Here is a 72,089-nt window from a genome sequence, read left to right as displayed (position 1 = left end):
GAGCATTTTGTAGGTACCGAATTATATTACATGTCTGCATTCCGTTCATTTAGCTGATGCTGTGGTGGTTTGAAGAACTTTGGTTTTCCTGCGTGCTGTGTAGAGGTGTGGGGCTTTGTTTCCGGTGCTTCCTTTTTTGGCAGAGGCTGGGCGTGGTCCTCCAGGTGGCTGGGAGCTGACTCCAACACAGCTGGGACTCATCACAATCAAGCATAGTATAAAGACTGTGGACTGCAGAGGACTTGTTGCCAGATTGTTTCCACTGCTTGGTGGTGTTGTTGGCCAGTTACAAATGTTTGTTATCATCATGCATATGTTCTTCGGCGTCTACTCCCAGAGTCTCATCACCTGTGGTTTTTTTTTTTTTTTTTGACCAGTGAGTTCACCAGCACTGACCTCCAGCTCAAACCCTCAACCACCACCACCGTACTTCACCTGTGCCTTCGTCACCCCGTGCCCTCCATGCAAGTACTCACACCACCTGAGTGAATCTAGAAACTACTCACCTCCTCAGAACCTCGTGCGTCACCTGCTGTTCCCTGGACTTCCCAGCTACAAGTTTCCTCTGTGCACGTTCAATAAATTCCCATTTTGCCTTATTCCCTGTCTGCATGTCTGTTATTGAGTCCTATTCCTACCTGAAACATCGCAGATGCTTTTATCCAAAAATTTCACCAAATATTGCAGAATAATTTACATATTTTGTAGTCACTGATCATAGACTTATACTGTAGCTCATTTATGGTTGTTCATCTTTTTTATGGCATTCTTCTGTGTGGCTCACATGACAAGGCTCTGACTTGAGTCTCTCTTGCATTGACTGACTGATTTAACTGATATTCACCTTCACCCTAATCACCAGATGAAATGCATTCTTTTTATATTGTCTTTTATTGCAAATAATATATTGATTGATTGATTGATTGATTAGCCTTTGTTGGTAAAATAAATTTTTACTCTATATATAGAGCTATGGTGATTACCAATGCTTAAGACTCCACCCCTTTTACAGAGACAATGTAATAATTACTGATAAATCAGCACCAACCCTTCCAGTTCAATGATGCCATACTCCTACTTTGTGCCTATACGCTTTTACATGTCTGCTCTGATGGTACAATATTGTCACTTACCAAAGGAAAGAGGTTAGCTTCAGTCTTGGAACAGCAAGTGTATGTATTGTGTAACAAATATTATCATAGCACTCATGTTTTGATGCCGAGGGATCCAAATTCATAGGGCTAATTGTCAAAATACCTCTTCCAGCTCAAGCGCTGCAAGACTTGAGGGCACTTGTTTGCCTCTTCTGCTCTGATGATTCAATAACTCCAAACAAGTTTGCAGCCTCAGGAGTGATGCCTCGTACTTCCTTTCATCACTGTGAGAAACGAGGGAACGTATAAAGCTCTCAGCGATACTACTGTGATCTAATAGTGCATTTTCACCTTCGTGCCGCACTCACAGCTTGTAATATTTGTGCTGCTTTCAGTTCAAATGTGTCACATGAAAGGCCAGGTTGTACATGCGATGTTATGCTTCAGCCTCACGCCTATTTTACAGAGCATGTCCATCATGACAAAAGGCCATCCCTTGGTTATGTTGTAAGTGACCTTGTGCCCAAAAGCAACTACCCACAAAGCTCAGCAGAGCCACAGTTCACCTGTTTCACCTGGTTAATACCGGCTTTGAAACCTCAGCAGTAAATAAACGGTGGCAGGCAGTCAGGGGTGTGTTGATTCAAGTTGAGCATTAGCATTTCTCCTCCATGCTAATGGCTGACCCTGTATTCCCTCAGTGAGGACTAGTGAGCGTGCCAGCTCCCAGATAACAGCCGGTGTTAATGACAGGGAGTCCAACCAATCCCCCTGCTGTGTCTTGGGCTAATCTGCTTTGATCACCTTTGCTAACATCTCTATTATCAACAGATTTCAGCCATCAACAAGGAATTAGCTTAATGCCACTTCCTGTGACCCAGCTGCATTGAGCACAGACGTGTGTGTGCGCTAGTTTGTTAACGTGTATTCCACTGGGAGAAAGGCAGAATAGAAGAGGCTGTGAGGGTGAAGATTTATAAATGCAATAGCATTCACTAGCCAGACATTATGCATTGTCTTCATTTCAGAGACTCATGTGCAGAGCGGAGGCAAGTCACTCACTCAGAGATCACCAGGTCCCTGCATGGACACGACTATAAGACACTGCAGCAACTTCCTCAGATCATTCAGTATTATTTGTGCATTCGGGGAAAGATGCAGAGCAGGGAATCTGTGGATGTGTGGCAGGCAGGCACAACCACGTCTCTAGTGGCTGTGGGAGAGCGTACCATGAATAAATTTAGCACTGTCCCCAGGAGATTGCCTTCAATCATGAAGCATAAGGTGTCAATGCTGTGCCCTGTGTGCATGGAGCACCAAATTACCTTCCACCAGATTGCTGAGCTGGGTCTAATAAGAATGGGGGAAAGGACTGTTGAGGATGGACTGCTAATTAATCTGGCCAAAGTCAGAGCTCATGTCCTGGGCCCAGGGCCCAAGTTGAGACCAGGGATACATGTGAGCCTTAAAAAACACGCTAATGAAAGAGATTACTTTTGTATGTATAAAAATTGATTGGGAAAAGATCTTTATAGTTGTTTGATTTTCATTTGTGCTAATGCTGAGTGCAAAAAAAACAATAAAATGGTGCTGTCTCAAAAGAAATGGCTGTATTTTGTTGTATTTTTGGTGTATTGTATTGTATTAGGGTTGTTGTCCATTGTTGTCTTTTGTCAATTTTCGATTTACACCTGCACAAATGTTTGAGCAGCCACCAGTTGTTGCTGATGGTGGCTGGTTGGGATATTTTAACATACTGCCCAACCCTACAATGTATTTGACATAATCAAATATTTATAACCATTATTCTGTGCAAAAACTCTGAGGCTTCGGTAATGTGGATCCATAATCACCAAAGCATTTTATGTAGCGTAACAGCATCAAATGTTCCCAGTGAATCCTATGGTGTATGAACCATAACATTAAAGGCCATATCCAGTATTCAGCACAAGCTGAAATATTAACATCTCAATTTACATACAAATTTCCATGTATCTAAAAGCAAAAAACTCTTTACCAACCCATTTTCCTATTTTGAATAATAGGTGGTTTTCTGAGATCCAGTTGATTGACTAAACAAAGACATAACTAGTGCATTAAAGCAATTGTTTATTGCCACTGAATCATGGAATATGTATAATTTTGCTGTAAATGGTTATTAACTGATACAGAACCCATGGATTTGTGTAATAGCTGGTAATCATTCTACCTCAGGATGTGTTTTCACCCTCATACACAGGGTTAAAGAATTAGAGTGTAGTCAATTACATTTAGCAGGTCACAGAAATTGATTTACTGCCTAAGGAATTTTTTTTTCTGCTGGGCTTTCGGCTCTGTGGTGGCATTCTGCTCACATAATCAAGGATGAGCGTTGCCTGTCTACCCAATCTACTACTTGGTCCCACAGGGAAAGATGACTTGCAACAGAAAAACCTGCATGAATACTAATTTGCCTACTTGGCTTTAACAGCTTTTGCAAGCAAATCTCATAGGAATTTGTAGAATATGCCTTTCCATCTTTCCATATTAATTACCCTTACTGAAATGGGGACAGCAAGAGATGGGGACGGAGGAAGAGAGTGACAGAGGAAGAGCGCGTGAGTGAGAGAAAGAGAGAGAGAATCATGGGAATAGCTCTAAGCAGAGACTCTCTGCTCTCCATCCTAAATGCGGTTAATTATAATGTGATTTGAAGCATCTCGAGCAGGAATCTGGCAATCTAGATTTGGAGCTCTCTGACCACAGCTCTAGTTTGGGTCTCTTCATTATGGCTCAGCATAGCCGGCCCTCCTCGTCCCCTCACACCGAGGATCACAGAGGCAGGAGTGAAACTAGGGCACACTGGTTCTGTTCACTCCCGGCGTGTTCGGAGCAGACTATTCTGATTCCTTTGGTTCATTTCAGTCAGGCAGGTGAGAACCGGGCCTTTTAAACCTGAGTTTATGTGCCAATACCTGCAAATATTTCAGAATCCAATGCTCTTATTAGCAAAAAATGTATTTGTTCTTTCTGAATGTTTCCAGTAGTTGAATGTTTTATTACACTAGTGTTGCACTGACGGAAGATTTAACTGAAATTTATTTGACGAACAAAAAAATGGCACTCCACAGTCAAGACTACCTTAATGTGAAACACATGTACTATAGCACACAAAGGTCCTGGTGTCTTTGTTGCTGCTCTTTCAATTTTTCTTGGAAGAGGCAGAAGGACAACCACTGCAATTGGACAAACCACAGTGTAAGGACTAAATTCATGTATTGCCATGGCTTCGATACTAGCAGTAGCAAGATGGAGATAACTGGTTTACCTTGACCTGAGAACTTTGATTACTTTGATGTCCAAAGAGTTTCAAGCCGTGAAAGGCCTGTACGAAGAGGCATAAGCACTGTATAATCAACAACACCTTCATTGTCAGTGCTAAGTGGATATTGCATGATGAACATTGTGTATATTTCCATGCAGTTAGCTGAATTTTGACTTTTGTCCCACACCTTTGCAGAGTTATATGGGTGGTTAATGCACCATCATGTGTTTTACAATAAGCTGCTCACTGTTGACATGAGCTGAAATGGAAACAAAGCTGCTTGGTGAATGGACCATATTTGGTGTGGTTCTGCTTCCTTGTATCTCTACACCATTGTACCTTTAACTCCACTATATTTATTTTGACAGCTTTAGTTACTTAGCAGATTCTGATTATTAATACAAAATATGAGTAACTCATAAAGTCAAATGTATTATTATGGATTAAGTTACACCTGAGTATATAAAGTATATCTGCCCCACCATAACTAGCTGCAGTGTTAGTGATCCTTACATATTAATGCATCAAAAACTAAAATCCAGTAATGTAACATACATAGTTCTGAAATGGACCATTCTGCAGAATGTGTACTTTTGGTACTAAATATATTTTGATGATAATACTTATTTTACACAAGTCAGATTTTGAATGCATGACTTGTAGCAGAAGATTTCCACACTGTGGTACTGTTACTTAAGTAAAAGATAATGATGAGTCCAGCCATTTGAAACATTATAAGAATGTCAACAGACTTCATTTTGTCAAATTATAATTCAAAGGATGATTTAGCCTCCATTCAGTGTGCTGATACTCATTTCATCATCCTCTCATCACTTTCAATGAGAAATGCTCTCTATGCAAAGTTGAAATGTCAAGTTTATTTTAGAGGAACTGAGGACAAAATAAATGTATTTTTTCATCAGTGGGGAAAGGCTCAGGACGCAGCAAATTCACAACCCATTGTGACCAGCCTCAGTGCAGAGGGACTGCACATTTTATCTTGGTACATATTGACAGGTCTGGTCTGGTACATATTGTACAATATATATCAAAATATAGGCTTGTAATTCAAAAGATCAAAGCGCTGTGCACATGTAACAGCACTTCATAAAGACATGGTATCCAGCTGTAGGCAGGAGCAACTCGGTGCTTTTATATACATCCACTGAAATCCTCTATAAAGCATCACCATAATAAGGGTTTTAGGCGTCAATGCTGAACAGATTTTCACTTGGCCCTTTGTGTCGGAGAATCTCACCTGGTCTTTGGAGTGGGGGCAGAGGGGAGCAAACCTTCCTGCCCCGACTATGGAGAGACAGCCTTCCTCTGTAACCCACTCTCATTCACAGACATCATTCATGTGCAAATCATCCTTGGACCTATTGTTCACCCACTGCGCTTTCAGATACTTGCTGAATCAAGTGATAAATGTAATGGCAGGGCTGGAGATAATGTTCCATATGAGTGAAAAGAAATAATAAGACTTATCAGAGCGCTCATATTTGTCCAAAAGGGGAAAACCAACTTTATTCAACAAAAAGCCAAGTAAAATATTTGAGCAGTCCTAATATTTCTTTCCTTTTGTTTATTTGTATATGCATGCTCAGTTGTCAGTGAGCACAGTCCTTCAACTGTAACAACTTTGCTGACATGGTCAAAAATGACACAAGAATGACACATTAACATGGTTCCACGTTATCTGCTGGCACAGTGGCTGCTTTGAGTAATTATTACATTTATTTTGATTGAAGTCCTCTAAAGGTGCATTACCTATACAGCATTCAAAATAATTTAAGAGTCTCAAAGGCGATTTTATTTGGCCATTATAACAGGATAGATGTGATATCAAAACATACAACAACTATACTATTACTGCTACATTCAAAACCATAGGAAGCAACTTATAAGATAGAAGCTCTTTCTTTAATGACTTGAAGAAATATTTTAAAAAGTACCTCAACATGAGTAGATGTAAGTAGCTTCTTGTCACCTGTAGCTATCTGGGAGGAAAGATGTAACTGTTAACCTGAATATAATATTTCTGGACTCCTTGAACTTTCAGTTTACTGACAGAAGACAAAACATTGTTGATATTATTTTAAGATATAAAATGTTCAGTATATAATGAATCAGCCGTAAACATACATTGCACTTTACTCAATGGTGGGCAGTAAATTGAGGATACAGACACTTATGGTATGGATCTGTGTCATTTAGTGTGACACAGGCGTTCTGTCAAGTGACTAAGATTGCCATCCCTACAGCCATGATGCTAACATGGCCATAAGGCTCAATGCTATAATCATTCATGCTGCCTTAGGATGGGATGCTGTAGATTAATATCATTTAATACAGTTACAGGTTGAATACATATAGCCTACATTCTCGTCAGTAGGAAACCAAATGGGAGGTAGCTGCAGATTAATTCATGATGTAGCGGTACAACATGACACATGGAGCAGAAACCTTGGAGACCCAGCTCGATTAAGCTTTGAATTACAAACTGAATAACTGAATTGTTTTTGTTTCAACATTCAAGGACAAAATCACTAATCCTAGCCAAAGTAAACATTTTACCAACAACTCTGTTGATCAGTGGAAAAGATTGTTTAACTCTTTATAATGGCACCTGATCTATTTGAAAAAAGCCCAAGCTTGTGTAATCAAAAGCACAGCCTTTTGTCTCTTTAACACACATACCAAAGAAGATGCCGGGGAGGCCACATCAGAATGAATGAATATTTAATTGAGGCCTATTGAGACAGAAGATCAAAATGACCTTGCTCTAAATGATTATTCACTGATAAAAATAAAAGTAGGGTAGGGGAGACGGGAAGGCGCACACTCGAGAGCCTGGGTTTGTCCAGCAAGCAGGAAAATATTATGCAAACGTATGAGAACAGAAACCATAGCATTGTTGATGAATGTGTTTAACTTTGCCACTTGCTTTCATCTATGTGGCCCCCCACTTGCAGCTAACATTAAATTCTTGAACAAAGCTCCAAAATACATAACAGTCATTCTGAAAGCACACAGAGGGAAGAGAGGATAGACAGACATATTCATTATGATTATTTATGCATGGTACACATGAAATCTGCCATTATGGAGGGATAAATCCAAGACACAAGTGTCTTGGATGAACAATTTAGATGCATGCATGAGACTCAGATGCAAGGCACCAATGAAAGAATGGTGACCCTTTCTTATTGGAAGTTGTCTGGACAAAAAGCAGGTCAATCTAGCTTGTGAGGGAGCAAAACCCTCCTCTCAACTTTCCACACACTCATGACAGCCATTGGTGAGGGGGGAAAAAAGGGGGCTGAATTGATGTGGACTGAAAATGAATGGCTTTAAGCTCAGTACTTGATAGCATGCCAGACTGAAAGGAATAGGCTTACATACCCCAAAAAAAACAGTAGTTGTTGCAAGCTCACATTCTGAATTACATTTGTGTTATTTTGTGTATTGTGTAACCTAGTCTAAACTGCTTCTTCAAGGATTTATGTGATCACTGCACATTTCACGTACAATAAAAAAAAAAATGACATTCCGGGCCACGTTTCTGAGAGCATGTCTACAATATACTGAACGGTACATTCTGCACAGCTACAATACTTCTATTTGAATGCTAGAAAGGTTTGATAGTAAAGAAATGTTTCAGTGGTGTAAGATAACACTATAAATATCAGATTTTGCTGCAACAGACTATTATTTTCATTACTAATTAATATAGAAGAAAATAATATATAGTAATCTCTCAGAATCAGAAACAGAAAGGGTTTCTTTCAAGGTTCACTGTTTTGCAATACTGTATGGGCTTAGTGCTCTAAGAGCTATAGTTATACTTGTAGAGTTATAATACATAACTAACATTCTCTCTCATATAGGCTTCACCCTCAACAAGCTGTCCCTTTTGGGTCAAGGGTGAAACTGTATGTACTCCATGTCCACAGTGACACCAGGGTCCTACGTCAGATAACATACACCAGTTCACAACCCAAACCATATTCACCTATATTCCTGGTCAGAAACTTCCTCTCCTATGTGGCTGTGAGTAGATGCAGGTTAATCAGCCAGCATTGTGATGCCCCTCTGATCTGCCACCTTCCTGATAATGCCTGTAAAGTCCAGGAAAAGTCCTTTGATGGCTGGCACATGGGTGACAGACTGACGTAGAGAAGGAGAGAACTGCTGCAGTGGAGCTCCTGGCCACAGTGGGGACAGGGAAAGCCGCAGACACAGAGCCATGTCCTCGTAATCAGTCAGCAGGTCTCCCAAAGGGGAGACGGGAGAACCAGGATGAGCCTGGGATGGAGGGAGCTGAGCAGTCTGACTTGTGCCTGCCATCTGGGTCCCTTTTCAAGATGCCTGAGAAGTCACTGCTTATGATTAGCTTGTCTGCCTCATGTTCCAGAGGGATGCCACCGCAGTCAGCCCAAGCACAGCACAAACAGACGGATCGACGTCTTTATGTTCACCTCTGCCATCAAATTGACATTAGACAGGATATATTCTCAGAAACTGATGATAAATCTCAAATTAGGGTCACTTCGTTGTTTATCTCTGAAATCAAGAGAGAGTAGCAGCTCATCTTGGTTCTTCTCCATTGCAGACAGACTCCAGCTGCCAGCTAGTCTCATTGGAGCATCCCGAGTTAAATCAGTCTACCAGCAAAGGTAATACACCCTGATACACCCATCTCCTGTCTGTTCTATCTGGGCCTCAGTGGTTAAGTTCAAAAGAGACAGTGCATTCCACTCTATGGATCCCTGGGTGATGGCACTGACTAACTTCTTCCCACCATTGGGTGCTCTACAAACATTGTCTTCACCATTGCTGAGTGAAGGTTGTGTTGGAGAAAATCATAAGTTACATTCAATGTTGTTTCCAGAAATCACAAATCTCCATGCAGCAACTCTAGATCCAGAGCCAATTGTCCACCTGACAAGCTCCCTCGTGTCTGTACTTCATCACCAGCCAGGGGGCTGTACCACTGCACCCGCCAAGTGCAGCCAACGCTAATGTTAATCCAGGTAGCCTGTTTAGCGCCGTGCACCAGCTTCCACCGATACTAGCTGTCTGCAGTAGTTGACCTAACTGACCCCATTCCAGCTCTCATTGATCTGCTTTACAGTGTCAAACTTGTTCTAACAAGCATTGGAATGAATGACATCAAGGCAAGCATTCCAAGCATAAATGTTCTGGAGTTCTTATAGTAAGTAGTACGAGTATTGGGTTTTATTATTCACCCTCTGCACCAGCAGATGATTTAGATGATTTATTTGATTTGATTTCCAGCTATAATGGTTCAGAACGTCTTCCCCTGGGTGATAGAAACATCAACTGCTTAACTAACGCTATTGATAATTTAAAAACTTCAAATCAAAAATTGAAGTTGATTGGTTCGAGCCAGGGCTCTTGTCGTTAGCAGCTCTGTTTTTCATTGAATGCTCAATCAGACTGTGGAAACAGAAAGCGTCCCTGACTTGTCGAAGGACTGAATTGATGTTATCTCTCATTATGTTGTCCTTGCCCGTTTGTTGTCAAACTTGATATATCTTTCATGTACCTGTATTGTTTTATATGTACTGTAATTTTCAGATGTAATTTGTATCTGTTGTTATCAAGGCATCATTGCAAAAGAGAGCTTGCTCTCAATGACCTTCCCTGTTTAAATAAAAAAAGAAGAAAGACTGCCTGATAGACAGTTCAAGGTTTCTGCCTGTTAAAGAAAGGTTTTCCTCGCCGCCTCCGTCAAGTGCTTGCTCAGGAGGGAATCGTTGGATCTCTATAACTTAAGAGTTGAACTGAATTAAATAATGCACAACACTGCTACAATACTAATTCTGGAAAATCTAGGAAATGAATAGAAGTGTTCGAGCAGACTTAGAGGGCTCGCTTAAAAGAGTTAATCACAAATACTGGAATGCACTAACTAAAGTTTTTTTCTTTGTGCAATTCACTAGTTTATGTACCAAGCTGGTACTGGTAATTGGCTGTCTGGTATCTGGTCTGTGATATCTGGGTTTCCCATCGGTGCTGAAATGTTGTCTGCTGAATTGTCAAACAGCCGACAGGTTACTATTACAGATGTTGTATTCACACCTTAAACAAAACTGCATACTGTCAGACCTTGACCTTTGTTACTTAAGGTAGACGTGGCGCTCTAAAGAATGAGCCACAGCGTCAGATGTAGTCAAATGTTCGCCAACAGACGTGGTTGTTGTGCATGATAATGTTGTGCTTACTCTTTTTGCTAAAATGCATTTCTCAATTGCTACTGAATGCTAAGTGAGATACAGAATATTATGTTAAACACTCATTAAAAACTAGACATGTTGCCTCAGCAATTAGCGATCACTGAAACAAAACATCATTCTAAATTCTTATTTATTCAATTTTGGAACTGGTGAAGAAAGGGGTTTCTCTTTGAGCCCATGTCGCTGCTAATATGGCATAAATTTGACAGAAAAAAAAAAAAAAAAAGCTCCTCAAGGACAGAGAGTCTGAATTTCAGTTTGACATTGCTTCTCACAGTTGTTCTGTTTAGGTTGCTGTGCTTATTATCATCTGAAAGGAACATGTGCTTGCAAGGACAGTTGAATCCAAATTAAAACACACAAGAAACTGTTAAGTTTCCACCCACCCATGTATTTTAGAATCCATTCCGACGGCAATCATCTTAACTTTTACAAAAATGTCAATCTCTGCTACAATCACTACACTATAATAATAATATAATCATTAATACCGAGTATGTTTGTGTTGCAGGCTGAGCGTGCAATCCATTAACTCTGTTGAATTATCTCTGTACCAGAAAAATCAACCCCCCAAAAACCATTTCCCCGCTGATTTTCAGGACACATTTCCATCCCCAGTCACCAGAATCCGTGTAACAGTCGCGCTCAGGGGTTGTGGCACTCTTCTAGGTTCAGTATAGTCACTGAATCATCCAAAGCTGTAGGTATGGAATGTTTTAAAGGTGAGGCTTCACTCAAGACGACCTCTCAGATTCCAATGTTCTTTAAAACTAGAAATTATTTGCTTTTATTTAGAAAAGTACTTATGTTCAGGGCCAAAATTTAAAGAGAAAGTGCTTCTCTGCATTGGAATCACAAGTGGTCTTGTGGGACTATCATAAGAAAAATGCTTCCCATCCTCCCTCACTATTGAGACAATCTGCATGTGGAGACACTATCCATTCAGTCAAAACCACTGCTGTAAGAACTGAGCTCTGTCTAATGTCAACCTGATGGCAGAGCCGATACTGTAACCGAGTCAGTCACTTTTTGGATAACACCCCTTAACTGCAAGATAAAACCTTCCTCCTGTGACAGTCTGACTAAACACGCTCTAAAAAGAATGAGCTGAATATTATCATCATCATCGTCTCTCTGGCACAGAATCAGAGAAGTTATTTTAAAAAATGTTATTGTGTTAGTCCACATTAGTACAATGTAACTCCACTTCCACCATGAGCTATCTGTCGCACACAAGTATCTGTTGACATGCTCCTTAACATGGATATTATGTTAGGGAGCCTTTTAGCAAACTCCAAATTATTCTGCCACAGTCCCTTTTCTGTGGTGGGTCAGGGCTGTCTGAAGCCATTATTGGTAATGAATGTGGAGTCCTACTTTAAAAGGTTCAGGCATGTAAAGTCACCTAAAGCTGACTAATGGAATCCTGCTGACACTGAATGCCAGGGGCTTTTACCACATCCCAGAATGGCAGTTTTGGAAATTTACACTACAGACATAATGAACTATAAATGTAAACTTGGGAATGTAGCCTCCCACACAGCAGCTCTGAGTTATTAATAGCTGCAGAACATTCAACATGCTGCAAAGTCCTAAATTGCAGAAGACTAGCGTGTGGTTTCAGCAACAATTCTGCTACTTGTGCCTCATTTGCACAATAATACAGAACAATTTAAACATGCATCTTTGTATTTCTGTAGCATGAGGACGGTTATTAAAGAAGCAGCTGGGAAAATATATGTAGAGGGTTTGTTGAAGGTTCTAAATATTCTGAGTTTGTTAGCGCTACAACACTTTGTGCCCTGGGAGATGGGCCTCTTCAGCAGGTTCACAGGTCGCGCAGCAACGTGCAGAGTGGCCATTGTGCTTTGTCATTTCACAGGTGACTCACATCATTACACTCGAGCATGCTGGAGGTAGAGCACTCGGAGATGCTTGCAGCATTCAAAATGCATGATTTTCAGCCTAGTGCAAACAAATCGCTTTAAAAGATCAGTTTAATCTATTTCGAGCTGTTATTATGAGCTGGGAGAGTTGTTCAGATAAAGAGACTGAAGCAGGGTTAACATCAGAGTGTTGGACAACTCTTCACATACTTTACCCAGTGTGAGAGCTGTCAACTTTATTATTTGTTTTTACGATACAGTGTGCATATGATTTACAATGCAGACCACTAAAATAACGGTCAGGGGGTGAATTACTGCGAGCCAAACTGCCTGAAATTTTGCAGTGATATAATGTAGTGCATTTAAAAACTATCTGCAGGGAAATATCAGTCACAGAAGTCATCAATGTCGTCGTTGTTTGTGTTGAAAGGCTGAGGACGTAAGGCTGCTTCAATCTCTGAGTTGCTGTCATCTGATTCTCCCCAGAAAGCTATACAAGAAAAGGTATAGAGAAAAGAAATACAAGAGTACATTACCAGAGCAGAATGTTTTTCTTTCCATGGGTCACATGAAGTGTAACCTTTTACATTGTTGACATAATTTCTTTATCTAGTCAGTTCAACACTCTCTTTACACGCATTCCGGGATTTGAATGCACTGAAGCTACAGCTTACCTTGAATCTGATTTCAGCGTGAAAATCTTAACATCCAACCTTTATACAGTCCAACATGTTAAACTTGGAGTCTTGTTCACGCATGGTAGTAAAATACATCTTGGGTGATCTGATCACAGCTGTACAAACATAATTACAGATGTGAGGTCTGTAGATGAACTGCTAGCAGGCCCAGGGTGCAATTTGCCTCCACTAAAACTAGACACTAATAGAGTGTGTTTTGGTTTTTATAAAGATGATCAGAAATGTCATAAAGAAGGCACCTGCCTGGCTGTCCCCCATTAGAGTCAACGATGCCCATTCTGGGTATTATTTAGAGCAGCTAAAAAAACGTTTCCATGGGCTTTAGTTTAACTTTTGATCAGTGATGTAAGAGCACTGACATTTCCCTAAAACTAGGACTGTATTAGTTATTTATTCTGAGATTAGGTAGAGCTTGCTGACAACATAAATCTAAGCTTTCAGGAACGTCAATTTGGCTTCAAGGTCATTTTTTTTTTCATTTACACATCCTCAAAAGGTATTGCTGCATTTACAGAGAAATTTAATCAAACAGTTGGTGTTCTTGTGAGGCTCCAAAATTACAATAATTTCATACATGTTCACGCATGAACCTCTTTATGGTGATCTGTGTGGTGTAATTAACCTTTTTTGACACTGTCTTTACACGCAATTGAAATGGCTTTGTCTATACTCACCTTTTGACTGTAGAGCAGAATGAGCCTTTGAGTTGGTGTTCTCGTTCCTGGAAACACAAAGACAGTTATTAGCCTTGTAAAGTTATTACCTTAGGCTTTCTCTGAAAAAGAGACCAATTCTCACCAAAAATAGCTAAAAGCTAGGAAAAAGGCAGGCAGACAGTGCAGCAGAGGGAACTTCCTTGACTCCTGTTCTAATTGTGCCAAAAGACTTCCACAAGGCCCTCTTTATTCAAAAATAGTCCAAAGACAGGGTTGCCAGGTTCCCATAGCTCTGGTAATATCGCTATGTAAATGTGTGACCTCCGAAAAGGCTTTGATCTACCTCAATGCATATGCAATAAGGCCCCCCATTCCACTTTTAAAGGCCTCCTCTTTAATTTACATCATCACAGAGCCTATTCAAAACCCCACAATATAGCCTCATCATCTCCCAGGTTAGCATACATATCCATATGGCTTATTTGTTTGGACCTTCTATATCGGAGCTCTGTTGCCGCTTTTCTTGGAAACGGGAAGAAAAAAGATGGCGAGTTTTAAGCAGAAGAGCTGTAGCAAAAAACGGTTGTGTGGCCATGTTCCTCCATCTGCGTCAATTCAAACCCATGACCTCTTTGATTGTCATCCTCTCAATCACCCTCATCTCCTCATCTCTGCCTCAGCCAAGTCTTGGCACATGTGACTGTACATTGAGTATAAGGACCAAATTACTCTGGCTGCGTTCCAATTGCTATCTTCTAAACTATATATTGCTGCTTTGCACCACTCAAGGCAGAATGAGAGAACAAGGATGCACCATCCCATTCGTAACTGTGAACAGATTGCTTTGTGCTAAAAGCAATATACCATACAGCCAGTATAATCACTGGAATATAACCTCCGTAGTCGCACGCTGATAGGACTTCCGACAGGACATTTGGATGATTCTTGCATCTGTTCAGACAGCACATTGAACCTCAGGTGCTTAAAATGCCAGCAAATGTGCCAAAAACAAAAACAAAAAGAAAGTAAAGACACAATGACAGATAATCAGTCAATCTGCCTGCAAACTGAAGGTGCACTGCATGCGAGGGTGTCGTGTTTTGCTGAAACAGATGATTTTGTTTGCCAAAATATGTGTATGTTGGTGAATGCATCATCAAGTCGTGTGATTTTGGTGAAAGGAGAGTAGTACAGATGGTAATTTCATTCTATGTCGCCTATTTTGAGTCCAGGTACTGTTTTTGGTTTCCCCTAGACTATGTTATGTTTCGAAGCAGCACATGTGAGCGTTTTTACTTGCCAGAATCATTACCTGCTGACCATACCAGGCTGGCAGATGGCTGGACCCAAAATGACTCAGATGAAAGAAAACAATATCATCATCAGAATAATCATGTTCTAGTTTTTGAGATTGTACCGCTGGAGGTAAAACTGGACATGTGAACCCAAAGTGCTTCAATATGCACGTAAGGTGTGAGCGCCATTTGGAGTTTTTGGACGGTGTGTATAAAATTAGTTCAGAAGTGACAACAAGATTTTTTTCCTGGCAGCACAGAGGTCATTATAGGTGGACGGATTTTGGATGACACAAAGGATGGATGCTAAGGTGAGGAATACATACATATCTACATTTTTAAAAAATGACATCCGCCAGCTATTCACATTCAGCTTTTTTAAACTGCATAAGAGATAAAGTCCAGACACTGAAGCACAACTGCACTGCGAGGACTGGTGCATCCATTTCCAACTGTTGGGAAACAGATCTCGAGCGGACACTGCAGCAGCAAAAATACAGCAATAATCTATACGATTACTTCCTCTCCTTTGCCACAATAATAGCTGTTACAGAGAGTAAATTAGGCTTTTCTTTTCTTGAACTTCCCCCCTGGGATGGGAATGGTCTATCAGCTGTTCCACTTCAGTGAGGGACAGGACTGATTTCAAGACAGGGCTATTACCATAGAGAGCCCAGCCTGGATCTGACCTCACCAATCTAATATTCCGTTTCCATAAACATTTATGCCAGTTCATCTTCTGCTGAGTTTCCCTTAATTGAGGCAATGATCTGAATATGTAAGACTGGGCTGGCCAGTGTTTTATAAGCTCTGGTAGACAGAGGTGAATATAATGTGTGAAATGATGCAAATTACAGCCATCGTAATGTCCTCTTTTTTCCATTGCCTCGCTCATTCTCTTCCTCTGGCCTTTGCGATTGTTCCATATTGTTGTTTATCTCGTGTTTTAACAGTTACAGTTTGTGTCTGCTATGCATCGCCGAGTCCACAACGACCTTTCAAATTGCATGATGAGTTTTACACACATCACAAAATTGGAGCTTGGAGGGAAATGCTGATATTTTCAGTGCTGTCTGTGCGTCTCCTTAATCAAACCTCTGTCTTGTTTTGTCATTTTGCACCACGGTGGCTTTTCTGAGTTAAAGCTGCTGATTTTGACATCCTTTTCAAATCACATTGCAAAAATACAAGTTATGCTGGCTGGTAATGCAGTGGTACAATCTGCAGACACCACTTACATTCATAAAAAGCAGGACAATCATGTTACCACATATCTCAGGCACAGTGCGTGCACAAAAGGGTGAAATTGTGAAAAAACTGACATGTTTCTTTCTGAATAATACAATAATTACTCATCTTACAGGAATCCAAGGCACTCTGGTACAAGTTAAAAGTCTGTTTGAGACTACTGTCAACATTTTGAGATCCAGTTTGCTTTGTTTGCCCCTGAAAGAAGCATCCTGATTCTGCTTTACCACATCTTTGGCTGGACATATCTTCAGGCTCCTGAACAAATAAACAACAACCACCACTGACAAATTTCTGACCAACACAAGTGAGGTCAGCTGAGACTAACACATTAAACTGTGTTAAGAAAGACCTGCTTACTGTACAGAACACACACTCCAGTTAAAGCAGCACAGAAGTGTAGGAATATAAAAGGTTGCGATGACACATCTGGACTAAGTTGTCACAGCGTTGTCAATATACAATAGCACATGGACAAAAAAAAAAAAAAAATCGTATGGAACACAAGTTCCTTTCAAACTGCAGTTTAAAGTGATTCCCAAGACTAGAATATGTGTCTTGGAGCCACTGAACAATCACATTCGGGAATGTTGAGGGCTGTCGAAGGAAATAATGCTTACCAAGCATTTAATACTGCCTTGCAGACACAGATAGCTCGAAAACTGCTTTTATTTACCCTGGCTTTTTTTTTTTAAGCTCCTGCCACCCACACACAAATGCTAATAGCACAATAGCACTTTTGCACAGCGGTGCTTGTCTAAAGGTAAAGGGAGACCCATCACCTCATCATTCCCATCAACTCCTACTCCCATCCCAGCTATGACCCCGCAGAAACATTGTTTCGGCTCCGTTTAGATGTACTCTAACAGGCCTGAATGGTAGCAGGATATAGCCCTCAGTAGGGGGCAAACAGTGAGAGGCAACTGTGAGTGCACTGTGAGTGGGCACTCTCTAACGTGTGAGTGCTCTCTGCTGGCAATGAGTAAGTACTGCAGCTCAGAGGAAGAGGTATTGGGCCAATGATTTCAACACAGCGCGCTCTCTTCCTGACTGGTGGCAGTCCAGTCGAGACGGTCATTGAAAGGGATGGCTGAAGGACACACCATTGATCTCATGTCACCTCTTCTTGCACATCATGAGCTAAGGTTTTTAAATGTGGAGGAAATAAAGTTACAAATTAAGGCAATGCAACATAACACCATCAGAAATGACAGCTTAATAAATTAGCACAGACTTCAAACATTATATCCATTGTTTATCTTTTTGGCCTCTACGAGCCACAATCAGCTTAAAGCAGTCACGACTAACAAATTTGAGGAAAGTGATTTTTGCAAAAGGCACAGAAAGTGTCTGAAAGCCAACTTAATCCTTTATGGAGTAATCAGGCATTCCTGACTGGTCTGAGGCAGCCAATGTAGGACAGTGACCTCCTCTGGTTGGAGCCTCTAAATGCTGGCTTCCTCGACAGTCACTGTCTTGTTTGTCAAGTTATGGCCTGGATGTTATCTGATTCTTTAATCTAAACTAATGGAACAGACCAAGTTATATATTGTCATGTAAAAGAAATCAATGACAAATTTATTGTCTGTTTCTGGGAGGATATGTTGTCCCTCCGACATATTCCCAGATGTACAGATTCAACGCTGCCACGTGCCTGACCATGCATCTGCTTCCTTATGTCTTACAGTGCATATGATTATATAGACACTTAAAGTGTTTTCATGGATTTTAGAACAGGAAATCCTCCATCTTTCACTACTTCTTTGTCTGGTACTGTCTGTCTCTCTGTCTCCCTCTATCTCCCGCTCTTCTTTTTCTGCGCCCCCTCCCCTCCAGTCCCTTTTCTCACCCCTCCATCCCTCCTCCCAGTGAGCTGTCAGAGATCCACACACATCGCCTCCCCATGAGAGAGGGAGAGAGAGAGAGCTTCTGATTTTGACACTCTGAGTGATTTGAGGTCGAATGCTTGAGCACATCCTGTTGTCCAAGGCAAAGCTGTAAACCACTAATTGTTGAGTCAAGGTTTTTGTCAAGCAGGCACTAGGCACAACAATCATCACACCAGCTGATGGTTGGAGTATTTTGTGTGTGTGTGTGCGAGTGTGTGTGTGTGTCTGTGCACATGTGTTCAAGCATTTTTTAGGATCAAAAACAGGGGAGGGGGGATGAAAAGGTATTAACAAACCCAAAATAAAAATAAGAAAGGAGTGGCATCTGAAATGCCTACAGTAGAAAGGAGCACAATGATTCTTTGCACGAGAGGAAGCAGTGGCATGCACTCGCATACAAAGGGGAACAAGTGGTCTTTACATGGAGTGCAGCTGCTTATTAAGACTCACTCCTTCGTGCATTATTCCTTTCATCCCCACTCAACCACAAAGTGATTTTACTTTGCCACTCACAAAGACAGCAAAAGATTTCTAATAGACAAATCAGTCGCTTCCCCACGAGTTATAATACAATAAACAGCACATTCTATGAAAGTATCTGACTGAAAAACACTGTGTGGGAGAGAGCAAGGAAGAGAGAGAGAGAGAGAGAGAAAAAAGAATATGAAAGACCTCAATTCTCTCCAACGCCATAATAGTGAAATGAGCACATATAAATGTGTTAAGAGTATCTCTTTGCATCTTGTATAGACTGCATGTATTTAATCTGTAAAGCTTATTAAGGCCCTAGTCATTGCTATGCAAAGCAGCACCCAGTGCTTTTCTCTCGCTTTTCAGCCGAGTGCAGTGTTTGGCCAATAGGACTGGCCCCCCGCCTCTCATTCTGCATTCATAACATGCAACATTTGCACAATGTATCTCTCAAAGGCCCTGAATAGAAGGCCTTAATACTCATGTAAACAACTGCAAACCAATTACTTAATGAATCGGGCCCACACATAATGAGGAGCCTCACAAAGGGCTATAAATGCATTTTTTGCACCAAAGCCTCTGCTTTAAACTACAATCCCTCTGCTGTAGTCTAGGCTTAACTGGCAAATCATAATTATTGTCTAAGACAACAGAGAGGAAGCCATTTTTGTATTTTGAGTCCAGCTCCATCCTCCTTTTGATGTCACTCATCAGCTCGCTGACAAAATAAAGCAAATAATTAACAAGTAGGACAGAGAAAGGGGAGGGCGGGTGGGGGCGCAGGAAGACGGAGAGGAAGAGGGGCAAAGAGATGGAGAAAGGGCAAGAGAGCGAGAGAGAGTGAGACACAGAGAGAAAGGAGAGAAGCAGGGTAAGAGCATGCTGCAGTGTTATGCTTCTGCTTAAGTGCAGGGCTTCTAGACCACTTGTGGAAGCAATAAAGCGCAAGAAGTGACTGTGGTAAGTGGAATGCTTAAATCTAAGCGTCCAGGAGAAGCAAAGAAAAGATGGGAAATCACTGGATGACCAAAGAAAGCATGATGGTCACTAGTAGCTCTTGCCGCTGCTTCCCTCCAAACCCTAGTGGGATTAGACCGTAGATCAGACACACACAGCTCATTTGTACAGTTTTTCCTTGTGTACACAACTTGTGTCTCATCACTGCTCACTGCATTTTTTTGTTCTGTAAATTTTGTTTAATCACACATATTGCGGGCTTCCCATGCACATTAATGACAGGGAGACAGGCACCATCTGAGAGGGTCTGGGCCCGAAAATTGGCTCATGTTTATTAAAGAGGGTGGTCACTGGGGCTGGCAGTGGCAGACATCAGCAGCTATGAGGACCACAATAGAGCCAGCCCATTAGGCCCTTCCCCGGGCTAATAGGCAGACTGGGAGCGTCTGCTTGCCAGGCCAGGGAGACAGAGACTTCAGCCCTTGTGTCAGCGTGGTGCCCAGTAATCACATGAAATCAGAGAAGATTATTCCTCATAACGTTTACCCAGCCATTACTACAGCCCAAATGGGTTCGCAGTGAAGAGGTGCTCTGAGGACCCGACATGCAATTGCAGATTTGATGAAGTCGTGTTGATATTCAAATGCAACCGTGATGGTGTTAGCTTCTACCAAGCTATTTATCATTAGATCTTCTTTTCCAACCCACTTAGGACGCTGATTTGAGCAGCCTAAATGCATTTCAAGGGCGAAAAATGAAAGGACATTTGTCCTTGTCAACACTTGAATCCCCTTCTTGCAAAACAGTTGTCCCTGATTCTCTTCTTGACATGATCTGTTTGCATTCTGACAACAAGCCTTAAGACAGTGATATTATGACTCCAATTTATTTTTCGTGCTGGCTGTTTTGCTTTTGATTTCTAAAACCTGGTTGAACCCCGTGAACAGTGAGCGAAAGGGACTTCAGGGGCCTTTTGTCTTTGTAAGCGAGTTAATGGGTGGTGGCCCCTTGATCTTATGGAAATGAACAGGGAATTATGAGAGTGGCCATGCAAATGTACATCAACCACTTTGGTGTCTGGTGGCCCATTTCCTGTGGCCCGTTGAATAATAACAATGTTCTTACCGAGGGTAAGGGTCTTGATGTGAGGAGCGTTTGGCCCTCCCCAGGTCCTCTTCATGGCCATGATTTATTCCTTAAAAGAGCAAACAGGGCCCGATAAAACCATTTGATTTGGACATCTCAACACAAGCTAATCTACAATGCATATTAATATAGAAACTTAGGGTACAGCTTATGAGCAGCTAAGACGGAGTATCTCAACCTTGTTGTTAGCGTCTCTTAATATGCAGACATGGTCATATGAGAGGACTGGTATTTCTATTTGTTTATACATGTTTTCTTAGGATCCAGTTGCATCCTAAACGTGGCACACCCAAGCTCACACGACGAGTTGAAGCCTATGAGTGCTGAGGTTGTGAGGCAAAAACGGCTGCGAAAACTAACAGCTTTGGGCTTTCTGTATGACTTTCATTTAGCTAGCCTGTGTTGCGAGAACATATGGCCAGTGTTGACCAATGGTTAGGCTCCAGTTGCTCACTACTTGCCTGGTAGAGTGGAGTCGCATCTCTTACCTGAGAGGCCATAGTCGTCGTCCTCCTCCTCCTCCTCCTCCTCTTCAGAACTCTGCAGCCTTTCCTGCATGGCTGATTGTTTAAGTAACTGATATGCTTTGGTCTCTGTTCAGGGACACACACACGCGCACACACACACACACACACACACACACACACACACACACACAGTCATTGTTAAATATTTGCTTAAAACCCAGGTTTCCAACTTTCAGAGGTTTCTGTGTTTGATGAGACAACACGCTTCAGTAGCTAAGTCTTTTGGTCTCACTGCTCAACAGAGTGGCTGAAAACACTGTGCCCAACCAGCTAAACTGTTGATTCTAGCCTACAGTATGTAGCAACAGTTTCCATGAGACAGCAATCAGCATGTCACTCTATCTCAGCATCCCCTACCAGGAAGGCAATGATTGATCTCCCGTTTTAAAAACACTCATAATTACTTTCCGCCGCACTAAAGTAGGTATCATATTTGAAAGGAGTGCAGAGACTGCACCGGCAAAAACCAACAGAACACAAGTGCATAGTAAATGGGCTGTTGTCTCAATGATGCTGCTAAAATACACGTATCAAAACAAAGGACGGAGAGAAATTGTGATCTTGCATGAACAAGTCATAACATTTTTGACCCGGTTTCGTAATAAAAGTACCACTTTTAATCATTTTCTAAAACCCATGCAACATTTCCAGTGCAGGGCAATCTCCAGTGTTATTCCACCCACAGCACTTAATACAGCCATTGCTTTTACATGTAGTCTAAAAACACCCCCAACTAGACATACAGACGTGCATGTCTTGGCAATTACTACCAGTTCCAAGGTCATGGTATTTGATCGTGACATTGATGTCGCTCACCACAGCAAAACCCTTCCCCTGAAAAATCTTTAGTCATGTATTTTTTTTTTTGACTGGTTATGACTCTTTTGATTAAGTGTAGCGATTGGAAACTGGACTCATTTTGCTGGCTGTGCACCTTAGGGATGCAGACACATGAAACACACCGTAGGAAATCTGATAGCCAAGGGTAATATAGGATTGCTTTACATTTCAGAGGTGCAGCTTAGGGCTGAGCACACCAACTGCTTCCAGGATGCCTTCACATCTAGTATTTTTCAAGTCCAGCCTTGCCGGAGCATTGTTTAGAAGATAATGAGAACCGATGACAGATCTCTTGCGCCTCCCACCCTGGCGTCCTGACAATTAAAGCAGCCGCATTATGCCGGACCAGCGAATTATCAATTTTGTCAGAATGCCTCAGACCAGGCTGAAAACATAGCTCGTGTTTTCTCGGAGATAATTAGAGAGAACTAGCACAGCTCTTCAGGTGGGACTTTGACCCTGGATTCACCTTGATCATCCTGCCTCAGCCATTGCGTAAAAGAGCCCATTATTCACTGCAGTGGGAAGAAAACAAACCACAACATAAGGACAGTGTGAATGCTGAGGCACCGGCGATGCCTTTTTACCTCTAATAGGAACACTTTCCACAGGGCTTTCGTCCTGGCTGTCCTCTTCAGTACTTTGTAGTTCTGTAAGAAAGGGAAGCGCATAGTGAGAAGCAGTGGCAGGGAGGAAGGGAGTTTAGGGATAGAAATGGGAATGGGGGGTCTTTCTTCAGCTCTGAATAGAAGGCTGTATGAAAACTGGGCTGTGAGGGATTTATAAAAAAAAAGCTCTATGGTGAAATTGATTTCTTTTGTGAAAGGGTAGTTTTAGTTCTCTGCAGAGGTGGTTTGTAAAAAATAGCAGTAGTCTAACATTTGTTCCAATTAATGGTCTTGTTACATATTACTGGACTTATCTCAGTGTGGACTGTTTGGATGTTTGTGGGAATCTACAGCCAGCCGTGAAAAGACCAAAACAAGTGCTGAAGGCGTCGTTAGAAAATGCAGCCATTCGTCATCCAGATAGCCGATAGTCTAATTGGAATTTCCAATGCTTATTATAATTGTGGCGATAATCTTCAGGAACCTTGGATCTGATGCCTCTGTCCGGGCCGGGCGGGCTTCATGTCACCGTCAGCCAGGAGAGAAGGAGGACCAGGCGAAGAAGACAAGTCACTCTCGTCCTCTGCTGAGGGGCACTCCTCACTGGACCGGGACACAAGTGTCCTCAGCAGCACTTTGGCCTGCGAGCAGCACAAATTAAAACCACACTCTTAATTGTTCCCATTTTGTGAAGGAAGTGTCAAATTGAACTCTCGCCGATTAGGCAAGTCATTTACTTTGGCCATGGCTGCTTGCACAGAGGTACAGCTGCAGTGCGTGTTCAAACGCCAGGAGAAAATAACTTCAAATTCTCTCACTCGTTTAACTAAAAACAGATTATTTCGCACACTTTCGCTCCCGCTCTCCCTCTCAATCACACTTTTTTCTCCCCCTCCTCTCCCTCTCTTCTCATCCATGAGATTAGAGAAGCGCCTTAAAGAATGCAATCACCCCGGCGTTAATGTGCAACACATTCCAGATATCTCCCCTCTTTGCTGAGAGAATTGAGACAAACTGCTCTCTTCCTCCCTCTCCAGCTCATTTTTTATCTCTGGGGAGATGAGGATACACAATTAAGAGGAGCTGTTCGGGGAGATGAGGAGCAGGGAGATGCCACACACCGATTTCCTTTCTCTCCTTTTTCCCTCCCCCATATCAAATCCTGCCATCATCATCTCTCTTTTGTGATCAAAGACTGCCTCTCAGCCTCAGATGGCCATTTGCTACTTTTAATGAGCACTAATATGGCGGGGATGATCAGGAGGATTTTGACAGTGACAAACTTTAAGTACATTGTGAGTTGTTATCAGTAGGTCGCAGTGAACATTGACAATGTGCATGCTTTCATTTTCTGAGAGGGGAAGAGAGGCAAACACATGCCAATCTGAGCTCGCCACTTGGTTTTTGATGCTGCTGCACAATAAAAACTGTCTTGATCCTTGTCCCCGATATCCGTCTTTGTTCTTTTTTTAGATTTAGTCAAATGTACCGTGGGTTGAGGGCTCTCGCAGACCCACTGCATTTTAAATATCAATGAATGCAACTGTTAGCACTTGAATATTCAAAGGGCCTCTTTGAGTGTGTGCATGCGAGCTGCATGCTCCCATTTGTCGGGGTAGCCAGGCTGTGTGGCATTACGTGAATGGAAATTTCTGTTTGCTCTTGTGTGTGGAGAGTAAGCTGTTGTATGCGAGGACAGAGGGGAGAGAGAGGGGAGAGAGAGAGAAATAGATGGAGTAGATGGACGGAGAGTGAGAGAGATAAAGAGAGAAAAAGATTTTCGCTCAGGCTTTTCCTGATGCACTTGGACACAATGATGTAGATGGCAGTGCTTCTCTTCCTTTTGTCAGTTCATGTTTTCAAGAGGCTCTACAGTCTCCCTCTTTGCCTCTCTCATTGCGTCGGGGACACTGGAGCAAGATCTCCAAGCCACAAGAACCTCAACAAGATGCAAAAATTAATAACGCAAAAAACCTTCATGTGTATATGGTCATTCCTGCAGACACAATGGGACGTCTTCAACAAAGGCAGGATTCATGACAAATCTCTTGACATTGTCTTTGGGCTCTAAGTGCGAATATTAATTGTAATTTCTGTCTTTGTTTAATTGAGCATGATCTGCACAGGGTCAATGAGTGGGAAATTTAAAATAATCCCGTCTGTTGTGGAGAAGGTCCAAATGGCTCCCTCTTTCAATCGGACCCAGCTGATGGCTATACTTTTGGCTAATACCAAATTAAAAGCAAGTGTTTCTCAGATGAATACTCCACATGAGATGAAAGAAGCCAAGCAGGGGCTGTAATTTGCGATTAGCGCATGGGTCAGGGTTTCCCTTCTATCTAGGTCAACGTGTGGAGCAATCTGATGAGTAGGCAGTCGGGGCTTGGTTTCAAACACCAGACACAAAGAGGGCACTCCAACTACAGCTCTTTTCTTAAAAAAAAAAAAAGAAAAAACATGCAAAGAAACAAAAACACTTGCCTTTTCGGAAAGAAAAAAAGAAGAAGGCATTTTACTCCTGCGGTCATATGTGTGTGTTTATGTCTGCTCGCTTTCGGGTGTCGGTGAATGCGAGTGTGTGACCTCCCATTCGTGTGTGTGTAGTGGCAGTGCATGTGCCTCCAACGCTACCTGGTGGCTGTAAGTGGCATGGCGCTCCAGCAGCAGCGGTGTGAACAGCTGGACCAGGCGCTCAGTGCTGAGGACACGGCGCTCCTTGAGCAGGAGGGCGTGCTTGAACCAGCGATCCCACAGCCGAGCAGCATCAGGAGGGAGGCTGGCGCTGTGGTGAGGGTGGGGGTGGAATTGGTGGGAGAGACAGAGAGGCTTTCTTATTGAATACAGCATGGGATATCTGCAAATAGTCATAATTATACCCCCTTACACTGAAAGATTCTTTGATTATCAGGAAAATGGACGTAGCTTACAAGGTTGACCATTCTATGAAGACATTTGAATCTGAAGTCTGTCACACTATTTTTGATGAAGAACTCTCAAAAGGCTGCTTGCTAGTCCATCTTAAAACACTTTAAAGGATACAGATCATTTATGAATTCCAGTTAACACTGAATACACGGACACAGCGATAGAGCTCCTGGTTGAAAACTGAATAAAAGGTCAAAGAGCCAATAGGTATCTCCACAGGAAAGAGAAGGACATGTCTTTCGCTGGATTGAGTATATAGCAAGGAAGGTCTCGGTGAAATCAATAGAGTTGTGAAGCAGAGCATGGATTTGGCTCAGAGTATAACTACTCATTATCCAAAGGACTGGAAGTCAGAGATAGGGCATTTTAATTTACTCATGACATTCACCCGTGCAGTGTTACCACACAAGGTGACACCAAAGATGACCTTTACATTTGTGGACAAGGGAGACTGTATCAAATGGTAGCATGCAATATCTCAGCATCAGGTGTAAGTGCGTGCCCCATCCCCCACTGTCTGGTCCAAAAAAAAAAAAAAGAAAAAAGCACAGGAAGCTATCCACTCTTGGGTCTGAAAAGTGGAAATCACCTTTACTGTAAGTCTGTTCACTGTCTCTCTGAAGAGAAAAGAAAAGTCAGCTGACCTGTAGCTTTCAGTGCATTGATATTTGTGCTACTCTGTTATAGCACTTTTCATTATCAGAGTTGCAAATGTCATTGTCTAGACATTACACTGTACGACAAACAAAACTTAATCACACAAACATATGCGGTAGATTTTTTTTTTCTGTTTCCAGCATCTCAGAAGTTGCAGTTTGCTTTAAATGTAACACAGTGGAACAAATGTATATGACCAGTACAGCTTTACACAAATAAAACCTGATTATGCCGCTGTGTCTTTTTACAATCCCGTGATCATAAGTTGCATTAAGCTGAAAAAGCAGAAATAAACTACAGAATTAAAAAAAAAAAAAAAAAAAAACCACTGACATCGGTAATTGGCATTAGATCCACAGAGAAACCAGGAGCCTTACCTGATTTCATTAGGCTCAGTGCTGGACTGGTGAGCACTCACTAGATCCTGTGGTAGCAGGCAGCCCTTTGCTGTGCTCCATGACAACCTCTGAAGCTCATGAAGGATGACTGCTCCACATGCTTCAAGGTCCTCGTCATTCAGGCTTGCTCCACCGTTACAAAGGCTGTCCAATATATAGAGAGCAGTCAGCTATTGCCATGGAGCCCTGGGCTCAAGCTTTGGGTGAGGAGTGCATCCAGCAGCTGCTAACACTTCACACACACACGCAGACGCAGTATAGAATAATCACACACATCAATGCACATACACACTTGCCCACATAATATCACAGCAAGACTAAACATATTACTGAGGGTCATGACACAAGAAGGCCACTCTCTTTGCTGTTGAAGATGCTGTTGACATCATGTACAGCACTCATGTTTGCACAGATGGGGATATGTATGTTCTGGGTTTAAAGAGTGAGAAAGCTTCCTTTTGCCAGACATTTATCCGTACTTTACAACAAGAACTCCAATTAGGCTAAATTAATCATGCTATGAAATATAAAAGGCTTATGAAAAATAAGCCCAGTCTAATGAAACACATTCTTCATCCTCTATCTGCCCGACTCCCAATAACAATTCAACAGGGTGGTTACTAGAACAATCCCATGTGTTTGAAAACCCCTTAGAAATAAAGACGTGAGCATGTCGGTGATGGCACTTCATCCAAAGTGAGAGCCCTTGGCAGAAGGATAATATGTTTTCCTCGCCTGCATGAACTGCTCCGTGATCGTTAAATAAATATACCCAGCATATAGTTCAGACAGGGAGGGATGACATTGTAAAGTTTGAAGAAAGACAGAAAGGGTATACCTGATAATTCTATTGAGTCGTCTCCCATCAACTGAAGAATCCCCATACACACTACTCCGTTCACAATGGAGTCGTCCTTCGATGGTGTCCAGCAGATGAAAGAGCCCTTCCTGGGACAGACTTCACAAAAAAAAAAAAAAAAACATTAATGTAGTGAAAGGAAATAAAAAATGGAGGTTATGTGATCGATAGACATGGCATTTGTTAAAAAAAAAAAAAAAAAGCTCTCTCTCTCTCTATATATATATATATATAGACATATATATATATATAAAGAGTACGCCATTTGATTAAAAAATCTGTGAGTCTTGACAATTGCCTTGAGGTACTCAAGGACCGCTGAAAGAGTCTAATCATTACAGTGTTGCTGCCACAATACAGGACTTCAACGATTTAAAGTGTGAGTGCCACATGTCATGACAGGTCGTCTGAGAAAGCTTGGGGAAAACTGGCATTAAAAACTAGAGCTGCCAATTGTTGCAGAACTTAATGTAATAAAACCTCAAATAAGCTACATATACTGAGATGGCAAAATAAAGATTATTATAAATATATGATTAATATATGATTACACGAAACAACTGTAACATTACCACCAGCCTACATTAAAAAGTGTAAGGACAAGGCTCCCAAAAAGAAAAAAAAGAGGGGCCTCAAGATCATTTCTTTTGGTGGGAGATTTATACTTTAATCTGGTCCGGTGTGAGGCTGCAAAATGAGAAATGGATGCCTAATGCATGTGGATATTGGGAATCCATCTCTTTCTTGAGCAATAAGCTCTGGGTGGGCCTCATTGAATTCTCCCAGAAACCCCAAGCCGAGAGATCCTGAGCCCCCCTACATAAAAGGGGCCAAAAAGAATTTATGACAATCTGTAATGGGCTCCTGGGTTAGGGGTCAGCAAACAATTGCTCCCTCTTTTTTGCAGGTTGTTTCCTGGTAACATCCTGATTAAGCTGGCAGCTTGAATTATATCCATGACATTCTGTAGTGTGCAATCCGTCTGTGCTAAGTCCTCTTCAGTGTGGCTGAAGTAGCATAGGCAAAAGCTCAATCTTTTTTTTCCCTCTCCCTTATCGTCAGCGTGGGCCTTGAAATAGTCATCTTTCTCTTTCCACTTTATTTGTCAATGCTCTTCAAAAAGAGACCTTTAGAGAGGAAATTAGTTGTGTTTTTCTGCAAACCTCTCTCTCTCTCTCATTGTACTGTTGCCAGCTTTCATGTCAAGGTCTCCAACCTCACTTTAGATGCTGCTGTTGTCCCCATGTCAACATCATCAGGAGCGCATTGTTAGCGAGGAGGAAGAGGTCAGCCTCTCTGCAGTGATATTGCTCTACAGTGTACAGTACTGACTCCGGGGTGATTTACCACACGGAATGGCCTCACCGATGAGTGATTGGTGTCAGAAGAATCTCACTGTGCTGGCGCAGGCAGCGAATCCAGCACACACAGGAATGGAAAAATAGATCACAAGCAGTAACAACGCAATGCCAGCCTGAATAAATATGGGACGTGTCCCACCACACTGTGAGCACACACACAATGTGCACATCACTGAGAGTAGAATTTCAAACTGAGGCATGTCTCTAAAAATGCCTGAATAACACCGCAAAACATTTACAGCATTTTTAATATTTGTTAGACGCGAATTGGATTTTTAACGACTGATAATTGAATGACATGCTGTCACCAATCGCGAAGAACCGACATGCAGTTCAGGGACGACATATTTGAGAACAGGACACAGCGAGGCCATTATGTTGAGACTCGAAGAAAAACACCTGGAGGATATTTCAGTCGTATACTCTCACTCACCCCAGCCATGCTGGAGGAGAAATATAATGGGATAATCTAATGAATTGCCCAGGCTTGTTTTTCCTGACTGTGAGCTGAACGGAGGGAGCGATATAAACTCTAACCTTAAGAGAGAGACGGAACGAGAGCGGGAGAGGGAGAGGATAGAGACTGGATGCTCTCGGAGCTTTACATCAAAGCCTCTGGTTTTCTCCTCACACACAGAAGCCCTCCGTGCTAACAATGAAAGCTGCAGCCCCCACCATCGTCTCCCGGCACAGGCTAACTGCAGTTCCTCTTGAGGTCACGCTATAAACAGTGCAACAGACCACACAGAAACACAGTCATGCACAAACAAACATGCTACACTGAGAGAAAAAAATAAAATCCTTCATACTACTTCTCATACATACTGTATAGAGACCGGAATTTTTTTCTTTCTATTTGCAGTAAAATAATTTATTTGTTTTCAATAACACCACTATGTTCATTTGTGCAAGCAGGTACTCCATCTCAAAATAAAGCACGTAATATTAAATAAGCACAATGTGCACAACCCAAGGACAGAACACAAACATGGAGCACTTGGACGAATGCTAGGAATAAGATAAAGAAAGAAATTAGACACCAAATGAAGTTTTCTTCTTCTTCTTTTTCAAGAGCATAAGAGGTCCTGTTCATACAATGCTGCATATTGTAGGGAAAATGCAGAGGCTTTTGGTGAAAACATTCACATGGGATTTTCTGTGGCTCTAAACCCATCCAAAATGATCCTTCAACTCAGAGGCCATCATCACGCTAAGGATTTGTGGCTGTAAGTGCTGTCCACATGCCCACCCTCCAGAACACTCTATGGTGCCACAAATTTCCTCCTCCATTGGGGACTTCCTGAGGTCTCTCAAGCAGAAAATTGCTCTGTTACAGCATTATCTTGGATTATGGCAATATTGTTGGTGACAGGTCCTGAGCTCTCCCTATAAGATGCATCACCGCCACCACCGCAGCTGCCGCTGAGCTACAGAGAGCACGGTGGCATGGACCGTGACTCCCACAATCCTCTCTGTCAGCGACTGATGTGATGCCAGCAAGGACTGTACGGTGTCTTCACCTGCTCATATCATTAACAGCCCTCTGTGGTTCAGCATGGCTATGCCCAACATTCTCCTTTCTCAGCTTGCTTAGCTTTCAATCTTGGAAATAAATACTGACTGCATTGTGCACGTTTTAAGAAGAGCGCGTGCCATAAAGCGACCAAAATGTTCGTGTTTTTCTCCATCGATGCACTTTGACAATTCCAGACGACAAAGTACAGAAGTCATTCATACTGTACCTTTCCAAGGTCACCACTGGGGCCGAGGATTCACAGTTTAACTGTGGTGTGTTTTTGGACCCATCAGAGTGGAGGGATGATTCAGGACTGTGCTGATTGCGATCATCACTCCCTGCTGAAGTGGCATTCCTCTCAGGTGCCACACCCTCTGGTAGATCCTCTTCCAGCTCAGATTGCGTCAGAGATATGGACAGGTCACTGGCACTGCTCTCTGACAACTGCACATCAGAGCTTGGTGTGCTGACACTCTGACGTCTACCTGATTGTAAACACAGTGCAACGTATCACTTGTTAAGGCTCACTTTAAATCTTCAAAGGGGTAAAATAAAGCGTTTTCAACTGTCAATTTCAGTAAAGACAAGAAAAGGAGATATTACAAGGTAATAAGGAAGGAATAGCGTTGCAAACCTGGTGTATCCCGAGCTTCTTTTCCCAAAGTGGTTTGAGGCATCAAATGGCTGAGACCTCTCTCTCCATCTTCCATTATGGGTGGCTGATGAGCCGCCTCACGGGAGCCAGTGTGTTCTGCAGGAGAATTGTTAGCCTTCATAGGGCTACTGCAGCTGGGAGACGGATTCTTCTCAGGTCCCATCAAGGTCACCAAAGGTGACGGTTCTTGTTCATCATCACTTCCAAAAGGCACATTGCCAGCTGTGGCTGTTAAGGCACAGACAGATGGGAGCACCGCCAACGTTCTTTCATGTTTGTCACTCAAATTACAGCCATCGGGGGACTCGTTTGAGCCTGAAATGTCATCTGATAAATGTGCTCGGTTGCTGGCAGTATCCTCTCCGTCAACTCTGAAGTCCTTCAAAAGGCCACTTGGTAGACGTTCGCGGGAGTGCAGGCTGCAATTGGGTGAACGATGCAATGCTTGGTGTGAGTGTACACTTGTGGTGCCAGCTTCAGCGTCAGACCCTCTGGTGGTCTGGCGGCCCATAAAAAGTGGCGATTGTGTAAAATCCTGAGCTGGGTTAGAGAGGGAGCTGTCCTGGTGCTGCCTGTGCTCAGCATCAACCTGTAAATATATGAAAAAAATCAATATGTGAAATATGTTCATTTTTGGCAACAACACCTTCCGTTTCCTCATAAAAATGCCATTTTTCAAGGCATAAATTCAATTGGAAATTCTTAAATTTCTTGTTTTTTTTTAAATTTGAAAGAAACTCAGCTCAAGTATGATAACTACCCACTTTATCATTTTAAATAAGTTTATCTTATTTGTGCCAAGGTCAGAATTCTTTTCACAACATCTTTCAGAAGAATGTCTTGGGATCAGTGTTTTAACTTTTCATCTTATTAGAAATCCTTCAGACAAGTTTTGATTCATGTCTGCAATGTCACCAAGGGGGGAGAGAGTGAAGCAAAAAAGCCTCCCTCCAAACATAATAACAAAAAGCATGGCTTCTGTTTCTTTTCTGATAAGCGTCTTAAATACCAAACAGTTAGCTGCTTAATAACATTCACTGTAAACCATGCAGCCTGCCCAGCAGATCCACAAAGTAGGTAAAAAAAGAGGAAAAGTTAATTTCTTGGCTGAGTGATTCCATCGGTAGCTGCAGGGCAAAGTAGAAAGTGTTTCACTAAAGTAGCAATTGATTCTTCTATCAATCTGCGGCACGCGTGTGCTCTTCCAAGGAATGTATTAAATATGAAAATCATATCCCGTTATCATCTGTCTCCAGCTTTCAGCCCGGTAAGCTTCCCTTAATGAATGCTGCAGCCTGAGGGACATGCACACTGCCAGCCAATGGCTTGTATGCATAATGGAGTGACGGTACCATTTTGCTCATTACAATATCGACAGGCTGACGGGGGTTTTGCACACAGTTACAAGTGACTGCTCTAGACAGCATGCTCCAAGTTATTATGAGATGTCTTAGACATTTCATCTAAAAGAGCTTTAACTGCTTTAAGTGAAGGGAGAAAGCAGCTATGGGCTTGAACTACATCGCTTGTACAGATGCACCAGCTAGGATTAGACACCTGTGCTATTACAGATACACAGTTTAAACGCAGACTCCTCTACAGATTTACGAGGCATAATGTCTACTTTCCTTTGTTGTTCTAAACCTGAAAACACAGCTTGATAGAACTGAGATTTGCATAAACCTTGTAAACATTTCAAAAAAGGAGGATCCAACATAAAAAAAAAAACAAGTATCATTTTTCAACCGTACAAAAATAAGTGTGAACAACACACGCACGTGCACGCACTCCAGAGGTCACACAATACACAGTAGAAGATGTGACATGTATAAAATACATGATGTACAACAATGCTACTTCCAAACACAAATGCTTCTGTTATTATTACAGATTTTCTGTACATTTCTGTACATTTTAGCATTACCTTCGCTGCGTCAGGCTGCATTTTCTTCCTGGCTTCCATAAATCTGGAAATCTTTTTGACAAAGTCAGTCTGTAAGAGATGTAAGGACATAACGATACACAAAGATAAGAGTAGAGATATAGATGGTCAGAATATTTATCTGACATGTGGCACTGTACGCAAACACGAGGCATTGTCTGTTATAATGTTGTGATGGTGGTGCTGAATATTATCTCCGTGTGGTGTAAAAGCAGAAGATACGGAGGCAGAAGTGACAACATCAAGCATCAGTCAATCATAGTAGGTTTTCCCGAGTGAGTGTCCTCTGTGCGACTGCTGACACCCTTTAACATTTATCTGACTGGCCAGACGAACTGCCTTAATCCAAACTCCAATTAAAAAAAAAGCCTAATGGCCTCTCTGAGGGCACTTGGATTAGCTCAAACATGCCACACTTTTTCAAAACAATGACAGTTTATAGAAGCAGACCTTTTAAAAGACAGCTTTCATAATTTCTCATTTGTCCACTCTGGCATTTGAACGTTTTGCACAACCAGTGGCAACAAAAATGAAACGTGCGTGGAATGTCACTTCATTCACTGTCCATTTGAGGGAGGGTGTTTTTCTTTGCCCCAAAAACACCAGGATTAAACCAGAAAAGTGGGGGTGACATTAGACAATGGAAACAAAGAGCAACAGGACAAACCAAAATAACAACAAACATGTAGGACTCATAAAGCATCAAGAGGAAATAAACCAACTGCTTGAGGGGAGAGAATGACTAAACCTCTGGAGCACTTCAGAGTCTCTATATTGGGCAATTAACTCAGCGAGTCATAATTAGCCAATTTTGTTAATTTGATATTAAGCTGTCAAGCACTGTCGTTGAGTTTTAAGTGATAATCTGACTGGCTCATTGTTTTCTCCCTCGTTCATTTGCTTGTCGTGATAAATTGCACAGTTTGAGTGTTTACTATTGTCACATCAAGCAACTGCAAGCAAATATTTCTACTCTGTGTTACAATTGCAGCACGGCATCGAGGCAAATATGGAAGAAGGTGCTTCATCAATACATACACATTCCTTGAAAATTTGCATTTTACTGTAGGTGAGTTTATTGATCTTATTCTGAAGTCAGTACATTTGGTAAGCTGTGAGAACAAGTGCTTTTCTAAATGCAGAAAAAAATGAACTAACAATGATTTAAACTAATAAAATGTTTCAGAAAAAATATCAGCCTCTGTGGAGGAAGCAGCTGTTCAGATTACTTTTACCATAACTCAATAATTACAAAAACGATTCTACTGAACACGTGAAATTGTGCATGTGCGTGCCTGTGTGTGTCATACCTTTTGTTGTTGCAGGGGGCCATGGTCAGGATTATATTCCTTCATGCTAATTTCTATGCACTCCACATCTCTCAGAAGCTCAAGGTTTCTCATTTTCGCTCGTGCTTCCCTGTCACAGATTTCCTTGAGATAACTGCGCAGTTTGGAACACTTTATCTGTGAGCTGAAGGCAGTGGAGAACTATTATTCCAAGAAATATTATCAAGGACCATTGTCAAAAAATAAGAGCTAGACTTTCCACAAGAAAAGGTTAAGCACAATATGTTTTAAATTTAAATCGGATTCTCGACTCTCGTATCAGCCCCAGCTTTCCTGCTTTCACCTGGCATGTTAATATTTATGAGAATCAATTTACAATGAAAACAGGATGCTCCGCTCATATCCAAAGGTGCATTGTGCTTGGAAGACATTTGAATACTAGGGTGATATTCTTTTGTTGAACAAAATATGAATAAATTGACACACACAATAATTAACACAAATGCCAAGACCTACTCTAAGTACTAACATGACTATGCATCCATACAGTATACGGTATAAACAGCATGCATACTAATTAAATGTGTGGTGAATCTAATATTAAACACTGTCTGATATGCAGTGAGGACTTTAATTAAATGTCTCATATATTAAAGTTAGCGCTTGATTTGAAAGTCAGGGGATAAGGACGAGGTAAACGAGGTTAGTCTAGACTTACATTCTTTTGTCAGATCTGGAGTAAGCAAACACTTCCCTCTCCAGCTCCAGCCTCCGCTTCTCCCTGCACACACAAGTCAGAGGAACTGTCACCAACAACGATCACTGCAGCATCTCCGTGATGTGCTAGGGTACTTGGTGGCTGACTTAACGGCAATATTAACGATCCTCATCTATTCACTCATTAACAAAAGCGTGTGGTGCGTATGCTAATTCTGATATAGGTTCAATATGAATTACATGCATATATTTACCTTAACCCGTATGTTGAATGTCTATATACGAATTAGCTCCATGCAAAAAGCACGAACGTTAGCTTCATAGGAACTCAGAGGCTCATATGCCGACGCTAACGTGTCACAGTCATCTCAGGTTAGCTTTCCACTCAGCTAACTTATATTACACCCAAGGACAACCTCAACATAACTATTATGGCTCAATGTAGTGTCCGAAGTAAACGGCGTAATGAACTAGCTAACTGTAAAGCATCTCCATCTACACTGACTGTGCTGGTTAGCTAAGCAGCTAGCTTGTTATTCCTCTGTGCCAAGCGGCAGGAGGAGGCTACCGGGCAGCAGAGATCACAACTCGAGCCCGCGGTCTCCACCAGGCCGTGTTTCCGTTCAAAAAAAGAGGGAAAACCGTACCTTTTATGCATGCTTTGTTGGATCGATGTTATCTTCTCATAATATTGGTCCACGCCGCGAACCATGCCTGCCATTTTCGCTCTATTTGGCGCTACTGCAGAGCCGAGAAGAAGGCGACGAGGAGGAGGAGGAGGCGAAGGGTGGATGGTGTTTACGTTGGTTACCATGAGCACCGCTTCCCAGAAATCCCTGCTCATAAACACAGAGAGCACGTGGTGCGAGTATGTGCGCGAGCTCTCCGTGATATTGCACTTTTGAAAACAAACGTACATGTTAAAATTGTGATGTTTACGATAAAAAATGGTGCTGCTGTCACAGAAGTCCTAATAGGTGTTGGGTAAGAAAACTCTTTAATATTTACTGAAACTCACGGGCCCCGTTTTTATAAACTGGAAAACTAGATAAAGTTTTACCCGTGCTTAAATGCCCTTTTTTGTTTACAGGGGTAAACTAATTTAACACAATATAAAACTAATTAAACGGAGTATTAGTGGTACCTCCAGGATGAAACGGGACCTCATAATTCAGAAAACTCTACCATTTGCTCACCAAAAAAAAAAAAAAAGTCTGTAACCTGACTGGGCTAAATACCAGCCATCAAAAGGATTTCTTTGCTTTCATTTGATAAGCTTCCCTCTCTCTCTATCAGATACAGATTGATGTCCCATTTACTCAGATGGCTGCTGTATCATCTCCTGATCTTGTCTTGCTTTATCAAAGTTCACCACTGACATTTATCATAATGTCATGTTTTCACTGCAGCGGCATGTCATTTTTGTCAAAACGACAACACTACATGTCCTTGCTGGGATTCTGAAATTGACAGCCCCTCCAAATGCAAACCCTAATCAAGCAATTTCCCCAATTCCAGGCCCATCAAATTGCTCTTTAGCGGTTGAACTGGGGAGTTTTGTTGTCCTTTTCTAATGCAAATCTGTCCCATTCAGCATCTCTCTATGAGGCTATTTATTGTGAAATAAATCCCCTTGTTTGCCTCCTGCATGTATAATTGATATTGTTGCCAGGCTTTTTGTTTGTGCTGTGGAGAACTGAAAGGCAGTACTTTGGAGGTGATGAAGAAAACAGGACTTGCACCATCGCTGTTGCAGCTGAGCTCAGATGAGGTTAATGCCAGTGATCAACCTTTGTTGGATGTCATGCCACACATTCATAATTGTTTTCCGCAGATTGTGTTTCATAACATAGACGACATTCATGAGCGCTGTTTAATATACCTGTGTAGCTCTGCCCTACTTTGTGTATCAGGCAAAAAGCTGATGTGCTGGCACCATAAGTGAGATTACATCTAATGTAAAGATGCTTCAATTGAGGTCAAAAGCCTGGACTCAACTTAATGCATGTCGGTGAGCATGATTTCACCTTGAATAGACAAATGCATTGAAAAACTGCAGGGCTCATAAATAACTCTTCCTCCATGCCACGTTCTTATCCACATATCTCTTAAACAGCATTCATTTAAACTCTGCAGTCAAATATCTACAGTATAGTTCCTTCCTATAAAGAAAAAACATATAGAATGGTGCAAAATAAAAAGAGTTTTGAAGATAGAGTAGGTACAGTCTTTACAAGTGTTTATCAGTAAAAACAAAAAAGTGCCATGCTTACATTTTTTCAAATCTTACCACATGAATGGCTGCACTGAAAATATTATTTTCTCTATTCGTGCTTTCATAAAGTGTTTCTGCCTGCTGCTCCTCTGAAGACATACAATGTGTACGGCCATTGATATGCCCTAACAGAGGTCACAATTTGCATGAGAATTAACAGCTAGTAAATTAAATTGATATTCAGTGCACATCTCCGTTGAATCCGTCAGACCTTTGTTCCCTCTGCCTGGCAGAGCCCATGTTCAGCCCCTAGCTAGTCAGAAACATCTGTGCAGTTAATAATTTGATAAACAGCTTACACAAATGCTAAATTATCTTCTCCACCCCCTCCTCTTTTCTTCCTCCCCTTGTGTGGGACTTGGAACAGTTGGCTCACCTCTCTGTGGTGTTGGGTTTATCTGTCTTTTGTGGCTGTTCTTCCACAGCTCCAGTTTTTCATGGCCCTCCCTTCACTCCTTTCACTATCACTTAGATACTGAAGCAGTATTTGGGGTTCATGCAAATCCTCAGTTCTCATCTATGAAGGGAAAAAAAAGGTGTAGGAGTTGCCTATTGTGGGAAGTTTAAATGAACTTAGTCGGAACATTTGTTATTTATTCATAGTTCTGTCCGGATAGCATTTACAAAAATGCTGAAGGAGAACTGTGACATTTATCAACACATTTTAACATTTACAATGCCATTGTGGCTTCCATTGAGTTAAAGCCCATTGTTCGCCCAGAATTCAGGCAGACTGCCTGTGAAATTATAAATTAAGGTCTGACATATTTTTTCCAGAGAGTATTCTACATCAGAGTGCAAAAGCTTTCAAGTTCCATGTGTTAATTCAATGGTCACTTGTTTCTATAATTGGCTGATACCACAAGCGAAAGAGATTTGACCAGGCTTTTATAATCGTTTCAAAAAGTAGGCACTTGTAGTTGGCACAGGTACAGTTTGATTTTCACAGTTATATTAAAAAGATTAAATGTGTCTAGATGATGATATTAGTAGTATCTGTTCCAAAGCAGGTCTGATTAAATTTTAAAAAGGATACGAAATATCGCAGTTTAATCTTTATATGTTTGTGTGTTTGCGCACATGTGCCTGTGTGCTTTACTTGTGTTTTGTGAGCACGTTTTTTTGTGTATGAGAGGACAGCAATTAGTTAAGTGCTATCAAGTGGCTGAAAAGCTGCAACAAATCCCCTTTTTGGTGGAAAAGAAAGCTGACGAAATTGGATGGAGGGGAACTAGTTTCCAATGTTTCCTTTATTCCATTCATGACTTCTGTGGCTGTGCTAGGTTGTGTTCAAGACACATGTTTCTTATATTTTTCTGGAGGTGTCGTCTCTTCTGTCAGTGAGGATGAGTGAGGAGATCAGATTCACCGTGATGCTGCACTTGTTGGGCATTTGAATAAACATCAGGGCAGTCTCGAGTGCTGTCTGAGAGCACAATGCTTCAGTGTGTTTTTGAACAAAGACTCCCAGGTCTAATGACAGAGGCCTGTTGTTAACGCACGCATGCCTTGTGATGTCGTAGTTTGCAGAGAGGATTCATTCTCGGTTTTCTTTGATATTTTTTTTAACTCTCTCCTTTGGGTTTCTGCCACTACTCTCATACAGACTCTTTCCAGTTTTTGTTACATGCTCACGGTCATCATCTCTCAGTTTGACAAGAGTCTGTGAGCCTGGAGTTTGACCAGCAGCTGATAGCAGTGCCGATGTGGTGCACAGCAGCGAATAAGAGTAGCATGTGTGGTTGTCAGATGATGAGATTCATGTGTGCTGCACTGTTTGGGTCAGACGTCTGACAGCCAGGGCTTGATTTCTGCACATATAGTGGCCCTGGTTGGTTACACTGATCCCTGGCCTTGTTAAGACAGTGCCCAACCACCTCTGAGCTCAGGCTCAGTGGTAGCAAATCGGCTGTTTTGCAGTGGGTGACTTGCATTGAAGTAAACTTATTACTGCTGCTGAACCAGAGGGTAGCTTGTGCTATTTTTGTTCTCGTCTTATGATGCATCGTTATGCTGTGTGTTGAGCTAATGTATACTGAGGTTTTGAATAAACAATGTTACACCCACAGTACCAGTCAAAGTTTGGACACAGCTTCTCATTCAATGGTTTTTCTTTCTTTTATTTATTTATTTTTATTTATTTTAGATTTTCTACATTGTAGAACTGAAGACATCAAAACCACAAACAACACATGGCGTTGTGTAGTAAGCAAGAAGAAGTGTGAACAGAGCAAAACGTGTTTTAGATTTTAGACTCTTTAAAGTAGACACCTTTACCTTTAATGAGAGCTTTAAAACTGTTTACGCTCTCTCTGCCATGTTCATGAGGTAGCCACCTGGAATGCTTTCCCAACAGTCATGAATGAGTTTTCAGACATGCTGAGCACTTGTTGGCTAAATCGCCAACAGTGTCACCAGCAAAGCTTCCCCGCACCATCCCTCCATGCTTCATGGTGGGAATCACAGGTGACGATAGCATCCGTTCATCTTCTCAGTATCTCACAAATCCACAGCAGCTGGTACGAAAAATCTCAAATTAGGACTAAACTCAGACTAAAGTACAGATTCCTGCTGGTCTAATGTCCATTCTTTGGGTGTCTTTGCGCGAGCAGTTCCCTTCTTCTTGTTGGTCTCCTTCAGTTGTGTTTTCTTTGAAGCAATTCGACCATGAACGTCTGATTCTCACAGTCTCTTCCACCAGTTGATGTTCAGATGTGTCTGTTTCTTGAACTCTGTGAATCGTTTATGTGGGTTCTAATCTGAGATGCTTTTCATTGGTGATTTCTTTCTCTTATTCTCTGCAGCAGAGCTAACTCATGGTCTTCCTCTCCCGTGGTGGTCATCATGAGAGCCAGTTTTATTACTGTACTTGAAGATACATTCAAATTTTTCTGCATTTACTGACCTTCATGTCTTTAGGTAATGATGAATCTCTTTATTTAGTTGAATGGTTTTTGCCATATGGATTACCACAGGAGTTGAATAGGGCTATTTACAGCATACCACCACCGCCTTGGCATAACACAACTGATGGTCTCAAACTCATTAAGAAGATAAGAAATTAACTTTTGACAAGGTACAGCTGTTAACTGCAAACCATTGCTAGATGACTACCTCATCAAGCTGGTTGAGAGAGTGCCAACAGTGTGCAAAGCTGGCAACAAAGCAAGCGGTGGCTATTTTGAAGAATCTAACACATAAACCATCCTTTAGTTTTTTGTGCACTTTTTTGTTTGCAACATAATTGTTCCTCCACAGTTCATCTAATTAATCTATAATGTAGAAAATAATGAAAATAAAGAACAACTGCAAAAGCATATATGCATATACACAAACTTATAGACTACAACTGCACTAATTGTAAATGTAATCAGCTACTTTGATGCAGTATCTTAATTTTTAGAAGCATGTACCTTTATGTCTAAGGAGCCACAATAGACAGGCAGCCAGTGATAGACAGCTCATTATATGAGCACCTCTTTCTACACCCAAAGAGCCAATCCAGTCCTGGATGGCCCATTTGACCCCCTTCTCCAGGAGAGGCCCACAGGGCACATGTCACATCCGCATTAAGGCATTAGGGAATGCTTTATTTGTTTGTATGAGGGGGCATCCTCTCCTCTCTCTTCCGTGGGTCACACTCGGTTGACACTGCGACTGGATGTCATTGTGCTTGTGTGGCTTTAGTCTTCCAGGTCAAATTATTCTTCGATTTGAACCAAAATTGGGAATGGCAGAGGTAAGGATGAGCTCGGGCTGAGGCCCTCTCCGCTGTATTAAGCCATCACAGTGTTGTAAGGCGAGCTCATATAATGAACCCTGTCACCGCTACCACTGCACCAATATCCCCGCAACACAGCGTGCATATTGATTGCAGATTGTGAGTGCATGTGTGCGCATGTATGTGTGCATGCTCGCGCGAGCTCACCTTTTTCTAGCAAGGAGCAAGGGAATCGTGTTACTCTCTGACTGATTAGAAAGCTCATGCATAGGAAATCACGGCAGAGACACTGCTCCCCATCTGCCCGCAGTGCAGGTGAAAACAATTTACACATCGGCAGGCTAATGGATACATTCATAGGGAGCACAGACATAGGGAAAGGGGGATCGAGGGGGAGCGGGAGAGAAAAACGGAGAGAGAAAAGGAGAGGGCTTGTAATGGGCCCAGGCCGATGCAGGCCAGTGGCCCTGCTCATGCGGCCAAGCCAGATAGCAGCGTATCAGATAACACATAATCACTGGGGTCAGGGACTAATGAATCTGGTCATGGCCCACCAGAGCAGGCTTTTGCCCGCGCTAAAGACACTTGTAAACAATTCGGCTGGGTGAAACATGGCAATAATATGTTGATTCAGCAGGTAATGAGGTTCTCCCTGAATCAATACCCCCAGCTAACCCCTCTCCCAGGTGGGCCAGTGAAGAGCAGCGAGCCAGGTTGGTGAGCGCACACCTCTGCCGATGACCTTTCCGTGGCAGTAAGGACACGAGGCAGTCTGAAGAGGACTATTCTCGTATTGCACAAGGCGCTGAGTGTCAGAACTTTCATTCGCAGCAAGCAAATGAACAGGCAGGAGCTGCATGCTAATGAGTGGCAGGCTATTTTCCACCTTTTTTATCTGCACATTATGCTCTTGACTTTGGAGAAGGTGGGAATTAGGTTGGACCTCAGTGTCAGGCTGCCTGATGGCTCCGCTCAGGAAAAACTGGTAATTGAAGCCGATGGCTGCCGCGGAGGAGGTCTGAATTTGGAAATAAACAGTTTCAAGCACTGCACGTCATTTCTAGAGAGATGACAGGGGGAATGGAAATGAGCTGTCTGGATCTAATGTGCTTTCGCAGCAGGGAAAAAAGGGGGCCATCTTTCAGATAACAATTCCACTCATTAGGACTTCAGTGCCACCGTAATGACAAGAGACCAAGTTGCTAAATTCAGAGAGGACAATTAGGAAATGCTGGCATCCAGACAGACCAAGTAAACAAGGACACATGACTGTGAATTGTACATGCTATACTGTGGCTCGCCATTGTGAGATGTGTCTAATCTAGGGGAGTTAAAAAAGGAAAAGCAATAAATAGCCTCCTGCTGGGTAATTCTTGTCACAATAGCAACTTCTTTATTATTGCATGTTTATTAGCATCAAGGGGAAATAGACCAATTAATTCCCCTGTCATTGATAAAGTAAGTCATTCATGTTTGATTCCATGCTTATTAAAAGTTTCATAGCAGAGGAAGAAGAGGTGTAACAGTAAACAGACTGCATGAGTCGCTGGTAACTTGAAGACTCATTTTCTCTAGTACACTCCTCTGTGATTTTGGCAGATGTGGCCTCCTCGCCTGCCTCTCACACGGCCTCCATCCACTGTACCCCCTGTGGCTACCACCAACTTCTCAGGCTCTGCAATGCTCCACTGTAGCACAGCCGTGTGTGTGTCCACTGCATCGCTCTCCCTCAGGAGCCACTCCCTCTCCCTATTTCAATTTCCAAAGGATTACCAACAACAATACATTTCCTCAACATACCAAGTTCCTCCAGTCCCCTCCTACACCAACTCTTCCCCGGTTGCCCAAACAAAGCCCTGAACCCCAAAACGTAATTCGGGTAAAGGATTTGTTTATATACTTTCGAATGACAGCAGCAGTTAATCTCTGATGCTTTTTAATGTGGCATGTAAAAAAAAAAAAAAAAGCAACTTTCCATGGACGCGGCACACAACCTTGATGTAGCGGGCGCGACCACAGGGGTTTCTTAGACTCCGATAGTCTTCATGCTCATGAATAAAACAGGGGGTTTAGGGGGCTTCCTGTGCAGCTAATTCACAGTGCCGAGCTTCCAATCTGTTTTTATGGTACTTGGGCGGAACAATTTCTCTTCCCCTGCTTCAGGGCTGCATACAGCCAGAGAGCGGATTCTCGGCAGCTCGTACAGGGATAGTAATTTACCATAATCAGTCATTGTGCACTGGTGAGTTCAGCACAAGCTGAGACACATGATACTTTGCGGTATTTCTTCAATTTTATGCAAATAAACAAAGCAGCAGAGCTTCTGAAATTGTCCTCCATTTCTAACATGAAAATGTCTGTTGGCATGTAGCAGTCAACACAACTTTTATGTAGCTGTCAGGTGTGACTCTTTGATGCGTTAGCTGAGTTTTTTGTATGACTTGTGTATTTCACATTTGTCATGAAGTACCATCATCTTTAATAACAAACAACTGATTATGATTAACACCCTATCCTATTCAAAGCGAAGCTCTTGCTAAAATACCAAGCGGCACATTGCCATCAGTCACTGCAATTAGTCATGAGGAACGCAGTTCTCTTCCTCGTGAGTCCTGTTTGCAGACTCATTACCAGGCCCTGCTGGTTTCTCCAGCACTGAGAGGAAGTTAAACAAAGCGCCACTCACACACAGCCCCTCCGTGGCGACAACAGGCTCCAGACCCATCGCCAAACGCTGAGAAGTGAAGGGCCTGCGAAAACAAACCACTACGACACCCTTCACTCTTCTACTCGACCGCACCCTGTCACCGTCCAAGCCAATCACCAGTACCTCAAGCTACGTTAAGAACTGAGAAAACAAACCACCGAGCAGTAAAGCCCCAAACCTCTCCATCTTGATTGTAGCATACGCCTCATCATGTCGCAGATAACCTATACGGTACAACCACCCCACCTCCCTTTGTTGATGTGAAATTTACCTTTGTGATTATTCTTCATGGCAACAAATGATAAATTGGGATTTTTTAACACTGAACTTGTACAGACAAATGCTCACAGATACATAGAAGTGGCTGCAAACATGGAGGCAGATGTACATATTGATACGCTGCGTGTGCAAGCACACACACACAGCATACACAGACAAGAGGTAGAGGGGACCTAATTAAATGCAGACAGTGACTGTGTGGACCGGCGTACAGTGGAGCTGGGCCCCAAGCTACCACAGCAACAGTTCATCTCGGCCAATTAGATGTCGCATCAAAGCCGGGGCAACCATAAAGCGGTGGGTTCACAGGCGACATTGTTGTGTGCGTGGTCAGCAATCAGCAACGTCCCCTGCTGGGATCTGCTGCCGTTGAAGCCATAGAGAGAGTCACCTGACAACAGCCAGTACAGCAGAGGCCTGCCTGCCCGCTGTGTGATCTTCTCCTAATGTGCATGTGACTGAACCGCAGGCCTCTGGGATGGAAGAAATGCGATGTTGAAAAAATATATATCTGAACCCCCACCAAGTTTTCTGGTTATTGGTCCTCTTTCTGTCAGAATATATCTGTGCTTGATCATCACAGTACCTACGTGTGATGCAACCAAACTAACTCCTTTTGAACAAGTAATTAATACTACAAAAACTGTTGAATCCCAGCAAGTTTGCTCATTGCTGTACCTCCTGTTTGCGCAGGTCACAAGAAAGACATCCAGTGATTTGCTTCCTGTCACGAAGCTTCACATTCTCGTATCATTCAACAATCCTAATTTGCATGCTTAATTTTCCCATTGATATCAGTGAGAAAATTAGCTCTGAAAATTAGAAAGGGTTTAATCTATTTCCACCTTTGCATTTGTGTGCAGCTGTATATTCTGAGCTCCTATAAAAGAAGACATACTTTTTATTTATTCATTTATTTATTTTTGACATAAAGTGCTTCAGCAAAGATCCCACTTCTTCTTCTGGTACTTATATCTAATGTACCATATGCTCTGGTACTTAGTATCTAATGTTAGATACAGGTGATCCCAGCAGGAGGCTGGTAGTTAAGAGTGAGTCTTATGTTTAACCTGTGGATGGGCACAGGTACTCTGAGTCCCCCGGTCCTCTCTGAGTGTGAGCAGCAGCAGTCGGTCTGTTTCTCTCCTCAACCCTAAAGCTGTGAATGAGGCGGGAGTCAGCCCGGGATGGGTTTCCCAGGATTAGGAGGGGGTCAGGGCTGGAGTGCTGCCACTCTCCCTCTCAGCAGCCGAGCCACAGCTCCCTCATTATACCTGAGGAGTCAAAACAATACCCATGGTGCACTGGGGCCTCTGGGACAGGCCCACCCTTTGCACCACACAGGGCAGGGTGGACTCACTTCCATAGCATTGACTTGGAATAAGCAGATATTGCTTTCATGGCCACTATTAGCACACGTTGAGCAAGAAATTTGCGCGCGGTTGAGAAATAATTCCAAAGAGCAGGAGACATGACGTTTGAAATTGGTTTTCTGTATTTTAACTTATTAAGAGCACTTGAGAACACACACTCTGTCTTTTGACTCTGCCTCTCCAACGTTCTTGTGAATGTGTCTATTGTGGGTCACAAAGTGTATTTCAGTGTAGACCTAGCCTTCACAACACGTAAAGGCATCCATTAACCAATCACATCAATAGGCTTGGTTAATTTATGGATATTTATTTATATATTTCTTCCTTTCCTTCAGTGAAACATAATTACAGATTATGTAATGTTTATGCCTGGCATGTTGATTACTGTCCAGTGTTTGAAAGGCTGCAGTTCTTAGTGAATTAGAGAATGATTAGTGCATGGCAAATCTACTTCATTCTAAATATGTTAATTAACAGTCTATGCAGTGGGTGCAGTAGTTAAAAGCACTAGTAACCTCACACAAGCTTCAAATGTAACCACACTCTAAATTGCTTGCCGTGGGTTTCTTCTAAAGGCTATATTTAATTAAATGCCATACAGTAGCCATTTCGGCTCTAATGGAACTTATATTATATGTAAGAGATCTGGTGAGGAGTCACTTAGCCATCCATTATGACCGCGGTTTCAGTTCTGCAGCACTGTTTTCTCGCCACATGTAAATGACGGGGATTAAATCGGCATTCTAATACAATTTAGCTGAGGTGTGTGAATTGAGAGGAGTGTTTTGCAAACCAGCGAGGCAGATTTCATTGATCAACACAAATTCTTTCCTTCGCTGTATCGCATGTTGCATTGTAACTCGATCTATACTGATGATTTAAGGTGGATTTTTTTCATTTCAGAGCACAGTCTTTTCATTTCTTTTCAGATTCAGTGTTAGATGAGGACAGAAGCTTTTGTCAGATCTACTCTATGTAAACATTAGACCGCTCCATTGAGACTGAGTGGCTCCTCAAGACCGCTAACAGAGCGCAGAGCCACCTAGTGTTAGCACTCAGTACACAATAGACTCCTCTAGCAGCCTCAGGTACAGTGTTGTTGCTGAAAGGCCAGAAAACAGACCGGCACAAAAGTACATATGTGCTTACTTGTCATGAAAATCCATCCTGGGTTGATGTCACAGCGTACCTTGAGCCACATGGAGGACAGTTAATTTAAAGCGTGTTTAGGCACAGTGTTGTTGGTTTTTGCTGTCTAAGTATAGTATTTCCACTTTTGAACAGTTTTGAGCATAAAAACAAACATTGCCAGTCCTACACACCCCCTTGTTTCATTGTGGCAAGCTGCTCCACCTATGTAGCATGGTTTCTCATATCTTGGTTAAGGGTGCCCCCATCTGGCCAACACCTCACTGATGTGCTCACAGATGGCGTGCGGCCGTTTGGTTGCTCCTTTGGTGCGTCCTACCCCTCTGCTCCTTCTTCACACTGATTCCTTTTATAAAGGCTAATTGATAGGTAACATGGATCGTGTGAGTAAGTGAGTAAACCACATATGTTAATTTAGCATTGACCAGAGGTGATTTTAACCGTTCCAGGCGTGTGATCGCTTGTGTTTGCAATGTCGAACACTCAGGACTCAGGAGTTGTTAGGAAAAGTTTTTTGTTTGTTTGTTTGTTTTTGCATGAAAATTTTAAGGATTTCTTACAATCGCTTTTTACATTTCTCTCTCTCTCTGTCACTCACACTCTCACACACACACTCTCACACACACAGGGTCCATGCAGCAACAGTTGTTTTTGGGGGAATCTGACTGTATGGGGTGAAATAAGGGTGGCGGTGTGCAATGGTGTAATTTCCAGCCCATTTTCTTGTGCGTGGTCACTGGGCGCTGGCCACTGTTCATCAGTATGGAAGTCTATGAGGTGAGGAGAAATTGTAATGATGGACGCTGAGCGGCAGGAATCAGCTGCTCAATAAGCCCCCCTAATTGCTTAGCAACAGTGTTCCAGGGTCTCTCATTTGAGATCAAGAGTTTAGTGGACTGAAGACTCCGCTTTGGAGAAATAGAGCTTGTGCCATTCGATAAGACGGCGAAGAAATGGGCTCTATCTTCTACTTCCTTTGTGCCCTCCCTCCCATTCCTCCACCCCCTCTTCTCTCTCTCTCTCCTTCTCTTTCTCTCTCGGTCTCTCTCACTGACCCCCCCACCCCCCCACCCCACACACACACACACACCCAACCCTTTCCTACCAGGATGATTATGTTACTTTCAACTGCATGATGTATTCAGTTCACTAGATTATTTTCTGTCATCTCAGTTAATTGAATTCTGTCCATCACATATAGATGTTTTCACATTTGCATAAAGGTTAGAGTGGTGAAGAGTGTCAAACTTCAATTTAGACAATGTCACTCAAATAAATATACTGCCCTCTTTCTATCCCCCCCGCCCACCCCCCCCTCCTGGGTCTCGGAAGGTGGGTATTTACGGATTCTGTCTGAATTTAAATAGATCTGTATTCCTGGGATGCGCTGGCTCTCATATACATGTAAATATGAATATGAAAATGACCGGATGACTCTCTGATAGGGGTGCGTGACCATGCGTGATTTGGTGCGTGTGAATCTTTTCAATAATCTGCGTGTTCACACGTGTTTGATTATATATGTGTGTGTGTGTGTCTGTCCACATGGTCGCCCTCATGGCAGGTTTTGTGACACAGACAGTATGTGGGCATCACTTTTCTCTACAGAGGCTCTCAGTAAGCACTTCCTCCTACTCCCCTACTCATTGTCAAGTGCCTCTAACATCCAGCCTACAACTGTCATGTGAAAATGTAGGACCACTGTGGGAGGAGTAAGAAAAGGACCTACCCGAAAAGTATATCGTGTGAATGTATCTATACACATGCAAGCCTGTGGATAGACATACACACATTTTACACACACACTCCATTGAGATTTTAAAGCAGTTCCTCCATGGCAGGCAATCTGTTAAATGGCTACGACTGACAGAGGGAAATGGAGCATAATAACATGCCACACAAGGAAACATAACGGTGGGGGGGGGGGGCAGACTTCTCTGACAGACAAGAAGACCTGGGCCAATTCACATTTAATAAGTGTCCCGGAATATCCAATTATGTTTGCTTTTGAAAATTGATTCATGTGTCTTTAGCAGCAATTTTCATATTAGCCTCTTTCAAATAAACATCTATTAGGTTTATGTATCACATTGGCGTGTGGCGACAGCATGCAGCCAGAGCTAAAATAAGTCTGTGTCAGTTAGTCAATAAATGGGAGCGCGAAGACGACGAACAGATTAGAGTGCTTATCTCTTTTCATCAACTCTGAATGCCGGCTGAATTGAAGGTCAATATCTGAGGATTCTCCAAGCCGAGCAGATGTCTGGAGAGTATGGATTGGCTGGTGCTTGCAGCGCCTCTGTCCGTCTTTGTGGGCAGGCCAGGGCCAATTTCAAATGTGTCACAGCCGCATTTGAGCCAACAGTTTCCTGGACAAAACCACCATACATTATACTACATTCCTCTTTAAGACTCCTTCCCCCCACCGCTCTCCTCTTCATCCTTCTTTCCTCCCTCACCGTCTCAGAATTCTCTCCGTTACTCGAGATATGTCACACTGTGGGCTTTGTCACGCCTTGTAACACATGGTGTGAGTTATCTGTGGAGACTTGGGGAAATGTCTGCTCAGAGACAAGCAAAGGTGGGTTATTATTTATGATAACATGAAAGACAATTGTGTTCTGGTATTGACAGGGAGATGTGCAATCTTTTCTCTTTTTTGTGCAGGAACAGATGCCTCGAGAGGCTCAGCAACAGAAAACGTCTTTTTTATTGTAAATTAGAAAATACAAGTATGGGAGGAAAGTACAGAAGGTGAAAGTGTCTTTTCAATGGGCCATCTGTTTACAGCCATTTTTCAAGGTTGCTCATGATTTGATTGATTACATCTCCGTTTCTCCTTCGACAGACAGTCAAAAACTGTAGATAAAAAACTATTTAAAACTTACTCAGCCAGCGTGCAACTCTATCTCGCTTCCTTTCTCTCCCCTGGTTTCAATGAATGTAGAGGTTTTCTTGTTGGAAATGGACAGTGAAAGCCTGATAGGCCGTGAACGGGGCAGATGGCGCTCTGCTCTAGCCTCCGGTTCCCAGTGTTTGTGTTTGAGCTTAGCTCTAAAATCACACACACATACACACACACACACACAGACACACACACACACAAAAAGACAGTAGATAAAACAACATCGGCACTCGTGTGGTGCCACACATGCGCGTATGCAGAATGTGCGCACGTGTGTGTGTGTGTGTGTGTAGTTGAAGTTGGTTACGAGGCTGTGGAGGTGGCGCTTGTATATTGAAGGGTCTTGTCCAGTGTGTCAGAGGGCCCTTTCGGCTACTCTCCTCTCAGACAAAGCTTTGGTGAAGGGGCTCACTCCAATAGGACATGGCTGCTGGGGGGAGAGAGCAGCAGCACTCCAGACCTCCTCGCCTGCAGGAGGAGGCTATCTCAGCCACCTAGTCCACTCCTCAGGCTGGCCAATACCCTCCACCATCCACCACCACCACCCACAGGGAAGGCCATATCTGACCTTATCTCAGCATGTGCACAGCTGTCTGGTAGAGCCACGGAAAACAACCTTTCATGGAGAGAGTAAGAAAATCACAAAATTGAAGCACTTAAATGTGTACACCGCCGAGCCCGTCTTGAAACTGGATATTACAGCGAGTAAATGGTACTGGACAATCGCTGGCCTTACAAAATCGGTGCTTGCATTGAACACAGTAAACAAAATCGTGGATAGGACTTGCGTTTATTTTTGTGCTTGGAATTAAGCTGCACAAGAAATTCATATACTTTTGCAGTATTGAATAAAGAGAAAGGGCCTGCTGAGTATTACAAGGAAATGAATGACTGGCTTTATTTGGGTACGCATCTGTAATGTTATTGTGGGCATTTTTATTCATGCAGGCAAAGTTGTGAGCTCACCCTTGGCTTTTATTTACATGGTAGTCTTTCGTCTGCTCAACGGGAGAGCCTAGCTAGCTGTAGATAGGTCCTTTCAGATACTTACAAAGGCCGCTTCAGCAGCTTTTTGTTGCAGTAACTACCTCTTTCTTCCTCACATTTCAAATATCTTTGGTTCAAACCTGGTGGCCTTGATGAACAAGGTCTATGGAATCAATCAACTGCTTCTCTTAGAAGATCTTAACATGGTTTAATGTTGGCCTTGCCACATTGTCCTTTTGAGATATAAACCTCATCCAACTTACGCCTGAGATCCAAGTTTCTTTTCTGAGGGGTCTTTTTGTGTAGAGTGGATTTCAGAGAGGCCTCAATGTGGGGGAAAAACACAACCAGAGACAAGCAAGGCTGAGGCATATTGTTCTCACTAATAATGAATGACAGCATACCATGCAAGTATTTTTTGTGACTCATTTATTTGCCACCGTCAAAGAAACATCTTTAAATCAGTCAACTTTAATTTACATTCAACTTTTCAGTCCATTACTCCTCATCATTGCATAGATATAGGTTTGAGAGCAATTCTCTACTAGAATCTTTCACTTCCCATTCGATGGAATATTTTCAATATTACCACCAATACAAAGAGATTACCCCTGCATTTTGGATAGGACTGAAAATTTGAAAATCCCCATAATGGTCTGTCAACAAGACAAACCTGTTTTGTCAATGTATTCAATCAGATAACAAGTAACACCTGTATTTTTTTCTTTCTTTCTGTTTTGTCATATGCAGCAGGCAGCATTGTTAGTGAAACAGACAGCTATTCATGGCGGACATATGTGTGAAGCACCATCAGCGTCTACAACCTCTCCTAGCTTCAGTAAAACAGCAACATCTGCCTTCAGTTTTTATAGCCCACAACATATGTCCCTTCTTTGGTGACAAAGCTGGCTAAGGCTCTCATGCTGTTCCTGTCCCCTAGTCCAAACATACATCTTTAGATACCTGTCAGCCTTTATTATTCCATCCTCTGTCCCTGCAGATAAGGGAAGTTAAAGTTTAATGAAATGCAGCCCGGCTACAGAGGCCTGGCTTTTATAATTTGTCACAGGCTGGGTGCTGGGAGCCCACTGCTATGTAAACACAGAGGCAGTGGTCACGGCCATTACTTCTAAATGACGGAACATGGACGAAGTGGCAGAAATGTCACTCTGCACCAGCCATTTTCCTGTTGTTGCCTTGCGCTGCGCTCTGCTCCCCCATAAACCAAGATGGAGACGTCAAAATTTGAAAAACACAAATTCTAATAAAGCCTGCCGTAATGTTTTCACAGCAAATTACCCACGGAAGGTATCAAATGCAGTCGTTCCCCGTCTGTACTTTCACATAAAATTGATAGCCAGCATGTCTCTCAGGCTGTGTTGTGAGTAGCCTCGGATGGAAGAACAAATGTGGTAGCTGTAGGTGTGATGAGTGTTGAAGCGTGTTGGAGCTTCCAGCAACAGTGCTCTCTGCGACTGTAGCCAGCATACACACAGGCCTGGGGTAGAAAAAATGACCTCTTGCCTGTCTCACGTACGAGGGCACAGCTCTTCTTGCACTTTGTCCACCTTTACAACCCGAATGGTAATTAAAGATAGGCCCGGGAAGCCTCCAGCTATGGTGGTCAAGGAGCTCTGATGCACTTTTTATCACCGGACTGGAGAGTCTTGTAGCTAACTGCCTTTACGTATCAGTAGATTAAGTGTTTTCTGACCATTCCCACTGTGTGTGGCACTTTCCTGAATGTATAGATAAAAACACAGTGGTCATTGCTCATTATTTAAAATGACCGTCGTTATTTGCAGTGCAGCGAGCGACGCAGTGTGACATCAGCGAGAAGGGCCATCCCTCTTCACTGGTTTGTTCTGCACTAGACGGAACTCTAGGAAACAGCTTATTCTGCCGCTTCCATTTTGAGCTCCATTAGCCCGGACTGCAGTCAAGCTGAGAGCAGGGGTCCACACACCGGAACACGTACACCGTACACACTTCAGCACCAGTTGATGTCTTAATACAGGCAGGATCTAATTTAGCTGATCCTCTGACATTTATCCTTTAGGTAAACTCCAGCCCTCCCCTCTCAGTCCCAGCAGCGCCCGTGCCAACAAAACAGCACCGGCATATTTTCGAGCCCCCGCTTCACACCTCAAAGTGTCCTCAGGGACTCTCAGCATCTCCTCTCCGGTTTCTAGTGAAATACTCCACATTTGATGTTATTTCTCTGGCCCTTTGTGATCAGGTACAGGAAGTTAACTGAGAGTATACCCTTGATGAAAAGGGAGGGGGGTGTTTGTTCTTGGCTGCAGCCATTTTCAGGTGGTGCAGAGATTGATGGGCAGCAGTACACAACAACATATGCGCTCACTTATGGCAAGGCACACCAACAAAGCTGTTGAACAGACATGCGCAAGCATACTCAGTGGTGTGTGGGTGTGTGTGTGTGTGTGTGTGGACCGGTGTGGGCTACAATCAGTAGCTCTGTGACAAGGGAGGGAGGTGGTGGCTAGCAGGAGGGACAGAGGGACAGGAGTGATAACAGATTGAGCGACTCTGATAAACTCTCCTCTAATGGTTCTGCCTGTCCCTCTCCCCCCTTTCACTGGCAGCGGATTAGAAACCTGGATAAGGAGAAGCAAACACTGGCAGCTTCTCTGAGTAAGCAACAGAGAGAGGGAAGCAGAGGAAGATAGAGAGAATGAGGGAGAGAGATGGGAGGAGGAGAGACATGAGGAGAATGAAGGACAGAGGGAGAGAAGCAGAGTGGGAAGGAAGCCGAAGAGGATATTCAAGGAGTGGCACTTACCCACAGCCATCCATCGTTTCTCCTTCCACCCCCTACCACCACTACCACCACCCTGAACACACACACACACAGACACACAAACACATGATCCCCTTACAGCCTCCTGCTTTATTTTTGCTTTCTCGACCCTTGACGATGCAGTAACTGCTCGCGGAGCACTGGAATTGCTCTTTGAGCCTGAAGTCGATGATGGGTTCAAGTGGCGGGTTGCAGGAGGTGTCAAACACGGCCTAATTCTGTGTGGTTAACGGCTAGGCGTGACACGTGCAGGACAGTGTAAACATGGATTAGGTTGATGTCTCAATCACAGCATGGCAGACTGACAGACAGGCTGCTGACAGTGGCAGCAGCATAGGGAAGCGGCTTCAAGTTCATGCAATGGTTCAGAGTACATATGCTGTCTCTGGTCACTGCGGTATATCATAACTGTTTGTTTTATGAAACTATTGTACTGTAGGAAACAATGATCATCTTATTTGAGTTTATTACGACCTTGTTTTGACATCAGTAGTCTTCGTTCTAATCTTAAATTTATCATTTGTTTGAGAAATCAATATGGTTTTTTTTTTTCATTAAATGGGAAATGACGTGTGCATAGAGTATAGTTTGGTTGCAGTTGAATTTATTGAGAATGCGTTTATGGCAGACGAACCTGAGGGGGAGTGGGAGGAGACAACAGCACTGATTTCATGTAAACACAGGACTGACAAGATTGCACATAAATGCACCATTGTAGCAGACCTTTCAATCACTCTGCATTTTCAACTGCATCCCCACACGGACCTTTGAATGAACGAAATAATAAATACGCAAGCATAAATTAAACATCTTTGAAAGAAGGAAAGAATGAGCACAGAGACATTCTTAAAAATGGATGGGACAGCTAACGTTTGAATGTGCCTAGCAAATCAGTTCTTTCTACAGTAAACACAGTGCTAACCATAGCGTTAATGAACAGACAGCGACTGTTAGCAGTGACCCTAGTGAGCATCAGTAAAGAACGAGATATTTATTAAGTGAGATGCTGTGTTTTATTGAATAAGGAATGCTAGAACCCCGCGCCTGGCTCCCATTCGACTGAGAGGAGGCTCAAAATAGAGAGGGATAATGTAACCATGCAAAATGAAAAGCAAATAATTATATCCAGCTTTAAAACCTCTATTAGTGCAATTCTGTACGAACAAATGGAAAATTGCACACTTAGTAATTTGTCCATTTGATTATGGCTGCTGAGTATGTGTGATTAAAATAGTGTAATTATATCTACTGTATTGCATTTGTGCTCGAACAAGACATTGAAATATCTTACAATTGTACAACTGCAGTGCCAGTTTGATTGACTGGACACAATACCATATACTGCAGTAAATTAATTGAAATGTTCCATTTGCTAAATTGATCCATGAAAAGGATTTAGCCAGAGGTGCTGAAGGTTCAAACTGCATGTAGCTTTTCCACTGCAACTGGGGTTAAACTATTAAAAAGACAACTATTGACTTCTACTGCAATGTTCCTTTTCAGATTGTGCCAACATGAAGCATTAAAGCACCACTCCAGAGACAGCAGCAAAAAAAAAACTGTTAAAAAAAAAAAGCTTTGGTGAAACTCACAATGTCAAAGAAGAAATAACACAAATTGCCATACGCTGGTGGCAATTATGTTGAGTAGTATCCCAGTCGACAGGGTCGTCTTTCTCTGCACACAAGACAGCGTCACACTTCTGAGGGCCAGTGAACTTGACACTAGAACATGAGGCTTTGCGTTGTATCGTCAAGTACTGCAAACAATATGCACTCACAGCAAGCACCGCTCGACTCAGCAGACGACATGCTCCAATGATTGTGCCTTTGCCACAACTATTTGTGATTGACAAAGGCCCGTGTAACTCACCATTGACTTTACCTCACAATCTGGTATCTTCCGTATATCTCAGTGGGAGAGCAAACAAACGAACAGTAAATAACTCGCTCGCCCGGTCCCAGCAGGCTGTCAATCAAATGGACAAGTGTACACTACGCTGTGTTAGAGAGCTCAGAGCTGAACTAATCCAGTAAATACAACAAAAGCCCCGACCTGAGAAAAATCCTGTCTGAAGATCCAGTCTCAAACCACAGGAGGAAAGCTGGGAACACAGAAATCTAATGACTCCAAAGCAGGCATGAAGTGTGAAATCCTACTCTTTCCGAGGAACAGCTGAGCCTGCAGACTGAGACGGAGCTACTAACATTTGCTGCGATGATAAATAGTCATATTTATTGATTCACTGAGTGGAGTCATTAGCTAGTCGCCACCAGAAATATTAGCCATTATTGTGGAAAGCCATGTTTAAGAGTGTCACTTGAAATTCATAATAGCCAAATGAATGCAACTATTGTTGGGTATTGGGTAAGTCTTTCAATAGCTGCCTTGCCATCATCACACTCATCATGCCAATGCATTACACTGAACAAAAGAGCTTAAGACTAATTATTGAAAGATCCACACAAACTAGTGAGCTAGCTAAATATTGTCAACTCTAGCCAAATTCCCAATCTTCCTCTATTAATTAAGCCATTTAATCATCCACCACACTAATTGCATAATTAAATCACTGCCTCCTGGGTGTTACTGATGTGCAGTGGGTAATCTGGCGCAAAAATACCACTCATCAACAATGTGGGCTGGTTGATAATGGTAATGGATGGCTAGGATCACAGCAACTCACCAAGAAGAACTTGCTTTATGAATGCACAAAGGGTTACGGTCAGTTTTTACACCGTTCTGACATGAGCTGCATGTGACATCAGGGTCAATGTCAGACATTCTGTTCTGTAACTATTCATGTTAAAGAGGTCAATCAGATTGATATACAATTAACATCATATTTTCTGCTTGATAATTATGCAAACACAACATGTTTAACCATCATGTACACCCCCTTTTAACTGATTAAGATTGCATTTTTTCCAATGTTTTTCTTTTATTTTCAGTGTTTTGTTATGGATGTTGTAAAAAAAAACAAAAAAAAACCAGTATGTGGTACAGTACTCTATGGCCTGAGAGAATAGTTCACATCTTGTCCTACACAGTGACACAATTTGTATCATCATTTTTTTTAATAATAGCTCATATGAAGTTTAAAAGATTCCCAGCAAACAACTTTGCTTAAACAGCTTCAACACAAATTCAAAAGTCCAAGCAAAATTATAAAAAAAAACAAAAAAAATCCACTGCACAAAACAAAACAGCCCCTTATCCAAATACAACAACATGCTGCAGCCCTCCAATTTAGCACAATTGTGGTCAGTCGACATGAGTGTGACCAGCACAAACACCTTGTGTGTTGGCATTGTTGGGTCTGCTCGTCTCAGCACAAGACTCAGCGGCTCCAGCCAAGTGTTTAAATTCCTGAAGAGCCTCCAGAAGAAATTAGTATGTAATGGCCACACTCTGCAAGAAGAAAGACCCATTATGGCTTTCCACTGACTGTACTTGGCTTTCATTTGTGAGCTAAATGGATGCGCGTGAAGGTGAGAGTTCACTAGCCATTCAAGTATTTGGCTTTAACTGGCTCCAGCACTCTTGCTTTAATTCAAGCAGAAGGACAAGTATGAATAATCGCTCTGGATAAGACTCATCACAACCAGCGGCTACCCCCCACTCACACATACACCGCCGCCACCGCCGCCAACCCCCCGCCCTCAAAATGGCTGCTGTAGCTTAATGACAAAATACCATTTACATCATGCCTTTTAATTTGCAATTTGCCAGCTTTTGTTGCTGCTATCTGATTTTGGTTTGTTAGCTGCACACTGTATTATTTTGATGCAAATTTTCTCCCAGCTCATCTCAACTGGTTCTAATTTCACATTTGTTTATCAGAGCTAGAGAAAATAGCTAGGGAGAAATGGGTAACTCTAATCAATGTAAAATAGAACACAAAATATCCAATGATTACGAATCCGCGAAGGCTGGCAGACTGTGCAGAGAATTGAGGCTGTGGGAAGCAATAGCCCATGTGGTATCATGGGGACAAAGAGACCACACCCAGCTGACACTGTGGGGATGAGTTGTAAAAAACTGAGGTTTTGAAGAGAAATGTCTGTCACTGGGCCCGTAACGAAGGAGTGACTGGTTTATTTAAATACACAGGAGTGTACAGCCAAAACTGCTAATACGAGGCCCCAAGGGTGTTCATCTCATGTAATATATGCACAGGCTAATTTATTGCACCAGGACTAATTTCCATTGCTTGTGCTTGGAGTTGCCTTGCTAATTATGGAATGTTTTTTTCTTTTAACCATTTTTTTTCCCTCCCTGATTCATAATTGCACATCCACATTCAGGGGCAGTGTCTTTGCAAATGAGATGAGGCCTTGCCATTTGGCATTCACGGCCCCCCACACCCAGGTGAGCCCACAGCCCACACAGGGCACAGGCGAAGCTCCGTTTCCTTCCAAAAACCACCCACCCTCCCAATCACCAGTGCTTGGATCTTTGATGGACTCTGCCCCCAGAACCGCTATGGCCACCTCAGAAATATCGGATAGGCTGGTGTGTAATTAGACTTGGGACTTTAATTAGGAAAAGTTAACTGTTAGATGAAAGCTGTCACATCTGTGATACGTACTGTTGGTTCAGTGGATGGATCCCAGGGGGGTCTGCATCAAAAGGCCCTTCCCTGCTGAGCAGGCCCACTCTAGCATGTTCTCATGCGCCAAATCAGGCCCTCTGAGTGGCAGCGAATGTGAGGGGATGGAAAAACATAGGCAAAGACACAAGTTAACTGCAAAGGAGAGACGAGGAGGAGGAGGAAGAAGGGAAAGGGAACGGAGGAAAAAGAGAAGAGAGAGAAGAAAGGGAAAATATCGCAGAGCCGCTCGGCTGCTTTTTTGTGTGTCTCGTTAAATTGAGAACACGACACAGACACAAAGGGATCTGAGGGAAAACAATGTCGCTTAACAAGACATCACTGGCTCATCATTAGCAATTTGTTGAGGGCATAATTTTCCCCTGCCCCTTGCATAATAGGTGCCCTGGGATATTGCCGACGCTTTTGTGTGCCCTCATTTGGCTATTTATTTACTTGGCTCGTGTCACAAAAGAGATCTGGCCACCTCGAGCGAGAGCCAAGATAACGCTGTTATGGCTCCACATCACAGCCCCATTAAGATGGAGCTCCTTTAATTGACTCCCCTAGCTCATTGCCTGACCTGGAGTCTCACTGATCCCACCCAACCAATAAGAGGCCTCGTCTCACAGGGCAAAGCTTCGGGTGACGTGATGTTTTTGTTCAACTTGTTTTTGCTGGTGTTGTGTCAAATGGCCTTGTTATTGGGTGCACGTGTGTGTTTTTATGCATCGTGCTCTGAGTTAAGGTGCTGAAAGAATGATCGGGGGTGACTCTGTATTTTGATTGAGCTCCTCTCTCTCTCTCTCTCTCAGTCTCTCTTGCTCTCTCGCTTTCTCCACCAGAAAAAAATCCAACAGCTGCAAACTGCTGTAGCAGTGTTAAATATGGTGAAACGGCTTGACGGATATCACTGCCATTAATCACAAAAGCGAGGAGAGCAAGAGAGAGAAAGCCTTATAATTTCATTGTGTGCGTTTCCTGTTTACCCATCCCCACAGATGGTACTGCCAGCGCTCCACAGAGGAGCTCTCACACTGTTGTTCCATCGCCCCCGCTTTCTGTGGCCCGTCTGTGACAGTATAGACATTGAGCTGTCATTTACATTCAGCAGACACATACGCTGGGGATGGATGGACGGTCGAATGGATGGATGACCCGAGTCATGGCAACAGCGCAGCTATTTGGAAAAACAAAAAGCAGTTTTTCTGGAAATGGAAAGAAATTGATGATGCCAGCTCGGTGCAGCGCTGACAGACTGTGATGAGTATAATGATGTGCATACACTATCTACGGACCCCTGACTTCCTGGGACTTGCCCCCTTTTTCTCCCCACCGTTCTTTCTGAATGACAGTATTCACATTAGTGTTAACTGGAATACGATTGTGTCTGTTGTTGAGGAAATGAAAATCAAGTATTTGACCTTTGCATCTCACAAGTGGCTTAGACTTATGCTGGGGTGGCCCTCAGATTGATGGTGCAGCAGCACCCTTTCATGCCGCCATTGTCTCTTTATTTTGTCAGAAATGTTAAGCCTTCATATCAAGACTAAACAGCTTTAATGTATTCCGTCTATAGCATAGCTGGAATTTGCATGACTTAAAGCCAGGCTGCGTGTTCTGTGTCCGTCACTGCATGCAGTGCGTTATATGTGCACACATGCACGCAGCAGCCCTGTGCCTGCTCCTTTGACACAAAACTGTGCTCTGGCAAGGCCAAATGAGGAGATAGTGAAATCGATTTCCACATTGTATTTCACACCCTTTCATCAGGCCCGGCCCTCGTGGCTGGAACGCTTGTGATTTCAAAAGCACTTAACATACGCCAGCCCCTTTGTTCGAGAAGCAAACTACTTCTGAGGCGACATCAATGCAAATAAAACCAACTAGCAGAGCGAAGGGAAACTCGAGCTGAAGAACAACCAAATTACCCGTAGTTAATACGTCTTCTTTGCAATTTCTCTCTCTCTCTCTCTCTCTCTCTCTCTCTCTCTCTCTCTCTCTCTCTCTCTCTCTCCAGCATACCAAAGATTCTCAGCGCTAATGATTTTCTGGGTATTAAAGAGGCACCCACTGCTGTCACTCTGGATATGAAACAAGAAAACAGATTATTGTCGAGATCACCCACTGTGAACACCCAAATGATACTTAAAAAATAATGATGTTCTTAACCATACTCATTAACAGCACAGTGTAGGAAAGAACAATACTCTCCTCCAGGAAAGCCAAACAGATTTCAAATTAGACCATAAAGCAGAGAGGCAATCAGTTTGGAAAAACACTGAGGGTGGAAACAAAGCAGACGGTGTGGTGATATTCTGTTCCCACGCACCGGGATTTGTGCACACTCGCGGTGGTTTAAAGTGACTGAACATTTGGCCATGGTTATTGGTGTAAACGCTGCATCTTTTGTATTTTTTAATCATAGCTAACACATGAAAGGCATCCATTTAATCCTGTATAGTAACTTGCAGCAACAAATGTCGACTACCTACTCTCTGCATGACTTGCGTACAGTTGATACCAAAGACATGGAATCATAATTATGATTATTATTCCCCCACTGTTCTTCACTTCAAACGTCCTCTGTATATGGGCGATATATTAATATACATCTGTTGTGTTTTCCCTGCTGAAATGATTGGCACCATACTAGAAGAACAGACAAGTAGCTGTTGGTGTTGTTTGGTGTGCAGGATGGCGTGTAAGAGATTTTTTTTATTTGCCTAATTTAAAGCTGTAAGTTTAGGGCACACAGCTTGACAGGAAGTCCGTTTCAACAAGTTGCCAATGAACAACTGAAGCCTGATTTCCATCACATAGGAGAACGATTCAAATGTTGGCCTATAAACAGACAGTAAAGGAAGTCCAATGTTCCATAACTCAACCCTTGTAATGGTGTACTTTCCTGAATAGGACAACGAGGGACACAGTGGGATTGTTCAGTTCTCGCCAAGCCAAAACGATTCTTTGTCAGCCAGGCATAAATAACATAGTGTTGATTGTTCTGTCAAAGTTAATCTGACAGCTCGGGGAAGCAGTCATTTATCTAATGACAGAGTTTCTATGACGACAATCGATCCTCCCGCAGACTGGGGGGGTGTGTGTGTGCGTGTGTGCGTGTGTGTGTGTGTGTGTGTGTGTGTGTGTGTGTGTGTGTGTGTGTGTGTGTGTGTGTGTGTGTGTGTGGAGAGGGAGGGAGGGCGGGCGGGCGGGCGGGCAGGCAGTGCAAAACATTGCCATTGGCTGTGTTGATTGAACACAATACAACACATCCAGGAAGAGACAGAGATGCTCTGTGGCGATGTGCAGCTTTGTCTAAAAGGTTTTACTTTATACATTCTTCAGGAAGCACAGAGTTTCAGATATTTGGATTATTTATTATTTTCAAAAATGTTCACATACCCAGAAGCTGATAACTTTGGCACGGTCACATTTTTTTTATCACTGTAACACAGCAAGTCAAGTGTCCACCAGTGAATTTTGAACAGTATTTTGTGATATAACTTCTTGTCTAGCAGTGATTCTCAGCGTCTGCATTCACTGATGGAAACAAACACTAATTACTTCAATTCAAAATGTCAGAAAATTTATTTTGACATTGTCAAACATTATCTTTCTGGTATTTTTTTTCTAAAGCTGGTGGATCTTTTAAAGGTTCCCTATAAGAGCCGTCCAATAAAGACAGATATTTTTAATATTATAAGGGGGAATCTACGCCATTCACTCGTCATTAAGGTTTTAGTGAGGCCCAGAAATCTCTAGACATTAATCACTTTATTAAAGTCATGCTTAATTAATTTGATAAATATGTGGCATCACTTTGATATTGTTCCCAGCACTATGGAAACACATCCAAAGGACTAATTGTCTGGTTCCATGATATTATGCACAGCTCCAAAGTTTAAAGACGTCGCCACCACCAGCGTGAAATCGTTTTTGATTTCTAAAAGGTCGCTCGCCTTCCTGACACCCTCTCTTTTCACTTTCCAGTCATGGCCGAGGTTAATCTGAAATGTTCGCTCCTGTGAATAAGTGACAAAACAGAATTACAATTTGATGGCGATATTTTTCCAGCGCAGGGAGGCTGGGCGTTCGGGAGGAAGAGAATGGGGGAATAGTTAAGCAGCTCACATTGTATTTTGAACTCGTCTGCAAATGGAGTCAGAAATGCCTCCACTCCTTAACTCTCCAAAACACTTAGCTAATGTGACCTTTCTGCATCATGACAATGGCTACATGGTTTTAGGTAGCGGCAGAAAATAGTTTGCTGTATTCTTGGAAAGGTGGCCTTGGATGCCTCCGTTATCAAAGAGTTGCATTTGATATCATTTTTATCTTTTCCTTAGAGTCCTCCTTCAGACTTATTTCTTGTCCCCGGAGAAAATGAATGGCAGCTAGAGGGTACACACGTGCCTTTATGATGATATGCATCCCTCATAGTTAGATGCATTAATGTTGCAAGAATGCTGAACACTGTCAAATGTATTTTGGATTACAGTGAATTGAAGGACATGGTGGAGCGCTGAATGACCCGGTAGCACTGAGTAATAGCTAGCAGCAGTGAAATTAAAATATTTCCTTGGCAGAAATCTGCTTGCATCTGCTTAGCTCTGTCAGTACTTTTAACACCCTATTACTCTGAGGAACATTCAGTGTAGTATCCATTTAAATTCAAAAACCGCGCTGCTGTCGCAACTTGTTTGGGTTTCTTATGAAACGAGGAAATTAAGAAAGTCCTGCTATCTGTTCTGCTTTAGCTAATGTCCGAGAGCTCAGATACCTTGACAGGCTGTGTCAAATAGGGTGCGTGCTAGAGAAGGAGGGAAAAAAAAAAGAGTAAGACAGAACCTTGACAAATATCATCCATAACATTAAAATGGCCCCTATTGTCATTACGGACAGAGATTAAATTCATCTCATCAGACGTAAGTATGACTGGTGCCTCAATAGGCTGATGCCAAGCAGCAAGCCAAGAAGATTAGCAGGGCACTGATATCATTATTTCCGCCTATCAGGGATTTAGCAGGGAGGCAATTGTAATTTCTAGGCTTATTAGTTCACACTCGGAGGAGAGAAAGCCCAGTGATAAAACTGACTGTGACAGCCGGGCATTCCAGCAGCAAGTGCTGTCACAGTGACACTGACCAAATGCCAGTGTGCCTCTGTCCATGTAATCCTGCCTAATGGAGGTTAACACACAATACAAAGAGGTCCTCATCAATGATCACAACAATCCACACATTTGCATTTTTAAGTTATAAGAGCGGTCACAGAGAAAATCAAAATTAGGGAGGCGGTAACTTGTGGAAATGAAGAGGAGCGGGAAGGAGGGAGGGAATTTATTGGGCGCACATAGAGATGCAAGCGCACACACTCGCATATACACGTCAAGTGTATTTTAAAGTTGTGTGGAGAAGTGGAGCGGCAATCTTGAGGGTGGCAGGCAGGCAGGCAGATCCTCTCGGCAATTCAAGACATCTGCCTCTCCTGCCTGGGCAGCCTGTGCCAACGCCGGCGCCTGGAGAGAGCCCTGTTCCCAGCACACTAAAGCCCAGAAGTGTTTGTCTAGCCTAATAAATATTGCACAGCGCTTCCTCTTAATCTCATTAATGTTTGTGCATGTCTGTTGGTGGCTGTAGATATAAACAAGGGATGAGCATTAAGCCCTTAAAAAAAAAAGACGGCCGTCATCGACGCCACCGGCCTCCTCCCTAGATATACAACTGTGGTCGGCTTCCTTTAAGCCATGCGAGACACAGAGCGACTGAAAGACTTAAAGCATACAGGCATTACTATCCCTAACACCTGAGTTCATCCCCAGTTCGATTTGTCTCTGTAAATCCTGGCATAGGATTTGGGTGCTGTCATATTTGGGCCAGATGAAGATATCTGCGGCTGTGTTTGGCAACATGTCTCTTTAATTATGCCTAATTTGTAGACCAAATAGCCGCTTATCACTCCCACTGTCTGTGACAGCTTAATAATCTCTAACCTCAGTGTGGGTGTGTGGAAGAGAGAGCGTGACCGGGACCTTAATATGATTTGTGTGTTTTGGTGTCATGGTTTAACAGTTTTATAAGCCAGCCTGGTGATAAGTATCATGTTATTAGGGAGTTACATATTTGACTTTATTTTTCTCAAAGGGAGCCACATTGTGACCAATTGTATTACAATAATGGCATTAATCAGGGTCTCCTGGGAGGAGCAGAAAGGTGATTTGCATGGCATCAGCTGACAGTGCTCCGTTTATATTTTTGTATGCGTAGTAGACTCCCGGTATACGCTCCAGAAAAGGTTATTTGTGGAAGAACCGAAGCGACCGAGACAGTTTTGAGCACCTTCTTCAAACTATAAAATGTCATTGTAGTCTTTATTAATGACCAATAGTGGGAAGGGGCTGGTGATTGCTTTAAAAATCATCAACATTGTTCTGTCCTCTCTTGATACATTCCTTCTTTCTCCACCGTTTCTAGTGGGATTGTGTGTTTGTGTGTGTGTAACATAAGGAGGGGGTATGGGAATGGAAGTAGTGGTGGGCGAGAGGGCCCTGATGGCCCTGCAATGAAATCTGCCTGAGCTTGCCTCTACCAGCTGCAATTATCATTAAGCCTCCAATGGAACTGGTCCACTCCAGAGACACCTAAAAGCCGCCGTAGACCCACACATAATATTGTATTAAATGGGACCAAAAAAATCAATACACAATGCAAATGAAAAGCAGGGGAGTAGGATCCACTCAGTATGCATATTTCCTGTCAAGTACACTTTCTGACCCGCTGAACGCCGTTCGTGGCGGAACTCAGTACTTTTGAAAATTACTGATGATCTCTTGTTATGAGCCCCTATCTGCCTGCCTGGCACTATTTGTGATACGCTTGTCTAGCCGCATGTGCTGAAAACCTGCTCGCTGCCTCGCTGAATTAAAAGAGTTTGTCCATGAACTGACGTGAATGTGCTGCTTATGTCCTTTTTGTACACAGTGAATGGAAATGTTGATAAATACCTCCTCCCATGAAGCACTTGTTTCGTGGCGGCTGTGTGCGGCGCACAACGGCACAAGAGAGCTAATTATGAGGAGGATGAGCCGGGGTGAGGAGCAGGGTGGGCAGCTACTTATTTTGCCGCCTTTCTTTCCATTGTATGGAGATATTATTTCCGGGATGTAAACATTTGTGCAGCATTTGTGTGTGTTTGTCTGTGCGTGTGTTTCTGTGTGTGTGTGTGTGCACCATTGGAGGGTGTCTACAGTACATGGAAGAAATACTCCAGCAGGAAGGAAAGAAGCATCTGAATGCATGTTCTCCGTTAGTGCAAACAGATAAGTGCTTATCATATACCTGTAGCCAGGAGGTCATATCCAATATAGCCAAGCAATTCCTCCAAGCTCACTTCCCCTGGTTGAATTTGCAATCTTAACTGGTAGGGTGGTCTCTTCTATTGTGAGCAGGGCACACACTCGGTTGTCAAGGTATTCTCTCAGAGGCCCACATTCACTCTGTCCCACAGAAGCTATTTATTCTCTCTCTCTCTCTCTCTCTCTCTCTCAGTCTCCCTCACACACACACACACACAGAGGCGCACACATCACACGCATGTACTATTTTAGACACAATTTTTTGATTTCCTGGAATCATTTTCAGATATTAGAATTTGATATCATGCAGCTCTTGTGTCCCCCAAGTTGTAATAATATTATTTTCTGTAGTGGACTCACTGATATCTGGATGAAGAATCCCAAACTTGCGGTGATAATCTAAAGTATGGATGACAGTCGCTTAAAGGTGTGGTGATGCACAAAAAACAAAATTAAACTACTTTCAGTGCTAAAATCTCACAAAAGTTATTCAAATATTCAAACTAGGACTCTGCATACTTTATTTATTTCACCTTGTAAATTATTGAGTGTTTAGGGTTCACTTGTTTTTATATCCAGTATGGTAAGGCTGATGATAAATCCAATCAGTTCAAAATCCTTAATATTTAAACATTAATTGTTCTCTTTTTAGCACAACGTTAAAAAAAATGAAAATGCATAATTCTAATTAGCTTTTTAGCTCATGTCACAACGGCAGACGTGCTCATATCGCCATACTGCCTGACAACAACAGCCAACAATTAATCGATTAGTTGTCAACTATTAAATTAATCACCAACTATTTTGATAATTGATGAATTGGTTTGAGCAATTTTTTAAGAAAAAAAGCCACAGTTGTCTAATTCCAGCTTCCTAAATGTGAATATTTCCCCCTTTTTTTTAATTCCTCTATTACAGTAAAATAAATATCTTTTGGTTGTGGACAAAACAAGACATTTGAGGACGTCATCTTGGGCTTTGGGAAACACTGATTGACATTTTCCACCATTTTCTGACATTATATACACACCAAACAACTAATCAAGTAAATAATAAACGGATTAATCGACCATGACAATGATTGTTAGTTGCAGCGCTGCTAACAACACCTCCTAACCGAACACGACAACAGAACAAAAAGTGCCTTCTGAACAGCACCTGACTGATAACGTGGTGCTTTGTCAACACTCGGATGTGAACTATTGACATTCTTCTACCATAACTTCTAAATGGATCATTTTTAAGTGAGGGTTGTTTATTTAAAATGTCAGTTTTTTCAAGAATCTGAAAAAAAATTTTAATAATACAAATATAGGAATACCACATCATTCGAAATTCTAAACGTCCAACAGTGAACTGTTTCAAGCGCTCGTCTGCTGTTAGTTGGTTCACTCTCTGCACAGTAAACAGTACAAGTGAGTGGCAGCATCTCTATCAAACATCCATTTCATCATCACAGAGCAGAGATGAGCTGTTATCTAATTAGTCCTCAGCTAACACACTTGTAAAATGGGACTTTACACAAGGACAATGTCAGTCCGGCTCATCGATGTGATCTCTCGTTCTCTCTCCCTCCTGCTTTCTTTCTCACACTTTCTCTCCTTTTTTTTTTTTTTCAACTGCACCTCAGCGGTGGAGAACATTTGTGAATTTGCTTTAGGTCAATGGTTATGATGTGAACTCATTATAGGAAAGGTCAGACCCATACATAAATGTATACTAGGCTAGAGCAAGTGTGGCCCGTCTCAGAGAAGGATCTCAGGATACTTAAAGGACTTCGCCCTGGGAAGAGAGAAGGGCAGACCTCACAGGAGGTTCACAGGAGCTGACTGTCTGTCTCAACCAGTCAGCCAATCCCGTGTCTCACTTCACTGATTGTGCACACTTCCCAGACTGCACTGGAGATACTCCATGGGGAAAGGGGCGAAGAAGCAGGGTTTTATACATTGTCGTGTCTAAATAATGATGTTGGAGCCATGAGCAGGGGTGCCCGCTATTCCCCTTGGAGTTTTGGTTCATGGCCTGCCGCCTCTCTGGTTAAGGCTCCTGTCTCTAATGACCCATGTCAAAGACTACCCCGCGCTGCTATAATGACATATCATACCTCATCACTTAGACCCCACACTGACAATTATAATCACATATATAGCTTTTGCTGCCGGATCAGGCCACTATTATGACAAATTGATATGGTGATGAGAGACACGGCGGTAGGAGAAGGAGCTAGGGAGTGGAGCAGAGACGGAGGGCAAGAGCAGGGGAATATGTCCAAGCAGAGAGCACGGCGATGAGGGATGACTGAAGGCACCTAGTGAGGAATTGCAGTATCAGTGTTCCTTACACAGGGTTTTCATTCTTCAAGGAAGTTATTGTTCATTCACCCCCTTGCCCCTTAAAGAGTCATATCCTGCCCTGTTTGGCTAAAGAACACTTTCTGTCTGTATGGGCCCTGTCACTCCCCTCTTGTTTCTTACAATGGGGGGTTTTAAGCTGCCACACTAGATGTGTAAAACCCTTCCCTCTCTGATGGGGCTAGGGCAAGGACCACCAGCATACTTGGCCCCTCTGCCCCATGATGCACCCAAAACAAAAGTGCATTGAGAGTCTCCCCAGTTTTTGTTCCTCGACCTTCGAGGTACCAACACCCACAAGGCACTGGACTCACTTCCTGTGCCGCACTTTGCTGTACATTTATTACCCCGTTCTGCCAATAACATGTCCTTCAAGCTCCAAGATGGATGTTTGCTGAATGAGTTAACCTTGTGTATATTTGACAGTGGCTATTGGTGGCCCACCTCTTTGAGTCTGACTTGGCACAAAGGAGCTTTTTGTTCGCGATTTTTCTCCGTCTCTTCCTTGCGTTCTTCCTGTTGTCCTTTGTTTCCAGCTTTCCCCATCTCTATTCCGAAAAAAGAAGTACCCTTAAGGGCAGGCTTTTCAGTTCGGCATCTTTTTGCTATACAATTTTTATACTTACACAATATCTCCCTCTAGCCCCAGCCCCCACTTTCTTTCCTTGGCCCAGCCTTTATGCCCCAGCCCTGCCTGTCCTGCAGCAGATTTAGCTTTTGTTGGCCAGTGTTAATAGGATTAAAATGGGTTACTAGCTCAATCACAGAGAGCTTCAAACCATCCCTAAATGTAAGTGTCTCATGGGGGTCTGGGGGCATTGTGGTTCTGTCTTTCCCCCCTCTGGCAGCCCTCCTGATCGGAGGAGAAACCCCAGGCCTGATGGGGGTGGCAAAGGTTTGGCCTCCAGGAAAATCCGCAGGATTATGTCAGCACTCATTACAATGTACACAAAGACCACAGGATCAGTAGGAGCACAAACGGAGCAGTTAAGTCAAATAGGGTGGGCCAGGGGATTCTCCGCTTCCACCCTGACATTGATTAGCCTTTGTGCTCCGCGGCTCCCCATGTTCAGGCTACAGCCGCTGGGTTACCGATCGGCAATGTCTAAAGTTAGTGCTACATAGCTTTTATACTGGCTGGAATCTCAATTTTGAGGCTTAGCCTTACGTTTCAACCTTTATTTCTTACTAAATAAAGTTGACCTGTTACCACTGCAGCATGTAGCCTGATGTTTCATCCAAAGTCACAGATTTTTACCAAGCAGACAAAAACAGTCTGCCGGCTATGATAAAAATCAATTCAGCCTTGGCAAGGTGGATATTGTGGGTATAGTGCTCTGTGCCCAGCACCCATACATAATTAGACAGTGGATGAGAATAGTAGGGAATCTATTGTGATAATGTGAGGTCACATCGCTCTTGAACATCCATGATAATGACCATATCCAATGAAGTTGTATCCATTAGGCACGCTGAAGTGTCCAGTAGCGCATTCACACAGCCCTGAGACTCACACATACACACACATGCATATGACTCATTTGCATAGCGCTTAAACAAAAGTGAAAACAGATAATTAAAAAAATAAAACGCAATAAACAGCCGGACAGGATTAATATTCTGCTTCTCATTAAAACACCACAATTGCATCCTGGGTGGAGCGTGTGCGTGACTGCTACAGTGTCACCCTGTAAGGCTGGAAACACGGGGGACCGGCCGGCGATGGATGTTGGTGCTCATTTGAATAGGCACTCAGGGGCAGTGTTCCACCCCTGTGTTGAGCACACATTTTCATATGATAACACACTCATCCATTCACAGGCACATACACACTTGAAGACAGATGAATACATGTGCTGTGTTCATGCGCACAGACACACACACACACACACACCATCTTCTACCGCACATAAACGCTTTTGTCAATCAGTGTGTACACTTGTGTTAAGCTATACAAAATGGCCACATTTACAATTCACTAGTGCTTGTGCATGCTAAAAAGGGCTGATGGTGTCAGCAGCATGTGTGTTTGTCCACTATGGAGGCATCGCTGCAGAGATGTTACAAAATATGCACCGAGGCTAACTCCACTAAGAACATGGATTCATTTTACTGACCAGCAAATATAATACAATCTCCATGTACCCCACGTTCAAGCCATTGCACAGATGTTGCATTGCCAATGTGTCCTGGCTAAACAACAGGAAGCGATTGAAGGGATTTTGTTTCCATTTCTGCTGCATCAGGTTAGAAAACAATGCACTTGGTCCACACATAGAGTACACAGTTATTCCTGTTAAAGTAGCTTCTCAGTGAAGATTGCTGAGGTCCTTTAAGAATATTACAGCCATATGGGTTTTCCCTCCACACATATCTGTTTATTTATTTACCTAGATTAGATCATAAAAATCATGAAATTACCCTAAAATTGCTTTTTCGAGAATGCACACAGCATATATATATATTTTGCCCCTATCCCCTCCTGTCAGCGTATTCATAAATGTTGCTGGAAAATTTCTTATTCTAGCAATCCTCCAGATAGCCAGAGCCCATTTCCATAGCTTTAAATAATGTCAATCTGGGCAAACCCTGGATTGAAGCCCCTGAGCCGGAAGGCACAATTTCTCCTTTGCCTACAGTCTGATAATTTTCGGAGCTATTGGCAACTTGGGAATTTTGCAGCCTTATCACTTGGGCTCAGCGAAGTTCACTGCCACTAATCGGTGCAGGGATCACTCATTCAAGGATTGCATGATCATGTTTTTTTCCAGGGCAGTGACAGCTGTCTGCACCGGGGCATTAGCAATGCAGATGAAGCAGCCTAATAGGTTAATGCGTAACACACGAAAATTAGGTTTAATCCCCAAGCGAAATAATCTAACATTTTCAAATTCCTTGATGTGGGAATAGAGACATTGCCTGTGACTCAATTAGGTGCAATGTGGATCAAAGCAAATTTACCTAGAGCATGTGCCCTAGATCCCCAGCACGCAGGCACGTGTATGTGTGCAAATGTGTGTGTGTGTGTTTGTGTGTGTGCATGTGACAGTGAGGGATATGGCAGCGTGCCTGTCCTCATAATGCCGCAGGCAAACCCAAGGCGGCAATAACATCATCATGACAGGACCTCTGCCTGCTTATTTATTCCCTTTACTTACCTCACTGCTCAAATAATGTCAATGCACACATGCACACGGACATACACACAGTGACACACACACACACACACACACACACGCATTTGAAAATGAATAGCCTTAGCCGTGGAACCTGCAGAGAAGTGATAACTGAGACGGTGTGAGCAGCCTCCGTCACAGCAGCAGTGTTTTCAGCCTAATTGGAACTAAGTACCAGACACATGTGGGAGCAAATATATGTGGCGATTCATATGCATGTGGTCAGGTTGGGATATATTTCTTATTCAAATCTAAATTGAATGGGGGTTGGCTGAATCCATTCCAAATGTAGCACTAATGTTGGATTCTGTCCTGCATCATGAGCCATGATTACTATTAATAAGCTCCTGCCATGTGTACATCGGGAGACCCTATACAGTGCCCTGTAATGGGAATGGAACACCAGGGTTGTGTGTTTGTGTATACACATGTGAGTGTATGTGTGTGTGTGTATCATTAGCAGGGTGCAGCTGGCCATTAGGGTCCTAGGGTGGGTGTTGTTTTGCTCTTCTCCTCACTGTATTCATGTCAGTTATTCTCTAATGTGTTACACTGACCACCGGCACTTTGTTGGAGGACAAAAACATTTCCTCATTGCCTCTCACACAAGTGTGTGTGAGCGAGGTCGAGACTGATTTCTCAAAGCAGGTAGCGAGTAATGAAAGACACTCTCTAAGCCTTCACGAATTGGCAATCGAGAGAGGAGAGAAGACTTCAGAAATAAGCACTGTTTAGGGGTGGGAAGCGTCAAAACGCACCAATTACTATCCCCAGACAGTTACCCCTCCAAAAAAAAAAAAACACTGAAATCAATGAGGACACAAACTGAACAATCAGCTGCAACTAGCTATCAACAATGGAGTGGAATATGCAAAAATGCCAATTAAATGTGTTAGCATACGCACATTTTTTTATTTTTTTATTTTTTTTTTTGTATGATATCCCAACATCTGTGGCATTAGCCATGGCTCTATTTATGTAAAATAGAGACAGGGAAATGAATACGCAATCTACCACTGTGTTTTCATCATTAGTGCGCTCCAACTCAGGGCTCTGCTGCCTCCCAAGCCGCCTGAGTGGGGAGCGAGAGGAACATTTGTGTGCCCTCGCTTGCCAAATTAATTCTTGTCTTGACATCTTAATTCTCAGTTCTTGTGTGTGGTCAAATCAGCCTACTATAGAAAAGCAATCAAGCA

General features: G+C 42.7%; 1 protein-coding gene across 2 annotated transcripts; it reads right to left on the bottom strand.

Moving 5' to 3' along the window:
- Positions 1–12,725: 12,725 nt before the first annotated feature.
- On the bottom strand, positions 12,726–36,013 carry kiz (kizuna centrosomal protein). 2 transcript variants are annotated; one of them, XM_076749603.1, is made up of 15 exons: positions 35,849–36,013; positions 35,203–35,265; positions 34,506–34,668; positions 33,178–33,246; positions 31,233–31,842; positions 30,825–31,083; positions 27,701–27,820; positions 26,842–27,006; positions 25,514–25,664; positions 23,367–23,523; positions 22,862–22,924; positions 21,396–21,500; positions 20,887–20,956; positions 13,920–13,966; positions 12,726–13,037 (listed from the first exon to the last, which is right to left on the bottom strand). In XM_076749603.1, the coding sequence occupies exons 1-15, from the start codon at positions 35,920–35,922 to the stop codon at positions 12,934–12,936; spliced, it is 2,220 nt and encodes a 739-aa protein (XP_076605718.1). In that variant the 5' UTR covers positions 35,923–36,013; the 3' UTR covers positions 12,726–12,933. The 2 variants fall into 2 exon arrangements, 1 of the variants encoding a protein (XP_076605718.1); XR_013078192.1 differs by lacking the exon at positions 23,367–23,523 and having other exon boundaries at positions 13,020–13,037; positions 35,849–35,992.
- Between the last annotated feature and the right edge of the window lie 36,076 nt (positions 36,014–72,089).

The sequence above is a fragment of the Chaetodon auriga genome, chromosome 14 (assembly GCF_051107435.1).
Source record: "Chaetodon auriga isolate fChaAug3 chromosome 14, fChaAug3.hap1, whole genome shotgun sequence".
Taxonomy (NCBI): Eukaryota; Metazoa; Chordata; class Actinopteri; order Chaetodontiformes; family Chaetodontidae; genus Chaetodon; species Chaetodon auriga.
Note: the sequence above shows the minus strand (reverse complement) of the source record. Positions and strands in the feature narration are given on the sequence as shown.

Excerpts from the sequence above, each read along its gene's own strand:
- kiz (XM_076749603.1), bottom strand. The coding sequence starts at position 35,922 with ATGGCAGGCATGGTTCGCGGCGTGGACCAATATTATGAGAAGATAACA. Across the intron at positions 33,247-34,505 it reads GCCCCCTGCAACAACAAAAG|ACTGACTTTGTCAAAAAGAT; the intron begins GTATGACACACA and ends CATCTCTTACAG. Across the intron at positions 31,843-33,177 it reads TGCAGCCTGACGCAGCGAAG|GTTGATGCTGAGCACAGGCA; the intron begins GTAATGCTAAAA and ends ATATATTTACAG.